The sequence below is a fragment of the Physcomitrium patens genome, chromosome 21 (assembly GCF_059467195.1).
Source record: "Physcomitrium patens ecotype Gransden chromosome 21, ASM5946719v1, whole genome shotgun sequence".
In the NCBI taxonomy this organism is placed as follows: domain Eukaryota; kingdom Viridiplantae; phylum Streptophyta; class Bryopsida; order Funariales; family Funariaceae; genus Physcomitrium; species Physcomitrium patens.
The window spans coordinates 5056499-5127098 of record NC_143430.1 but is presented as its reverse complement, the minus strand read 5'-3'; the positions used below and the strand labels follow the sequence as shown (position 1 = coordinate 5127098).

Here is a 70600-nt window from a genome sequence, read left to right as displayed (position 1 = left end):
TGCTGCCAGAGCATCGACCCTATGACTGTGCCATTGAATTGCAAGAAGGAGCACAACCACCTTTTGGACCAATCTACAATTTGTCGCAGACGGAGTTGACTGAGTTGCGGAAGTACATTGATGAGAATCCATCCAAGAACTTCATCCGTCATTCGAAGTCGCCAGCTGGGGCACCAATCTTATTTGTGAAGAAGAAAGATGGCTCACTATGGATGTGCGTGGACTATCGAGGTCTCAACAAGGTGACAAAAAAGAATCGCTACCCACTGCCTTTGATCTCTGGTCTTCTAGAACAACTTGGGCGTGCAAGGATCTTTACAAAGATTGACCTAAGGGGAGCTTACAACCTTGTGCGAATCAAGGAAGGAGATGAATGGAAGACAGCTTTTCGAACAAGGTATGGCCATTTTGAATACAATGTCATGCCATTTGGTCTTACTAATGCTCCAGCGATCTTTCAACACATGATGAATGACATCTTTCGAGAGCATCTAGACGATTTTGTTGTCATCTATTTAGATGATATTTTGATATTTTCTAAGAACGAGGAAGAACATGAGAAGCACATTCGTCTGGTACTCAAAAAACTATGGGAGCGAGGACTCTTTGCCAAATTGGAGAAGTGCTTATTTCACCAAACTGAGATGGAGTTTTTGGGTTCATCGCGACTACGGAAGGCTTGAAGATGGATCCAAAGAAGGTGGAAGCAATCATGTCTTGGGAAGTTCTGAAGACGGTTAGGGACGTACAATGTTTTCTTGGATTTGCTAACTACTATCGAATCTTCATCAAGAATTATTCTCAAGTTGCTGCCCCCCTCACTCGGTTAACGTGCAAGGACAAGCTCGAATGGGGACCTATCGCAGAAAAAGCATTTCAAGATTTGAAGATGGTATTTACTACAGCTCCAATCTTGGTACATCCGGACTTTACAAAGGCCTTTTATTTGGAGACAGATGCTTCGGATTTTGCTTTGGGAGCTGTACTTTCACAGATGGGCGTAGATGAGAAGCTCCATCCAGTTGCGTTCTATTCTCGAAAATTCTCTGCTGTTGAGATCAACTATGAGATCCATGATAAGGAACTCCTTGCTATAGTAGATTCTTTCCAAGAGTGGCGCCACTTTCTCGAAGGAACTGCACATCCAGTGACCGTATATACGGATCACAAGAATTTGGAGTATTTTATGTCGGCTCGGGTTTTGAATCGGCGTCAAGCTCGGTGGAGTATGTCACTATCCAGGTTCGACTTTGTTATTACTTATCGGCCTGGGAAGCAACAAGGGTTCTCCGATGCATTATCAAGGAGATCATATCTCGTGCCAAAGGCTGGAGATGCAGCATTTGATCAACAGTGCACGACATTGTTGAAGCCAGAGAAATTTCGGCTCAACGCAGCTATTGTACCAATTGATGCTGACTTCCTTGACCAGGTACGGGCCGCAACTATTGAAGATTCTCTAGCCCTTGATATCAAGCAACATGCTAGTCATGATAAATTCAAGATGGAAGGAGATCTAGTATATTTCGAAGAGCGGTTGTATATCCCAAAAGGGCCAATACGACTCTGAGTTCTTCAATCTCGTCATGACTTTCCAGCTGCAGGACATTTTGGATTCAATAAGACCTTGGAACTTCTTTCCCGCGATTTCTGGTGGCCTCAAATGTGGAAGGATATGAAAGATTTTGTTGTATCTTGTGACATTTGTTCAAGATCCAAAAACCCTCAACATCGACCTTATGGACTTCTACAGCCATTGCCTATTCCGCGCCGACTATGGTCTTTGGTTTCCATGGACTTTATTACGGATCTACCACCATCGAATTCATTTGACAGCATTTTTGTTGTCGTAGACCGGCTTACAAAGATGGCGCATTTTGTCCCTTGCAAGAAGACATCGTCAAACGAAGACACAACAAGACTCTTTCTTGATAATGTGTATCGATATCATAGTCTATCAGATGATATCGTATCGGATCGAGGAACCCAGTTTGTGTCAAAGTTTTGGAAATCTCTTTTTGAGATATTGAAGGTGGATATCAAGCTTTCTTCGGCATTTCATCCTCAAACGGACGGCCAAACAGAACGGGTGAATCAAGTTTTAGAGCAATATTTACGTTGCACCATCAACTATCAACAAGATGATTGGGCCGCATATCTACCGCTAGCCGAATTCGCATATAACAACACCCTTCATGCGTCAACTCAACAAACGCCATTCTTTTCCAATTATGGATACCATCCAAAGCTTGACTTATGGAGTTCGTCAACGATTAACAATCCGGCAGCTGAAGGATTGGTGAAGGAGCTTTCGCAACTTCAAACTACATTGAAGCTTCAATTGTAAACTGCCCAAGAATCTTACAAGGCGTCCGTGGACAAATTTCAGAATCAGGCACCTAAATTCACGATTGGAGACAAAGTTTGGCTGCTTCGACGAAATATTAAGACCAAGCGGCCATGTGACAAATTGGACTATCGAAGATTGGGACCATTTGTTATCCAGAAGCAGATCAATCCTGTAGCGTATCGTCTGGAGTTACCAACTACTATGAAGGTACATCCTGTCTTTCATGTTTTTTTGTTGGAGCCTTATCGAGAATCGTCTTTTCCTGGAAGAGTACAATGTCCACCACCTAGCATAGAAATAGAGAACCACGAAGAATACGAGGTGGAAAAGGTCCTGGATTCACGACAAAGACGGGGTAAATTAGAATACTTTGTGCATTGGAGCAGTTACGATATTAATGAACAAACATGGGAGCCGACCGAAAATCTCGCGAATGCGCCGCAAAAGGTACAAGAGTTTCATCGACGATATCCTGAGAAACCCAAGCCGGTTCGACGATAGCTTCTTACTGAAGCTTGCTCATCCAGAAAACAGAAAAGAAGAGAGAGCACCACCAAAATCCATAGTTGATGTAGTCATTCTCTCCAAGATAGCGTAGAACTTTGTTAGTAGCCCAAGTTTGTTCTTATTGTTTTAGCCTTTGAATATGGATAGCTAAGATACTACACTTGTCATGTCATCTCAAGCAACTAGCTCACGAAGACGACCGCGAGATGAAGAATCGCCTGCACCACGACGACGTCGAAGGATTCTGAGCAACAAATCGCTGGTGATTGTATTTGAGGTCGAGCCTGCCTACAATGGTCAGCTAGAAGGAGTGTTTGTAGGACAATTTCACAATGAAGACACGGAGGTTCAAACTGGGTCAGAAGTTGAAGGCGTGGGCCACTACCATTGGCTTCAAGGACCATTGAATCACTTGCCTCGTGAACAACAATTGGAGTTCATAGCAGAGGTTATGCGACAGATCTTCATTTTCTTGCGTTGGTATTGACTGACGATAACATTGCTTCTCGGAGACCTCGTAGCTAAAGGAGGAGGTGATGTTAGGGACATAGTCCTTAGACCTTTTTAGAGACAAGTTTCTAGAACCTTCTAGAAAGAAGTCTCTAGAAACTTCCAGAAGATTCTTTGAATATTCTCTTAGAATATTCTTTAAAGATTCTCTTAGAATATTCTTTAAAGATTCTCTAAAGATCCCTTAGTAGGCTCTAGAAGATTCTTAGAATATTTTAGTAGATTCTAGGAAGTTACTTGAGAAGCTTCATAGCTCTTGGGTAGTTGCTCGAGAAGCTTCATAGTTCTTGGAAAGCTTCTTGATGCGCTTCCTTAGAACCATAGGCCAGTAGTATATATAGGAGTCGAGGTTGAAGAGTTTTTCAGTCTCGACAACACATCTCTTGGAGTTCTAGCTCACCTTTCTGGTGTTGTTCTTATACTCATCTGTTTAATATAGTTCTGTCACTTCTTCTTGAACTTCTTTTTAGATTTCAAGTCTATATTTTGTGTCCGTGACACCGGCTAACACCCGAACACAATTTTACAGTTTTTGTCAATTTGGTAACTCCAATCCTTTTCAAATTTTTTTTACTTATTTTGAATTTGATTTTTAAGAAGTGTGTAAATTTTGAATTGAGATCAACGGTTTATTTATTAGATATTGAGGTTTAAATCTGTCATAGGAATTACTAGGATTTGGCTTAGGATTTGGATTAGGGTTTGAATTAGGGTTGGTTAGGATTTGGATTAGGGTTTGAATTAGGGATTAGGGTTTGATTAGGGTTTGATTTAGGGTTTGGATTAGGATTTGGATTAGAGTTTGGTTAGGGGTTTGATTTAGGGTTTGGATTAGGATTTGGATTAGAGTTTGGTTAGGGGTTTGATTTAAGGTTTGATTTAGGGTTTAGGATTTAGATTAGAGTTTAGGATTGGATTAGGATTTGGATTAGGGTTTGGATTAGGATTTAGGATTTGGTTAGGATTTGATTTATGATTTGGATTAGATTTTGGACTAAGATTTGGTTAGGGTTTGATTTAAGGTTTGGTTTAGGATTTAGGATTTGGATTATAGTTTAGGGTTGGATTAGGATTTGGATTAGGGTTTGGATTAGGGTTTAGGATTTGGTTAGGGTTGGATTTAGGGTTTGGATTAGGATTTGGTTAAGATTTTATTTAAGGTTTGGTTTAGGATTTAGGGTTTAGGGTTGGATTAGGGTTTGATTTAGGATTTGATTTAGGATTTGGTTTAGGGTTTAGGGTTTGGAATAGGGTTTAATTTAAGATTTGTCTAGGATTTGACTTAGGAATTAGGAATTATTAGGGTTTAAGATTTAATTAGGTTTGGTCTAAAGTTGAGTGAAATTCAATAGGGTTTTAACTAAAATTAAATTAAGGTTGAATTGACATATATTTGAGTAAAATTTGTGATTATTAAAATATTTTTTAAAAAAATTTATTGTTTGTTTGAAATTTCTTTGAGTTGTTTTGAATTTGATTACGTTTGTTTACCATTATTATAGTCTAATTAGAGCATTGTTAGTATTCTATTTAGGATTTTGTTACCGCAATTTCTATTCTTCCTTCTACAGCCAGGTGCCCGGAGCATTCTCAAGCAAGACTTCACACATTACGACAACGCACATGGGAGCCAATAAAGAATCTTGCAAATGCAGCAAAGGCGGTAGAGGCTTTTCATCGACGACATCCATCAAAATCAAGATGAAAACCTTCTTTATAAAAGAAACAACATCTAGGCAAGATAACATTCTACTTTCAATTCTTATTCGTAGCTTCTTTATAGTAGTGACGCTCAGGAGATGGAGAACCAACAACCAGCCAATTCGACTCAAGAGCCTTCATTTGCTGACTTACCGGATGAGACATTACGATTGTCACAACCTTCAAGACGACGCAATCAAGACGAAGATCTTCAAGAATGACATGTTCTTCCTCGAATAGATGGCGAGATACAATGCATTTGGTATCACGATTTGGGAAGGGACTCCCGATGTTTCGTGATTGTACTAGAGGTAGAAACAACTCCTGATGGAGTTCCAAATATTCTATTGGAAGGAAGTTACGAAGGCCTCAACAATGATCAAATAACTAGGCGGTCTTCCCGCACTGGTATGGGACACTACCGATAATTGAGAGGCCCTATCAATCATCTTCAAAGAGAACAAAGATCAGAGTATGTGGCGAATACAATTCGTCGCATCATAGATTTCCTCAACATATAATGACCACTCCTCGTGGAACTCGTCCCTAGAAGGGGGGATAATGTCACGGACATAATCATGTAAGCTAGTAATTACATATACAAATGGGTAGAAGTAAGTAACAATAAGTAAAAGTAAGTTAATTCTATAGTATTTAATATGGAAGCTTCCTAGAAGCTTCATAGATGCTGCTTTGACTTCATAGATGTCTTTAATTGACTTTTTGGATTAGAAATGTGGTCAACAAGTTGGCCATGTACCACACATATTGTTAGCTTGAAGATCAAGCTAACTATGTGGCCCACACGTAGAAAAACTTGCCTTGTAAGTCAAAGCATGTGTCCTACAAAGTCAACACATATTGGAGGTCCTATAGAACATCGCCACGTAGCCCTTAGTTAGATAGTATATATAGAGACAAGAGTGAAGGCTTCTTCACTCTTGTCAACTCCTTTCTTGCTTCCAGTCTAGTTTCAAGGGTCTCTAGTTTTCTTGTCTTTTGGCAATAGCCATTCCAGTTTCTCTTTCAATGTACATACTTGTTTATATATATTTTATAACTTCTCTTTGAGTGAAGGCTCACCTGTTTGAATTGTTTTTTCATCGAGTTCTTATCCTTGACACTTTGTAAGACACATGCCTTGACTTACAAGGCAAGTTTTTCTACGTGTGGGCCACATAGTTAGCTTGATCTTCAAGCTAACAACATGTGTGGTACATGGCCAACTTGTTTATCACGTTTCTAATCCAAAAAGTCAATTAAAGATACCTATGAAGTCAAAGCAACGTCTATAAAGCTTCTAGGAAGCTTTCATATTAAATACTATAGAATTAATTTACTTTTATCTACTTTTACTTACTTCCACCTATTTGTATATGTAATTACTAGCTTACATGAGTATGACCGTGACACCTAGCCCTAATTCTAAAAACTTCTAAAAACTTTTCAAATATAGCTCTAACTACCTATTTTTATATATCAATAATAAAATATCTTATATATATCCTATTATAGACATAATTCTTAGAAATAATCTATAATTATAAGAAATTATTTATTATAGATTATATAGTTAATCTTTGATGTTGAATTCTTTTTGGAATAAAAAGCTATTAAATAGAGTTTGTTATCTATTCTTATTTGTCAAAATACTACATTCAAGGAAAAGTTAGATGCATTTTTTTCTATAAAGAATGCCTTAAAAAAATTTATGCAATATAAAATTGGTAAAAAAATAGATTTCTTCTTTAAAGTATTAAACATTACTTTAGCTTCTTTATTCTATTCAAGTTTGTCTTTACAACTCAAACATGTAAGTGGAGCTATAATTTGAAAAAAGTTCTTAATGAAGATCCAATATTAATTGGCAAAATCTAAAAAATATTATACATCTTTTTTTATTTTTGAAATTTTTTAATTAATGATGGTTTAGATTTTTTTTTGAATCAATTATAAGGTCTAAAAAATCAACTTTTGTAGTATAGAATACACACTTTTCCATTTTGGTTTATAATTCTATATCTTTAACTTTTGTAACACACAAAAAATATGAAATTTATGTTCTTTTGTATTTTGAGAGTAGATTAGAATGTCATCTAAATAATTGATGATAAAATCATCAAATAACTTACAAAAATTATTATTCCTTAGGTATTGAAATGTAGCTAATACATTTGTGAATCCAAAAAACATGGCATTGTATTCAAATTGTCCATACTTATTTCAAAAAATAGTCTTCTATTTATCTTTTTTTTTTGATGCAAATGAGGTTGTATGCTCCTTGTAGTTCTACTTTTGTGTAGATCTTTGATTAATTAACTTGCTCAAGAACTTTTGAAATTAAAGATAAAAGTTACTTGTTCTTAATAGTGATCTTATTAAGTCATTAGTAGTCTATGCACATCTGTAGAGATCCATCATTTTTCTTTACAAACAAGATAAGAGTTCTTATTAGAGATTTTAAAAGTCATATGAAGTTCTTAGCCAAGTTTTTGTTAATGTACTCTTTTAGTGCAACCAATTTGTTTTGCAATAAGCTATAGATTGGTCCAAATGGGAGTTAAGTTCGTTTTTAAAGATCAATTAAGTTCCTTTTTAAAGATCAATTAAGTTCCTTTTTAAAGATCAATTAAGTTCCTTTTTAAAGAATCAATGCTCTAGAAGAATATTTGCATTTATTTTTCAAAAATGTCTTAAAAACCTTGATACTGATTAAGAATATCATTTAACATCTTTGTACCATCAAAAATGGATGTAGTATATATAGCAAAAGATAATCTTTTTTTTTTGCATGCATAAAAGCTCTTGTATCTATTAATAGGAGTTTGGATGTACTAAACTTATATATTTTTATTTGACTAATCAAACTTTGGATTAAATTACAAGAAAATTTAAGATTATAAGAAATTCAATCTATTTAAGGATTATATTTTTTTAACCATGATATTCCTAAAATAATTAGATTAAAAGGAGATCTTATTATATTAAATATAACTCCACTATCATAATCTTTAATTTTTACGTTTTAAAGAACAATCTTATAGGTAACATTTTTAGAAGACAATGAACGACCATTTATTCTCCCATGTGTATAATATTATTTGGCATGATTTATAATCTGGGAATATATTGAAGACCTAGCTATAGAAAATTTAGCTTTAACTTATTGGTCAAGTTCTAATAAATAATTTATTTTTAAAATAAAGGATAAATAAATGAAATAATATCAAAAGATATTTTATTAGTAAAATCTTTTATATATAAGGAGGTTTGTACATAAGACTTTCTAAAGCATCTAGAAATTTCTTAACATCTTTTGTTATATCAAATCTTAACTAATCATTTGTTAGTAAGTTAGATTTTTAATAATTTCAAAGAAAATCCATAATTTTCTTTCAAAACTTATCTTTATATCAAAATTTTATTATGGCTCTATATATTCATTTTTAACATATATATATATATATATATATATATATATAAAGTCTTAGCTCTCAAAAATTCCTTTATTTTACATAAAATATTCAAATAATATGAAAATTCTTTTGGAATATTTTTTTCTAAAAAAGATTTTTTCTTAAATTTTATAATTTTATATCTCTTGATCCAATTGATTAATTTTTCTTAATCTTTTGAATAGTATATCATTTATCTTTAAGCTTTATCAAAAAAAAAATGAACCATAAATTTAGTACCAATTGTCTAATATCTTAGAAACCCTAATAGATACTTTAAATTCTAATTTAGATACACTTGAGTACTATTTTTTTTATATCTCAAAAATCCAGAATTCAAATGCTTTAAAATTTTTATACAGCTTAACAATATGATAATACACATTTTTAAAAACTTCAAGCCAAAAGCTTATCATATTTCTTAAGATGTAGCTCAAAACACAACCACTTACAAATTGGATCACTTATTGCCTTTAGATTACAAGTACTGACTTCAACTTCTAATATCTCCTTCAATCTAACTTAGAATTCATCAAAAATATATATATATATATATATATATATATATATATATATATGTATAATGTAACAAAAAAAATACTCTCTCTAATCCTAATTGCTTATTTCTTCATTGCTTTCTACATACATGCATTATGCTCTAAAGAGTGACAGTAGGTACAAAATCAACACCTTAACTTTGAGTACATATATCTCTTTTACAAAATCTCCAAATCATACAAAATTTGCACCAAAATTATATCCAAAATCTAAACTTGCTGATCTTAGTCTTTAATATTCAAATGTCTTCAAAATAATAATTTTAATTCCCAATAAGACCTTGAGCAGCCACCCTAAAGTCCATTAGATATGACTTTTAGTTAGTAGGAATGGAGATTTTCATCATTCATCTCCTTTCATTTATATAGATGGCCTAACTATCTATTTTGATACCAAAACCTTTCTTTTATCTTTTTTCTAGTAAATTTTATATAATATGTATCTAAATACTAAATACTAAATATTAAATAAAAAAATAAAATAAGATTTTAAGAATCAATAATGTCTAATAGAAATGGCTCTAAATATATAAAAGCTATTATCAATATAAAAATCAATCTCAATAATAGTCTTTTTAGACTAACAATTTCAAAGTAATAATCTAATCACATTTTATAATCAATCAAAATCTAATAACATGGCTTTCATAATATTATATACTAAATTATAAATTAAATATACATATATATTATTTTTATATGGTAGCCAAATCACAATACAAAAATAGATTTAGCTTTCTTAACTAAAGATATTTTTTATTTTTTGACAAGTTCTTTATTTATAAAACTAGATGAAGCTTTTGAATCTAATAAAAAAAAGACTTTGTGATTCTTAGATCTTAAATATATATTCATTATAAATGAAGATAAGGAATTTAAAGAGAGAATAGGACTTTTAGTAGATGTTTCTTATGATTTCAACCCCAGAGTTCCTATTGTAGTTAAAGAAATTCATTTTTTTGATACATTTTCTTCTTTAGGAACCTTATTTTTTATTTTATAATTGTGTTGTTTATTTGAATAATATTAAATAGTATGCTTAGTTTTTCCACAATATAGGCACAAAATTTTTTGATGAAATCAAGTCTTTTCTTACTTAGTGAGAGATTTAAAATATATTGTATCAATTTGTATTAGTTCCAACCTTAATTAATAAGTTTTTAAAAACTTAAGAGGTGCCATCATTACATGATGTGTTCTTTTTCAAACAAATCTTTATTCTTAGAACCTTTCAAATAGTCAATTGTTGTATGCAATGGCTTGAATAAAACAATTATTTTAAAAAATCTACTTTCAATATTTCTAATAATAAATTTTTAATATTATTCTTTAATTCATATAAAAATTGATTGATATGAATTTTATTATTTTAATCCTATCACAGATATACACATGTAAGCTAGTAATTACTTATATAAAAAGGTAGAAGTAAGTAGAAGTAGGTAAAAGTAAGTTAATTCTATAATATCTTCTATAGAAACTTCATAGACACTGCTTTGACTTTATAGGTATCTATAATTGATTTTTTGGATTAAAAACGTAGCCAATAAGTTGGCCATGTCCCACACATATTGTTAGCTTAAAGACTAAGCTAATTATGTGTCCGACACATAGAAAAGCTTGCCTTGTAAGTCAAGGCATATGTCCTACAAAGTCAACATATATTAGAGGTCCTATAGAATATTGCCACATAGCCTCTAATTAGATAGTTTATGTAGAGACAAGAGTAAAGCCATCTTCTCTCTTTTCACCTCCTTTCTTGTTTTTAGTCTCATTTTAGAGTCTTATGTTTTCTAATCTTTGGCAATAATTATTCCAGTTCTTCCTTGAATATTCATATTTTCTTCTATTTTAATACTTTCCTTTTGACACAGATTCCACGAGTTTATGCAGCTTCTTTCAATTTATGTCTTTAACAGATTGACAAAAGTATATATATAATATCAGAGCTTTGTCCTTTCTTGATTAAGAGTACATTAACCCTTTTTCTTGATAAGACATAAGCATATTAGAAGCTATGGATTACCCTCTTCTAAATTGATATTGTTTCTAAAAAAAATTCTTGATTCTTGAGTATAATATTCTATGAGAATCGACATCTTTCTTTTTATTAAGCTAGCATGGCAGAGCTTGTTGAATGAAGAATGCAATGATTCAAATATAAGAGCAAATGAGAGAATTAATACTTACAATGTATCAACTCAATCTACCACCACAAGAAGCAACAAGAGTATCAGGCAATGAAGATATAGAGATGATTGGAGTTGCTTCAACATCTATACCAAGACATACTAGTACTCCTATAATGGAACATTGTTCAAGTTTCAAGGAACCAAAAATTGAATTGCTTGAGAAGTTTGATGGCATAAGATCTAAGTTGTGAGGATTCATCAATCAAGTACAACTGGTGATTGAACTACAACTTCAAAGTTGTCCAACTCAAGGATTACAAGTCAGGTTTATTGGAACATTACTTTTATGTTCTGCTTTATCATAGTTTTTATCATTTCTTGAATGATATGATCCAATATTGAATAATTTGGAAGTATTCTTAGCGAAGTTTCAATCTATGTATAGAAAATAAGATATAGTCCATATTGCAACCAATAAGATTTGTATCTTGCAACAAGATAATTCATTAGTAATATTATATGCTTCACAATTTCAATAATTAGCAACAGATATCAAGTAGGATGATGCAGCATTCATCAGCTAATTTTTCTTTTGATAATAATATAAAATAAAAAAATTGATGTTCAATTTACCTAGTCTTCAAACATTAAGTCAAGTAATTGACTTTGTTCTAAAATGTGATAATTGGCTTTTTGAGATTTGATCTGAGAATCATGTAAGGAAACCTCAACGTTATTACAATTCAATGACAACACCAACAACTTCTCAATCTAAACATTTGGAAGTAGAAGACATGCAAATTGATGTAGTACTTTTTAAACCTCTTATTGAACAAAAAAAGATTCGTTGTTATCAAGAAAGACTATGTTTATATTATGAAAAGCTAAGCATACTGCCCAATATTGTCCAAAGAAATGACACAACTATAAAATGAAGAGTACTGCTCTCAAAGATAAAAACATGTCATAAAAAAAATTTATGTAGCTACAATAAGAACCATGCAGCTAGAATCTTGTACAACTCCTAATCAAGGTCCTCTTTTTTCCTTAGAATCCTCTCCATGTTTTATAATAGATATGCATTTAGGATCTAATAATCACAAAGTCTTTGTCTTAATAGATTCAAGAGCCTCAACTTATTTTTTAGATGAAGAATTTGTTAAAAACATAATAAACAGTTAATATGAAAAACTAAACCCGTACACGTTGTTGTGATACGTAAAGTCTTGCTTGAGAATGCTCTGGCCACCTGGTTGTAGAAAATAGAATAGAAATTATAAAAATAAAATCCTAATTCTAATAGAATATTAACTAAAATTTAATTAGATCATAACAATGTTAATCAAGCTTTAATCAAATTCAAAAAAACTTCAAAGGAATTACAAAGAAATAATAAAAAATCTTAAAGAAATATTAAAATGATCACAAATATATCTCAAATACATCTCAATTCAATCTTAATTTAATCCTAGTTAAAATCCTATTAGACTTTAGGCCAAAAAATAATTAAATCTTAAATCCTAAATAAACTTTAATAAAATCCTAAATCCTAAATCAAATCCTAATCAAATCGTAAATCAAATCTTAATCAAACCGTAAATCAAATTCTAATCAAATCTTAAATCCTAAATCAAATCCTAATCAAATCGTAAATCAAATCCTAATCAAACCATAAATCAAATCCTAATCAAATCTTAAATCCTAAATCAAATCCTAACCAAATCCTAAACCCTAAATCAAATTCTAACCAAATTCTAATCAAATCTTAAATCCTAAATCAAATCCTAAATTCTAAACTAAATCCTAATCCTAAATCAAATTCTAACCAAATCCTAATTCTAAATCACATCCTAACCAAACCCTAAATCCTAAATCAAATCTTAACCAAATCCTAGTAATTTCTAAAAAACATTTAAACCTCAATAACTAATGAATGAACTATTGATCTTAACTCAAATTTTGTACACTTCTTAAAAACTAAGTTGAAAACAAGCACAAAAAATTTAAAAATGAAAGAAATTACCAAATAGACGATAACCTCAAAAACGTGCTCAAGTATTGGCCTGCCTCCTTCTCCAACCTTAATGCCAATCTTCTATAGCCAATATCTCTCCTTTTCACTATTCAATTGATCTCAAAATTTTTATATACATAGAAAAAGAAGTCTACTATCTTTATCTATAAATTTTACTCCAATCTAATTAGTAGATTGCAAGAAATCTTAAAAATCTTCACTAGACCTAAAATTCTACTTTCTGAGACCTTGACCCACTTAAACCTCAATAACCTTCAATTCAACCATTATATCAAAATTTACAACACATATTAAATACAACTATAACCATTAATCCACAAAATTTTGTCCGTAGATCTATTACAAAACTCTTAAAATTGCCCAAAACATCAATTCTATTTTATTTCACAAAATCCAAGTCATCCAAAAACAAACTTGATTTTGTCAAGCTCTTACAAAGTCATTACAAATTTAAATCACCCAAAATCAATGCTCATAGAAATTTTATCTAATCTGCTATCAAATCCCACTCTCTAATCTACAAAAGAACCTCTGAATTGCCATAGATACTTGGTTTTGTGCCTCAAGGTCTGATTTCGATTCAAGTTGATAACCGGCCTTCCTTGAGTATCAATATCTAATTTTTTTTATGTAATTTTTGATAGAATTTATTCTTAACTTCTTCTTAAAGATACTTATATCATTTATTTTTATAATTTATCTTATTTTATCTTATTTATGGCCCTATAAAATAAATAGAAGTCACTTTTGTAAAAAGATAGTACTACTACTAAAAATTTTATTACCTTCTTATCTTTTATCCATGTTTTTTTACTTTATCTTTTAACTTGGCTCTTCTATAATAAGATCCATATTATCATCTTTTATTATATAGTTGTGTTAAAATACAACAACGTAAAAGTCATAGACGGTTGTCCATCATCTTTATGAGATATTATTTATGAAACACTTTTTATAGATGTAGTAATAAATAGTCATAATAGTTGTAATTTTTTTAATATAATTAGATCTCCTTGTAATCTAATCATTTTAGGTTTATCATGACTAAAAAAATATAATCCTATGATAGATTGGATTTCTCGTAAATTTGACTTTTTTTTAAATATCATTAAGAGTTTTTCTAATCTAATAGAAAGCCATCAGTTTAGTATAGCCAAACTTGTACTTGTAGATGTAAAAGCTTTTTTGCATGCTACAAGAAAATAATTATTTTTTGTTATTTATGCCACATCCATTTTAAATGATGGAAAGATTGCAAGTTAAATTCCAAGTCAATATGAAGATTTTCAAGATGTTTTTGAAAAAAAGAATGCAAATATTCTCCGAGAATATTGTCCATATGATTGCTTAATCCATCTTAAAGAAAGAACTCAACTGCCATTTGGTCCAATCTATAATTTATTACAAAATGAATTGGTTGAACTCAAGAAATACATTGATAAGAACTTTGCCAAGAAGTTCATACGCCATTCAAAATCTCCTGCAAGAGCTCTTATCTTATTTGTGAAGAAAAAAGATAGATCATTGTGAATATGTGTAGATTATCGAGGATTCAATAAGATTACTATCAAGAATAGATATACTCTACCTTTGATAACTTGACTTCTTGATGAATTAAATCAAATTAAGATCTATACAAAAATAGATCTATAAGGAGCATACAATCTGGTCCACATTAAAGAACAAGATGAATGGAAGATTGTATTTCAAATAAGGTATGGACACTTTGAATATAATGTCATGCCTTTTAGACTCACAAATGCACCAGGTGCTTTTCAATATCTTATGAATGATGTTTTTCATGAATTTTTAGATGATTTTTATTGTTTGTTACTCAGACGACATTTTAATCTATTCTGAGAATGTAGAAGAATATGAAGTTCATGTTTGTCGTGTATTATAAAAACTTAAAGATGTGGGATTGTATGTCAAGATAGAAAAGTGTATATTCTATACTATTGAAGTTGACTTCTTAAGATACATTATTTCAAACAATGGTGTAATGATGGATCCTAAAAAAGTTCACACAATCATGGACTAGAAGATTTCAAAAACAGTAAGAGATGTACAATATTTTTTGGAATTTGTCAATTACTATCTATTCTTCATCAAGAACTTTTCTCAAGTTGCAGTGTCACTTACATGCTTAAGTTGTAAAGATAAGCTCAAGTGGAATAAAGAAGTAGAAGCATCATTCGAAGCTTTTAAGAAAGTTTTTACTTCTGTACCAATCTTGCATCACATCCACTTTTTGAAAGCATTTTTTATGGAAACAAATACATTTGACTTTGCCTTGAATGCAGTCTTGTGACAAATAGGAGCAGATGACAAACATCATCTAGTAGCTTTTCATTCAAGAAAATTTTCAGCAGCCAAGATTAATTATGAAATCCACAATAAGGAACTTCTTACAATTATGGATTCTTTTTAAAAATAGCATCATTATTTAGAAGGTGCTTCAAGTCCAGTCACCTTATGTACGGATCATAAGAACCTTAAGTATTTTATGTCATTACATATTTTGAAGCATCGCCAGGCTTGTTGGAGCATGTCTTTGTAAAGATTTGAATTCAATATCTTTTATTAGTCAAGATAAGAACAAGGTTTATCTGATGTCCTTTCTAAACATTCATATCTTATACCAAAAGAAGAAAATGTATCTTTTGATTAGCAAAGAATGATTCTCTTGAAGCCAGATCATTTTCATCTTTGAATAATGAAATCAATATTCATTATTGATTCAATCCTTAAAAAACAAATCCAATCAGGTATGTTTTCTGATCCTCTTGTTCATAATATCAAGAATCCTTCTTCTAAATTGCAAGATACTTCTAAGTTTGAGTTCAAATACAACCTACTCTATTTTGAAGGTCGATTATATATTCCAAAATGAAAAGCACAATTACGTGTTCTTCAAGCACTTCACGACTTTTCAACAGCACGGAATTTTGGATACAACAAGACTTTGGAGCTTATATCTAAAGATTTTTGGTGGCTACAAATATGAAAGGGTGTAAAAGTCTTTGTTCATTCATGTGACATTTATTCAAGATCAAAATATCCTTGACATCGACCTTATGGACTTCTTCAACCATTATCCATTCGAAAACAACCATAGTCTACTATTTCTACGGATTTTATCACGGATCTTCCAATCTCAGGTTTTTTTGACTCCATATTTATAATAGTAGATCGTTTTATCAACATGGCACATTTTGTAATATGTACAAAATATATCACAAGTGAAGAAATAGCTAAACTCTTTCTTGACAACACCTATTGTTATCATAGATTACCCAAGGATATTATATCGGATAGGGGAACTCAGTTTGTATCAAGATTTTTATGGACTCTTTTTAAGATTTTGAAAGTAGATATCAAACTATTTTTGGCATTCCATCTTCAAATTGATGGACAAACAGAGTGTGTTTATCAAGTTTTGGAGCAGTTTTTAAGATATACCATCAACTACCAATCAGATGATTGAACAACTCTTTTTCCATTGGCAGAATTTGCTTATAATAACATGGTACATTCTTCTACAAAACAAATATCTTTCTTTGCTAATTATGGTTATCATCTATGACTTGATACTTTTGACTTTTCAAAAGATAAAAATCCTATGGCATGAGATTTGGCAAATCATTTGTCAAAGCTATATGCAACAATGAAGGCACAATTAAAAGAAGCTCAAGAACGACAAAAGATCAATGTGGATGTCTATTGAAAGGAACAAGTATAATTAAACGTAGGTACTAAGGTATAGTTACTTCATCGCAATATGAAGACTACTCATCTTTTTGATAAATTGGACTATCATTGATTTGAATCTTTTCTTATTTCTGAACAAGTTAATCCAATTGTATATCGATTACACTTACTAGAGTAAATGAAGATTCTTTCTATATTCCACGTGTCTTTTTTTGAACCATATAAGAACGTGAACATATCGAGAAGAAGACAAGTGCCACCTCTTCTTATAGAATTAGATAATAATGAAGAATTTGAGGTGGAAGAATTCCTTGATTTGAGATAGAAGACTTTCTTATAAAAGAAACAAGATTTAGGTAAGATAAATTTCTATCTTCTATACTTGTTTGTAGTTCTTGTATATTTGTGATACTAAGGAGATGGAAAATCAACAGCGAGTAGATTCAACTTAGGAGCCTTCATTTACTAACCTGCTAGAAAAGACATTGCAATTGTCACAACCTTCAAGACGACGCAATTAAGATGAAGATCCTTAAGAACGACATATTTTTTCTCAAATAGATGGCAAGATACAATGCGTTTGATATCACAACCTTTGAAGAGACTTCCAATGTTCGATAATTTTATAAGCGGTAGGAACAACTCATGACGGTGTTCCAAATGTTTTATTTAAAACAAGTTATGAAGGCCTCAACAACAATCAAATAATAGGGTGGTCTTCTCGCCTTGGTATGGGACACTATCAATGGTTGAGAGGCTCTATCAACTATCTTCAAAGAGAACAAAGATCTAAGTATGTGACAAATACAATTTGTTGCATCATAGATTTTTTCAACATATGATGATCACTCTTCGTGGAACTCGTCCCTAGAAGGAAAAGTAATGTCATGGATATATACATGTAAGCTAGTAATTACTTGTATAAATGAGTAGAAGTAAGTAGAAGTATGTAAAAATAAGTTAATTCTATAATATCTTCTATAGAAGCTTCTTAGAAGCTTTATAGATACTACTTTGATTTTATAGGTGTCTATAATTGACTTTTTAGGTTAGAAACTTAGTCAATAAGTTGATCATGTACTACACATATTTTTAGCTTGAAGACCAAGCTAACTATGTCACCCATATATAAAAAAACTTGTCTTGTAAGTCAAGGCATGTGTCCTATAAAGTCAACACATATTAGCAGTCCTGTAGAACATAGCCACATAGTTTCTAATTAGATAGTATATATAGAGACAAGAGTGAAGTCCTCTTCACTCTTGTCACCTCTTTTCTTGTTTTTAGTCTAGTTTCAAGAGTCTTATGTTTTCTAGTCTTTGGCAGTAGTTATTCCAATTCTTCCTTGAATATACATACTTTCTTCCATTTTGTCACTTTCTTTTTGATACAAATTCCACAAGTTTATGCATCTTCTTTAAGTTTGTGTCTTTGATAAATCCACATCACAAGTAAGGTTTTGATATTCAATAGCATATATAGTGGCTGGTCGTGATCTTTGTCATAAAGATAAGAATTTGGTTTCTATTACTCTTTTATGAACCTTTTTTTCAAATACAGCTATAAAAACTTTTAAGAATGAATTCAAATCATAAAAAAGTTATGAATTTTTTTTTTTTTTTTTTTTTTTTTTTTTTTTAATCAAAGATATAAATCTAAAGAGAGCACTTCTAGATAGAAATGTGCCTATGAATCCAACTTGAATAAATCCATTAAAGTATTAGAAAGGATTCAATCTTAGATAGAGCTTAACTTATTGCAAAAATCCTTGAAATTTTAATTTTGTTCCATCAAACTTTTCAAGCATATTAATCTTTATCTCTTTTGTGCTTGTAGAAGCAAAGCTTTTTGGATTTGATTATGAAGTTGCTTTCTTCAACTATACAACTTATTGGTGTAGATTTTGGACTTCTTCCAAGGGAGTAGGAATATTGCTTCGATAATTGATATTGGTGATATATGAAATTTTCATCCTATGAGTGTTAACAAGTTTGTAAACATCTGCAATAGTTACAAATCTATTCTCATTTCTATTAAATGTAGCATCTATGATTTTTTTTTATAATATATATATACTATTTAGGTAGATAGTAGATATACTACTTATCTAAGAGCTAGTTAGCAATGTTCTATAGGACCTCTAATATGGGTCCAATTTGCAAGATACATGTCTTAACTTACAAGGCAAGTTTTCTATAAGTGTGCCACATTGTTAGCTTGTACCATAAACTATCAATATGTGTAACAAGTGGCTAACTTATTGGCTAAGTTTCTAATCTATCAATCACTTACAAACATGTTTAAAGATGAAATCATGTCTATGATGCTTCTAAGAAGCTTTTCTATAAGATATTATCAAATTAACCTACTTTTATCTACTTCTACTTATTCCTATTATCTAAGTAATTATAAGTATGTCCATGACAGATGTCTAAAAAGTATGCCATCATACTTCAAAATTTTATTGTGTTTTGATAACTTCTTTATATTTAAAAAATATGAAATTAAAAATATAAGACATTAGTATTTTTTCCATATAATTTAAAATATTATAATATAAAAAAATTAATATTAATAAGTAAGATTTATATTTAATATTCTATATTGAATAATATTATATATTTTTAAATATATTCTATATTTTTTGCCTTTTTATTATACAAAAATTAAATATTTTTCAATAGAATGGTCTAATTACAAAACAAGAACTGAAAGTATAAAATAAAATAGAATAAAATCCTTTAAAAAATAAAATTTATGATTTAAAATAAACAAATTTGTAACTAAAAAAGTACCTACAATCTCATTGTAAGGATTTTAAATAAAAAATTGTACAAGGCTTTTCTATATTAAAATTTAATCTTAAATTACATTTGATGTATAATATTTCTATTAGAGCTTCTATTAAGATTATTTCATTTAATAATAATTTAGAATAATTTTAAGGACATTGATAGTAAGTTGTACACAAATAAGATTTATAAAGATTATAATATTCAAAATTTCTTATAATATAAACTATAATATAGGATTTTTAGATCTTATATTAGTCTTTAATAATATAAAAATAAAACATTATCATATTCAATAGCAAGTCATAATTTATGTTTGAAAAATGTTGTGAAATTACAAATACTAACCAAATCAATAAATTAGTGTATATTATTAAAATAATAAAAAATAGAATAATAGTAATAAAAAATAATAAATTTATTACTAAGTTGATAATTGGAACCAATTTCAAACCTATTATTTTATGTTTTACTATAAATAGTATTTTAATTAAAAAAAAGTCCACGATAATACTAAAAACACTATAATTTTGCAATGCTAAATGTCATGTAATAACAACCTGAAAGTCAAAGATTCATCTCCTTGCCATAAATAAATAAATAAATATGCATGGATGCATCATGAATACTTTTACACTTTTCAAATATATTCTTAGATTACAACAACAAAGTGTCAACACCACACAAAAAAAGTATTGAAGAGGGAAGTTCGAAGGTCTTTGAGATTTTTGGAAATGTCGTGTTTTAAATGTTTAGACGGTACCCCAAATAAAGTCTGACAAACAATGACCCCCTGGGATAACAAAGGATGTCAGTAGGTGACCAATAAAAGAGAGTCCCAATCTCACTTTTCTTATTTACCTGTTCTAAGGGGAGAACCCATTAACTCATTTAAGCAAGCGCCTGTGTTTCCCGTGGTGGCGAGGAGTGAGCACAAATGTGCGATCGTGATCGGTCTTTCAGCGAGAGAAGCATCGCCAGTAGAACTGTCGGCGGTCACCCTTGCAAGTTGGGATTGTCGATAGGCTCATGGTAAAATTCGGGGTCTGTGGAGGTAGTTTCCGGAAGGGATCATTCGAAGCTTCGAATTCCTTGTTTGGGGGTGGGACTCCCGGGTGGTTCTATCGTTCTATTGTCCGAGGCTTGCGAGTGGAAAACGGTGCTAGGGGATGATGGCTTGTGTGAGGAGGGTCGTAGACTGCGCACGGCCTAGCCTAGATGTTCCTTATCACACTGTTTCGGTTATTCACAGAGCTTAGATTTTGTTGATTGTTCGCATATTGGATTCGGTCTGCTCGTGTTTGTGCGAGTTGTGTCATATTGGCTTCGGTTAAGGATGAGATGGACACCTACCTCTGGAATGCGGCCGGAGATCCACAATTCCGTTACCGATTACGAGTAGCTTCGCCGGTGCCTCGTTATGTAAACCCTGGGGATTCAAGAAACATGGCAGAACTATGAAGCTGTTTTGTGTTACTTTTAGTGGTTTCGCGGCTTAGGTTGTTGTTTTTAGGAGAATGTTTTCCGCGGAGCCTTGATTCTATGAAAGAAGATGACCTTGTAGGCAGGGAGGAAATAAATTAAGTGAGATTAACGTGAGGAGCTGGTGGGGTTTTTTACTCTAGCCATGTCGGATCTCAGTCTGGCTCTGCCGGTGCACGATACTACCCCAGGAGGGGTTACACCAGCCTCATTCCAGGAACTCTGTTCTGATCTTGAAACACTCATTCAGATGCCCGATGAGGAATACAGTGACCTTAATATCATTGTAGAGGGGGAATATGTGCCAGTTCACAGATGCATTCTCGCAGCTCGGTGCTCAGGTTTACGGAAGGTGTTGGCAGGGATAGTACGGAATGGGAAATCGAAGTTAGAACTGGAGCTCAACACTATTACCGATAAAGGAAAGATAGGATACGAAGCTTTTAGGGCTGTGATGGGCTACGTGTATGGTGGAAAGATGGAACCTTGGCCAGTAGTTATTGCTTGTTATGATTCCTCCTGTGCTCATTTGACATGTCGCCCAGCTATCAACCATGTGCTGGAGATCCTCTACGCTGCTATTTTATTAAATCTACCTGAATTGAATACTCTTGCGCAGGTATGCCCCCCTCTGATCAAGCAATTTCATTCTTGCATCACGTGTCTCCCACGGTGTTTTCAAGGCAGTGCAGTGTTTTCCGACTTCTCTTTATTGCATGATGTGTTTTATGTTGGAAATTATAACTCTGATCGGCAATCGATACGTACCGGTAGAACTTTGAATCTTATGTCTAGGTGCATGTGTCTCAGGAAGGTTAATTGGTATGTTTGAGTAGCAATTTTATTCACAGTTCTGTGAACACCACACAATATATGATTCTGAAAACTGAATGGATATTATTGTACCGTTCATTTTTCACAAGGTAATTCAATACCAGAGTCAAGATTAGTATTGTATAACCAGCACGTAGACTCTTCCATTCAACTGGTATTGTATGATGCAATTTTGGATTTATGGAAATTTTAGATTCTAATTTTTTCTGTATATGTCAACATTGAAAAGTGTCTTCGAGTATTGATGCGGATTTCACGTTCTGCAGCAACATCTTATCGATAAGTTGGGAAAGTTTCAAGTGGAAGATATGCTACATGTGTATCGATCAGCTTCTGCCATTGAATGCTCTCAGTTGCAGTCGGTGTGCTTAACCACATTGGCCTCTTCAAAACTTGATAATTTGACGGTAGAGAAGGAGTTTTCTGGAGCAGCTCTGGAAGAAGTGAGAAGGATGCGAATGGAGCTTGGAAATGGCATTTCTCACCTGGCTCCATTACAGGAAATGCAATGCAAACGAATTCACAGGCAATACTTCGTCGTTTCTTTTTAATCGTGAAACTTACTGATAATTAAATGCACTGTATTCGTGGATACCCGAGTTTGTCACGTGCGAAAAGCTGTAAGAGAGGATCGTTGCTGGATTTGTAGTTCCTACTTTAACGCCCCACATCTGTAGTGCATTGCTTGGTACCTAACTGCAAGCATTAGGTGAAAACCTGGAAACACGTTAGATTGTTTAAACTTCAGGTGATCATTCTTAAAGTATTGTCATTCACACGCATGCTGCTGTGATATGATGAGAGCCATCCCGGGGGCTAATATTTGACAGCGCTATCTCCCTCCCTAATTAGGCGTTTGGTTTCTTCTTTAGAATGAGTATGTACATTTATCTTTGTTCTTCTGATATCTTTCTTTTCGCGCCTAATAGCTTTTATAAGGAAACATTCTGGTTTTATTTATTTATTACTTTTCTTTTTTGAACAGAGCACTGGACTCGGATGATGTAGAATTGGTTCGTCTGTTACTAGATGAAAAAAAGCTAGATTTTGATGGAGCACACGGGCTCCATTATGCTGCAGCATACTGTCATCCTAGGACTTTGGCTCATCTGCTGGAATTGAACCTTGCAGGTAAGACATATTGAGAAAATTTGACGTAGATTGATTGACAGTTGAACGATCTCTTTCTTTTTTCAACTGAGAATCTCTTGTGGCTGCAATTTTGGAATCTAATGAAAGTACTTGTAATGCAAGGTTCGTGCTGATAGCATCACAGGTTATTTCTCTGTGAGACAACATGCCTGATGAGAATGGTTCTTTCTACGCGTTTATTTGTTTTTGTGGGAGTAGACGATTAACTCAGTTTTCTGCAGATCCAAAACTACGCAACGAAAGGGGTATGACGGTTCTTCACGTGGCTGCTTGGAGGAGGGAGCCACAGGCAATCGGGAATCTTCTGGACAAGTCTGCACAGCTGAAAGATTTAACGCCAGATAACCTATCAGCCCTTGACATCTTAAGACGTCTGTCCAGAAAGTCAAATGTCGACAGAGAAGATACTGAAAAGGAACGCCTCTGCATCACTATCCTGGAACAGGCAGAAAAGAAACACACTTTGACAGTCCCACAATCTGCAGCAGCTATGTTGACCATGCCATCTACTGAGAAGGAGCTTACGTCGATGTTGCTTTATCTTGAGAATCGAGGTAATGATTTACATCTAGAGGCTGTTGAAGTCCCAAGTTTCATAGTTCTCAGGATAACGCCACCATGCTATTGTCCTTCATTCATTATTAATAACCTTTGCACAAATAACGTTTATGTTTTTGCAGTGGCGTTGGGAAGGTTGCTGTATCCTCGGGAAGCAGATATTGTAATGGGTATATCTCATTTAGATTCGTACGCTGCATTCACGGGAGTTCATATGAAACCGCCCGGATCAGGGATAGCAAGTAGGAGGAGGAAACCGGCTGTGGACCTTAACGAAGAGCCATCCAAGAGACTCGCAAATTTGGTTGCTGGTGCCGAAGATCAATCTAAGGAAGGTCGGTTGGAATCTTTACGTCAGAGGTGTGATGCTCTACGGAAAGCTGGTGAGTGATTTCCCTCTCATATTAATTATTTCACCTTTTGTTTTAGGCTTTGGAGAGTCTTTTTTAAGCCTGCTGTCGAATTTGGTGGATAACACGGAGTGTAACGAAGTAGCTTTCTCTTTCGAATACGTCGTGTTCCTCATATGGAGTAGAGCTGTGAACGAGATGCTATATTTGGAGTGAATATTTACCACTTATTCTAGACTTAAAAGGTTCTGCTAAAACTTGGACCTTTGCTATGTTATTTACATCTTCTTTGTTTCACTTACTTCGTCGTGTAAAATTTGCAGTCGAAATGGGACGCAGATACTTTCCATGCTACTCGGCAGTCATTGACAAGTATGTTCTGGATGATGACTACGTTGAACCTAACGATGAGGGAAATATTGAGGAGAAGCTCATGAAAAAGAGGCATCTCGCAGAATTGAAGGATATACTTCAGGATTCCTTTCCGAAATCGAAGGTTGATGAGCACAAAATGGCAGAGAGGGGAATGGAAAAGAACAAGAGACCTCGTATGCAAGATGGTTCATCATCATCTTCATCCTCATCATCTTCTAGAAGTACGAGCGGCAGCATGGTGACAAAAAGGTAGTCAATTGCGCAAAGAGATTTCAATCAAGTGGTTTTGCGAATACCAGAGTGCCTCATCTTTACCTGAAAACAGTTAAAGGAATGAAGACGTGAAGTATCTCGAAAAGAGTCGAATACTGATTTTTTGGGACGCTGTACTTTTTTAGAAGCAGTGCAGGGCTCTGCAGTCCTAATGGTTCTTTCAGGCTTAAGAGTGAGGGGGCAATAAATACCTGGTACATCGAACAATCAGAATAGTCGATTTGGATTTGTGTATTCTTGATCAGTTTTTCAGTGGTAGAAGCATGTATATTTGATGACGATTGGTAGTTGTAAAATATTATCAGAAGTGATTTCCTTTCTCAAGGAGTCGTTGGTTTCATTTCAAATCTCGTGTTTCTTGTCCGGATTCTTCTTTCGAGCCTTACTGTTGATTATGCTGAGTTATCTATGTAAACCTAGGAGATGAGTTTAGCCTAGTTTCCATGTTTTGAAGTCACGCTGAGTTAATGTCCTCTGTTAGTCTACTTGCTCTGGCATGGTATCATTTCAGTGGGTACATTCCTAAGACAAAACATCGATCTAGTCAAGTCACTGATTTTGTCACTGATACTGGTAGCTTGTAACTCATTCTATTTGCTGTGTTACATGGTTATCGTATACCCAACTTTCAGTCTTGACCTACTAAAAGAAGAATATAAGTGATGAAGTCTTTTGGTGTCATATTTTGATCTTGTATGTCTGCGTTTTTAACTTCTGCATGCGTCTAATACATTACTAGCAAAGACCCTCGTCTACGCTCATTTGTACTTTTACGGTGATAATTTTCGCTTTCTCGAGTGCATGTTTTGTGTTGAAGTTGCGATGATGACTTGTTGGACAGAACTCTGCAGCTCGTGAAACAGACTACAAACCACGTTGAGGAATTTATTTGAGGTGGCATTACGTTGTCGTGCCTTCCTTTTGCTATTGAGATTATTTGGAACCTGGATGGACATTCTTTTTGACTTGATTGTATGAAGGGATGCACAATTTATTTATTTGTTCAAAACGAAGGAATTTATCACTTGAATTAAAAAGAAGCAGCCCCGACAGACCTGAAAGCAAGAGTGAACAGTGATATTACACGCAAGTCAATTTAGACGCGGAGGATGTTGACTCTATATTTGGTTTATCAAGTCAGTTCCTTGTTGCTCCCCAGATACCGCAGTTGCAGCATGATAGTTTTTTCATAAGACCGTAACTCAAAGGAACAATTAGGGTTCTGCAAACGACCTCAGATAAGCGTAAGTTACATCTCGGAAGTTTCGATACTTCTGTACGAAGGGGGGTGTCGATTTCAAACTTCAGAATTCAGAGCTTTGTTTTAACTGAATAGAAACATGCCACCAGAAAAGAGCTCTCATCGCTCGGTAACACCATTTGATCATCTAAAAACTTTACAAGCTTGGTTCTTCGATGAGTTGTTAATAGAGAAAGAACACTGGGACATACAAGCAATATGAAATAGGACAGGGCTTCGAAGATCTCGTGCTTTTAATGAATGAACACATCTGTCTTCGAGTCTGAGGAAAGAAGAAAAGGCCTCGAGACGAGGCATTTAGGAGCTGGCATGGCATTATTCTGGGTCCTACAACTTCAATGCTTTCCTTGTGATTAGGTAGACGGAGGTCAAGCATCCAATGAGAAAGAAACTGTGAGAGTATATTACTCTTTCAACAAGTGAAAACGGTATTCAAAGTATTGGAAAGCTACTGTGCACTATTTTATGGTTTCGGAAAATGTCAATCTCTCATATTTGGATGTTAAGGACCAAGTTCTACATTTCGTTGGACTGTGGCTATTAATGGGGTTCTAAACGTTCTAAAGTTGGAGCTGAAGTTCACTTATCGTTCTCACACAATGTTCAAGCAAGATTTGACACATCTCAATATTAGGGTTAATGTATGCTCAGAGATTCGAAAATTATACAGAAAATACCCCGAACTTTTTACCAAATGGTCATAAGTGGAGACACCGTAAAGGATTTCAATGGTTCGAATTCATTCTTCATAACCACATGATGTCAGAATTTTTAAGATCAGTGTTAGTTGTAACTCAAAAAGTACCTGCTCGAAATAGCCAGAGTACCAATTCACTGCCTCTTGTGTAGTAGGGTTAAGTCCTTTGTCAGCCTCCTTACCTTGTGGGTGGTATCACTTCATCAGTTCATGTCATGCGCTACATGCCACGCCGACCACATAGAATAAGATTGGGCACATCGAATCTCATTCTGTGTTCACCTTATCCCAACTCTCGGCCTTAACTGACTTGGTCTCGGCTTCTCACCGGCCACGAGATGGAAGTGATAGTCCTTGGTCAGATGGGTTGCCTTTAACTGAGAGGATGTCTTGTACAGAAGACGAGGAGCGTACTTGGTTCTTCCACACTGAAGGGAGCTACTATACCAAGTTGGCGTTTGTTTGATGTAGTAGATTAACGTAATCGAAGTGAAAGAGTAGTGTCCCGCACAAGGAAACGATTTGGAAATGGTAGGGTACATGCCAATAATAGATGTATAATTCACGTCTCGCTTCCCAAGTACTGTGCGATAGAGTTATCAATGAATGAGCATCACCAATGTGCAAACCGACGAAGAAGAAGTTACTGCGGTCAGAGACTTTGTCAATGGCGTGGTGCGGCAGCTGCATTATGTTGCGTTTTCGAACGTCTGATCGCCATCCAGAGTGGAGGGTAACAATCGAACATGCAAGCGAGAAAATGAGTCGAAGCGTGGGGGAAGTGATCCTCGACTTTCAAATTTTCCCTGATTATCTGAGTTGAGATTCATCTTGCAAGCCGTGGATTCGGATTGGTGTACATTACCTGTCAGATAATTGGCTTATTCTGGAAGCATGAATGTATGCTTCCATAGCCATTCTGTAATTGTGGGACCAGATGTGGACTCAAGGAGGGCCGACACAGAGACAGCCAAGACGTGGGCTGCTTCAAAGATTTGGTACGCAGTTTCAAACTTAGTTTACAGCTTCAATGACCGTGTCGCACTGGAATTGGTCACATGTGAGGCTGATTCCGTCTTCCTCGATCCCTGAGCGCGCTTCCTCTATCTCTCTCCCCTCCACAATCCCAGCAAATGGAGCTTTCGGCTAGGTTGTTTTGATGTAAGGAGTTCCGTAGGGCTGTGTGACTCCATTTTTCTTCCCAGAGTCGTTTCTTGACCCGCTGCACCATCGTCTAGACGTGACCATCGCTGATTGAGGCCCAGGGATCCACGATTACGCACAATATTTCCACTGTCGCCCAAGAGTTGACATTGCAGCACCCGAAGCAATTCCTTGTTATCAGCGATGTGAGCAATTTTTCGTTGGTTGAAAAGAGGATCGTTGAGGTGCAGTATTTTGTCTCTGCGCTTTGAGCTTTTGTGTGGATTCAGACGATTGCGTCCGTCATTTATCCTTATGATAACATACGATCGTTGTGGCTTTTGTAATGCTTTGTGGCTGCATATCCTCTGATATTTTTCGCGATTTTCAAACGATAGGAAGATTATGAGGCACTACGGATGAACGTAAGATTTTTATCTAGTTATATTTTTCCCTGTTTTCTTCAGTGTCTTCTAGTTCCACCTAGAAGACCTGTTCTTCAATCGCACGGCAGGCTAGAATCGGCTCACAGATTGCGCCGTCATTACGGGTCACCCTCTTCTGATTTACGTAGTTGTGACAGAGGAAGGATCACCAATTCTCAATTGCCATGATCTCTTTCCGACTGTAGGATATTTGGTCGATTAATGAGAAATTTAGAAGTCTTTATGGAAGACTTCTTATTGGAACATCTTGTAATTCCCCAAGTAGGCGACGTATGAACAGGGGTTTGAGATTTTTTCTTTGCATCTTTTAAATTCATACGCATTATACGTCGATTCGGTACTTGGTGTTTGTATACTGTCGTTTACCTACTTACAGTCAACATCTTACTTAGTTGTGTGAAGCACAGTAACATTAGCTCAACTTTGCCTCTGCTTTGAGTAAATATTTCTTCTCAACTTCACATCCAGGTGATAATAACTTCTTTTACCTGACCCTTGAGTATGCCGTTGCTTTTCGTATGATGAGTTGTATAGTTGTAGAGATTGGAGTTTTATTATTCCCACACATGTCTACTGCTTGTTCCATCGTCATTATTAATGCGAACCATTCTCGAAGTCGAAGAATCCCTAGTAATGCAGGAGAAAATAGAGTTTGTCTCCTGCGCGTCTAGAGCTGGGAAATCTATTATTTCGCTTGCAGTTACAATCTCTAGCGTTAAGAGATAAAGGTCAAATGACATTCAATGTTGTATCCATGCTAACTTGTGAAGTCTGACGAATTGTTTACAGGACTACTGCTGTTCACAGATGACTATCAGTTTCTGCTATTTTTTTTAATCCATGGAGTGTTTGAATTCATCAATTAGTCATCGATTTCCATTTGCCAGCGATTAATCTATCTCAATGAACCTGCAGAAACCGGCTTCGACGTCCTTCTTATACTATTAGAAGGTGAACTTAGAATGGGAAAAGGTGGAGGCCTCAGATTGAGTCGAGAACAGTATTCTGGATCTTTCCCAGCTACCAGGGTAATTCCACCACCCAAGGCATCCAGTGCCCCCATCATCACTGGAGTCTCTGCATTTTCCAAGGTACATTCTGTTCCACTTCTATACACACACACACACACACTATATATATATATATATATATATATATATATATATATATATATCTCGATCTGTTTGAACCACATTCATGTCGTAAAATCACCATAAAAGTAGCTACGAATGCGTAAGAATATGTAAGCAATTGGCTAACATTATATTTATACTTTTTCTCATCAGCAAATAACTATGTCATTGATTTCAACATCTGCTTTCCACTGTGAACCTTAGTTTTCTATTGTCCAGGTCCCGTGGCAGCTACACGTAGTTCTCGTTTCAGTCAGAAATTTGAGAATCTTACGGTTGAGGTTCTTATTAATAACTCTTTGCAACTGACATGTACCATAAGAGCTCGGATTGATGTCCAAAGACAGGAAGTCTTCTGTCATTACTCTGGTAATCAGCATAGTTTGAAACGCACATTGAAATCAAAACATGAATTTTCTGCAGGGTAAGGGGATACTACACCCGCTTTCAACGTCATTGAAGGATGAAGACGATGACATTGATACGAACGTTTTCTTCGATCAACTACTTTCTGGTGTTGCAGCATCTCAAGAGGCTTCTACATCTGAGTCTGGACAAGCCACTGCACCCACTCGAGAACTAAGGTTCTGCTACTATAATATCAAGGGCCTGCTGGCAGCTAAGAAATCCATTATACACGTTAAGGCAAAACCTTTACGTGTTGTTGAAGCAGATATTAGTGTCGAAGAAGAGCCGAAATTTTCTCTCGCATGTAATCCTGGTCAAAATTTTCCAACTGTGCGATCACAAGAAAGAATTCGTTACATACGGAAACAAGTTAGCATAGATCCTGAAGAAGCGGACTCTCTTGTGATTACTGCTATGGAAAAACCTGATGTTGAGAGGTGTGCAGTGGACGTTTCGTTTGATAAGGAAGCTAGCCCAACGCATTCGACTAATAGAAGCGTACCGTGTATGAAAGACAAGTTATTGGCCACTACTGTACCCATCTCTACAGTCAGATCTAGTCCAGGGGCGGAAGTTATACATGTTGCTAATAAGACTGCAGATTCGGGCCTAAATCTGTCGGATGTGAAGAAAGGGAAAAGAGGAGAACCTGAAGAATCTCAGGAGAATAGAGTGCAAATTGTGGACGAGACCCCAGAAGCAGCTGCCACTCTTCTGATGCTTAAAGAAGAATCTCAGTCTCAGATGCATGCATTCATTTATTCATCCACTTCGGAACCCTCATTCTTACCTGATCGAGATAGAGAGAGTGATGATGCGTCGCTGCTTTGTAGAAGTCAGAATGAAAGTAAATGGAGTGTACCAACTTCTGAGCACTTGAAGGAGCCAGAGAGGGAAGAAGCTCATGTGCTTGGAACAACTATGAGCGTTGACACAGTCAGAACGGGGACCTTTGTTGAGGAAAAACACGGAATGGATTTGCCTTCGCCAAAAGTGGACACCACAATTATGGAAAGCGGATCCACGGCAGCTGCCAACCAGGGTTTATTTTCCCGTGCCAAAGATGATAATCTCCCCGTGATTGGAGAGGGTCTTGTATCTGTTCCTGCAATGCTCAAGGAGACAAACAATGCTTTCAGTGACATTGAAAGCGGAAAATCTACAGAGGAGGTTGTAGTGGAAAAAGAAGACGAGGTGGATGCAGCTCTGCCATTATCAGAAGAGAAGGAAGTCGCACCATATCTTATTAATGAAGCAGCAGTAGCTGAGACACCAGTTGTGGATCCCAGGTCTACAATTCTTGGTAACAATGTGGTAACGAAGGAAGCGAAGGAATTGGTTAACGAATCTGAAGCAGACAATATCAATTCAGCAATTACTAAAGATTCAGCGTTCGCGGCCGCGAACGAGATTTCCCAGGAAATTTTGAAACCAGATATACCCTTTCAGGGGGATGAGGAGGCATCACCATTTCCCGAAGCGCCATTGCAAATTTCAGATGACATAGCGGGTAAACCACTAAATTTTTATGTTGATACAGCACATCAAGAGACGCAAAATAATCAAAGCAATGAAATGGAGCCTCAATTTATTGAACAGAGCTCCATATCAAACAGCTGGAGATCCTTTATACAGGATTTGATGAGTGAATCAGCTAATAGTTCAGGATCTGCTACTCACCAAGTCTTAGAAACTGTCAAGGACGAAGTGTCAGCAAGTGTTAACGTCAAAAGCTGTGGTTTAGAATCCAAAGCCTTCACAGATGCGGAGGAAGAAGATGTCATGACCGTGATGAACGAAGCGAAGAGCATAGAAGCACCTTTGTCTGTACCCCATCAGATAAAGGTAGAGAATTACTCAGATGCTGAAGAAACCTTCAAAGACTCATTAGGTCGAGAGACCGAGAAGGTCTTATCATCCGAGATCGAGGAGGCGGAAGCTCAATTAGGCCACGACACAGCCATCCCCATGCTGGAGGTGATCAATGAGACAGAAGCTGGAGTACAGAATTCCCTTGTGCAGGACAAGGATGTTGAGCTTCCCTTGAGCATATCACGGAACAGCATAGATGTGAAAGAAGCTAAACCTAACCATGCGCTCAATTCTGAAGCCCTATATTTTCAGGAGAAGTTTCTACTTGTGAAGGATGCTGCGCCACTCGTGAAAGTCTCGGTTGAAGACTTTGAGGAGCTGAAGTCACCAGAAGCGGAAGAGAAGAATATTGAGGCCCCAATGACTGAAGTCTTCGTTCAGAAGGCTATAATTGAGGAAACCCAAGCAATTGAGGTTGAAATTCAGGAGGCTGCAGCACCAGTAGTTGGGTCACCTACTCCAGAGCCCCTGGTTGAAGACATCAAGGAGGCACCGACTACTCCTGATGCTGTTGCTGGAATCGCTCCTTTTCTGCAGGAGAGGGAGGTAGGGCTTCCTTTGACCACAGTAGAGTTCATAGCAGAGCCTATATCAAAAAGCAAGGAGTCACTGGTATTGACTGAAGAGGCCAAGGCTGTCTCTGAATTTAAGCCTGAAATCCCTGTTGTTGAAGAGAATCTTCTACATGTGAATCCCGAGACTACCCTAGTGAAGGCAGTTGCTCCAGTTGAACAACCCTTAGTTGACAATAGCAAGGATGCAAAAGCCCCAGTGGTAGTAGAGGCGTTTAAGGAATTAATAGCTGAAGCTCTCGTTACGAAGCCTAATATATATGAGGATCCTCCTGTGGGTCAATCCCTTACAGAAGAGTCTGGAGAGCCACTAGTTAAGGCACTAATTGTCGATCCCCTTATTGAGGAGAACAAGGAGGTAGACTCTGCTTCCCAAGTTATTACTGGGGAGACTCCGGTTTTAGAGAAGAGGGAGGTTGAGATCTCTTTGGCCGTATCAGAACCTGTACCAGAACCTCTGTCAGGACTAATATCAAGTGAGAAGGATGCATTGGCTTCGGCCCCTGCCCGTGTTGTTGAGATGGATGTTACGGAGGATAGTGAGAGCAGTGAGGACAGTGAGATGGATAGTGAAGAGGATAGTGACGTAAGCGAGGATAGTTCTGCTAGTGAGAACGATAGTGTAGATATTGAGGACAGCGACAAGGATAGTGATGGTGAGGACAGCGAGGAGAATAGCGACGACAGCGATGAGGATAGCTCTGAGAGTGAAGACAGTTCCTGTAGCGAGGAAGATAGATCTGAAAGTGAAGAAGAGAGCTCCGTTAGTGAGGAGGATGTGGTTAAGAAGGCCCGCTCAGTTGAAGAGTGTGCATTTGGAGAGGATACTATTCCAGTCAAGGTCTCCGTTCCAGTGGATGAAGCTTCAACTGGAAATCTTTTGAAGACAGAGACCGCAACGGTCGGAATTGAGCAGGAGGTTGCCTCTTCAGAGAGTGCTAACTTTAAATGCCTTGAGCGGGAGATCGAGGGTAAAATAAACCGAGTTTCACTGCCTCAAACCACAAATGAAGAAAATGATGACGAGTCTTCATTGGTGACCAAAGATTTTGTTGAGGGTTTTGCAACTCCAGTGGCTGAGGATGTCACAATCGCTGACCCCCAAGCTTCAGTGTCGGAGAAATCTTTACCTGTAACTGAGACTATTTCAATTAAAGAAGCTGTGGATGAGAAGCCGGAGGTGCTGAAATCTTCAGCTGTGGTTGAGGTGTCTCAATTAGAAAAGGTTGACGCATCCCCGTCAAAATATGAGTTTTCTCAAGCTCCGGCAAATTCCTCAACCGAAGAGCTGCCCCAAGCAATTTTGAACTCCGAAGCCTTGGTGATGGATACGAGATCCGTTAAAGAAATTGGTGTAGTAGAGCCAATTACGAACAGAAGCTTGGAGTTAGGGGTTCATACCATAGAAAGTCCAGAGGAAGCGGAGGATGTCCAAATAAGACGGCTTCTACAGGAGAGCACGGTTTCTGGAGCAGCTGATAACCAAACGAGCCCATCTGCTGAAGATGGAACATGTTACGAAACTTCTGCCAGAAGCCCAAGAATTGAGCGTAAATTCAGTAGAAGTAAAGAAGCGTCTGTTGATGTGCACTCAGAGGATTCAGAAAAGCAAGATGCCAAGTCGGATCTCTTGAAGAAGGTTGACGCTGTCGATCATCCATTCCTTTCCCTGAATCACAGTGAAGAATATGCAGGAGTTGCTCAAGTACCGGAGACGGATCCGACGTTGGATAAAAAATGGAGTCAGGAGGTATCAGTTGATGTTGTTTTGCCAGATGAACCAATCGAGGTGGAGATGGATTCAGTTGATGAGCGTAAGGCATCAACAGTTGAAACAGAACAGAGTCTTGCGAGTGAAAAGCCTGGTTCAATTCTGGACCGTGTCGGACCTGTATACGAGAACCTCATTCTTGAGCTTGAAGCATTTTCTTCCTGTGGAAAGGCTGATGAGTCGATGGAACGGGAGGTTGTCTGTACACAGATGGAGTCGAACGATGTGAATGAGATCGTGCCCAGTACTTCAAAGAACTCTATGTTGGCTGACTCAGAGCTCGTAGGGGAGAGAATCACCAGGTCCAGTACAGATTTGCGAGATGAAAGAAATCCCGAAAAACTCTTATCATTTGCTGATTGGCACGAAGAAAAAGAATCTGCTGAAACAGCGGATGCCGTTGTTGCAGATACTGAGGAAGAAAAGATCAAGGTACCCGGTGAATCGAAAGGAGTTACAGAATTCACAGAATTATCGAAGCAATTGGAAGACACCAGCATAGCCAACGGAACGATCAAAGAGGAGACCCAGAGGATCTGGAATCTGAAGTATTTGAAGTCAAGACCTGTGATGGCACAACCAAGAATCGTTCAACCGCCAAAATTGGCTCAATCGCCACAATTGAAAGCTACCACGGTTGTCGGCCTCTCTTGGCCTCCAGCGCCCCTTGAAGGAGAGGAATACACTGATTCTGACGATGAGGCGACGAATCCGAGACTTGTGGAATGAAAGGATGTGCTTTTCACTTATCGACATCATTCTTACACCTCGTTTACAAACTTGATAGCAACCTCTAACATGAAGCTCCACTACTCAACGAGGTGAACTGCCTCAACAGTTTCGTAGTTGCGTACTTGTAATTAGGTCAATATTTGTATATCATGCGATGAGTGCCCTCCACTTTTCTGCTACTTCTGTGGTATGTATCAATCTTCCATAAAGTCTTAAGCTACGTCCAGCGAAGTTCCTTCTGGTATTTTGACTCATGCAGTTACTGTAACGTTCTATCCTTTTGAGATACAGACTCTGTTTTAAAAGAAAACGTTTTCTGGTTTTCAAATCTATTATATCCAACGTTAACTGACCGATATGAGAGAGCATTCCAATCGAGTGAACTTTTCATTCTCACACGAAGCTGACATCATGACCATAATTTAAACTCATTCTATTGCATACAAGGTCAAGAACATGGAATAATAACATATGCGAAACATTGTATTTGAAGATGTGTTTGATTGACTGGAAATTCAATTATGAAATATTTGGTCATCATATACATAAGACACCATACTTTAAATTCATTACGTATTATGTTTAAAAAACTTAACATTTTTGTGTTTTGTACTACTATTATTATTCTTCATATTTCTTTCAGATTCTGTGGAGAACTAGGCCTAAGTTTTAGAATTTCTGAAGTCACGATTGGACCAAAATTAATGGTTAACAATCTGTCCAGTATTGAAGATCATCTACACCACTTAAAAGTTGTTTTTCTTTTTTCTTTTTTCATTTTATTTTTCCCTTTTTTCTTCAGCTTGGGAATAATATTTGATACTTTTAAAAATAAAAATAAAAATCAACTAATTTTGCGTGCTGAAAGCAAATGTCACCTAATACTGAGTAGTTGTGATGATTTTATTTATTTATTTTTGATACGATTATTTATTCAAATATGTATTCCACACAATGGTTGAATCTCTATTTTAAGTGCTTCTGCAGAACCATAGAATTGAATTTCAATTAAGAAAATTTGTGCATTGAGGTAGGCTCTACATACACAAGCTGCTGATTCTCTTTTTCTATGGGGGCAACACAAGGTCGAACTCCCTGAAGATAGGGCGCGGGTGGAGTATCTCAATGAAGGGTGGGTGGGCAGTTGCCCGCATGACCCGGCCCGACATTCTCTTACGGTTCAGTTAGTGGTCTAAGTCTACCCTAGATGCCACGACTTTGACCTCCACAAATATCTTTTTCACAGGACACTCGCACGTTCGATTTCCCGTTCCCCATCCGTTCCCACTCCTTGAGAACCAAAGAATACTACTGTTCTACAGTGCCGGGAACGGACAGCTCATCTTCATTCGGACAAGATTCTCAGAATTTGATGAAGAAATTCCTCGGGCAATTCAAATATGTGAAAGCGGGGGCGGGGGCGGGGGCGGAGGTAGAAAGTTGATTGGAGACTGTCCATTTTCACTTTTACGTTCTTGTTGTCTATGTTCTCCGACTTTTGTGTTGCATTGCTGTTTAGCGCTGTTTATCCTCCTCGAGATATCGACTCTGTGCTGCTTTCTTGCTGTTTGTATAGCGGGACTGTTCATGACTGTGTGACTGCGAATTGGATTTGGTTTATTGAAGTGGAGTTTAAGGATTTGGAGCTACAGGACTTTTTATTTTTTTATTTATTTTTAGTTTTGTGTTAAGTGAAGGAGTGCTGACTTGAAATTGCAATGCTTGACCCCGATCCCGCCCCAGCGGTTAACCCTGCTCCTGCTGCAGAGGAGATTTCTACTACGTCGACGAAGGAGAGGAAAGGTAACTAGACGAAAGACACCAAGACTGGGGTGCCGAAAGAGAATAGAAGGAGTGAGTTTAAGGTGAAAAATGCCAAGGTTCTCAATGCTCCGAAGCCACTTGGTTCGCATCCTTCATACTTAGAGGTAAGCTTCAATTATCTACACTGCTAGCTAATCATCTGTTCTTTGAGGTGTGGTGAGATGTTCAATACAGCGTAGCATTGTTAATGGTAGTGTCGTAGGATATCGTGAGGCGTATGGGTTGTTTAATTGTCGTCAGGGATTCTGTAGAAAAAAGTTAACAGACATGGTCAGGAGCACGTCGTTTGTGCGGACTTGATGGTAGGTCTCAATGTCACATGTCTTTAAGGTTCATCCATGTTGCTGCGATTCCAAAGTATTTTGGTTGGTTTTAGATGGTAAAGGACGCTATTGTCGCTTTGAAGGAGCAGAGCGGGTCTAGCCAGTATGCCATTGCGAAGTACTTGAAGCATCACTACAGTACACACCTACCCTCGAATTTCAAGAAGAAGCTGTCCATGCAGTTGCGCGAATCGACAATGGAAGGAAAGCTATTGAAGACGAACAGGTCTTATAAATTGGCGGACGAATCGATGAAGCCTGAGAAGGCGGAGAAAGCTTCGAGCTCGTCGATGGCTCTGAAGGTTGTGCGGAGATCTCAGGTTTTCAAGAAGGCCGCGGCTGGTCGCTGGAAGACGAAGGTCGCTGGGGAAGGTGCAGCTGAGGCCAAGGCGAAGGTCCCAAGTGAGGGAGGCGAAGGCGAGAAAGCTAGTAGTGAAGGCGATTGAAGCTGCGAAGCTGAAATCTGTTGGCAAGTCGGATGCGGCGGCAGCGAAGGAAGCCGTTTTACAGGCAGCTGTATCTGGGAGAAAGACAGCAGCATCTACGAAGAAGGCAGCCCTGGCACCATCTGCTGTAAAGAAGCTCATGTCAGGAAGAAAGTCCCTGATAGTTCGTCACATGAGCACGTCGAAGAAATCTACGAAGTTTATTAGGGATGCGAGTGCGAAGGTGATGAAGCCAGTTGCGAAGGCAAAATCTGCTAGAGCGGCAGGTCCATCGGCGAAGAAGGCCAAGAAGCGTGATGTGTAACTTTTGTCGGCAATCTAACTGGTGTTCATCGTGGAAACAATTCTCAATCCGTTGCAGTAGGAAAGGTGGATGTCTAGATTTTTGGTCGTTTATTAAGTGCACTGTAGGCTTGTGAATGTGCCGGCGATCGTATGTTTACAGTGTGGTGGAAGCGGAATTAGATCTCACATTCTCTTGCCAACGATTGTCAAATGTGGTAGATGGCTATGACCATTGAGGAGCAATAATCAATGTTTTCGCCACTTTTTTGTTGGTTCTGACGCATCGAAACGGGGCGAGTCGAAAGGATCCACGGCTGCAAAGAACATAAGAGCAGCTTCGAAGAAAGCAGCTCCAGTGGTATTCGACGAAGATGACGATGCCGGAAGAAATGACGATGACGCAGAAGATGAAGAAAATTAAGATGGAGGTGGCGCCGAGGGGAATGGTTACAGCGTCCAACTAGATGCTGACGACGAATCCGAAGCAAATGGTATTGGTGAAGATTGCGGTAAGGAAGTGTGTGACGAGGACGATGAGGATGAGGAGGATCAAGAAAGTAACGAGGACGATGATGAAGAAGATAGCGAGGACGATGGGGATGAGGAGGATCGAGAGGGTAACGAGGACGAAGGTGACGAGGACACAGAAAGAGATGAAAAGGTCCAACGGAATTTGACGCAGCCTTTTAGGGGAAGGATATCCGAGCGAGTTCAGGTGTTCGGAAGGAAGACTGAAGTGCAGAGACCTCGGTGATATGGTGAGTTCTTGCCGTCACCTTTTGGCCTCATTGGATTTGTTTCTTGGACGACAGCCAATCTAATATTTAGAAACACCGGCTTGTTAGATCAATGGATAATTTCATGGTGTAGAGAAAGTGACCGAATGCAAGTGAGCAGGTTGTGTGAACTCGTTGTTTGTGGAGTATTATGTGGCATTGATTGCGTGTGCGTTGTTGGGATTTAAATGTAGTTCAGAAGTATTTTATGGTGCCTGGTAGTTTCGGTTTAATGGAAATGCGCACTGATGTGAACTGAGCTTGTTTGGGAATCTTGTGTTAAGGCTGATGCTGTGCTTTGAAATTGTCCTGCAGATGGCGAATTTCAAAAGTTTTCGCCTATTGCTTCACAAGCAATGATAAATCTTAAATTGTTTCATGACGCTCTGAGTCAAAATGCTGTCTGCATAATTGTAATTAGTTATAAGGTCAAGAATGGCGATTCTCTCAAGAGGATTGCAAGAATTCGGTCATTAGGCAGGCGTTTCTAATTAGACAGACAATGATGGACTGCAAACCACTTTTTTCAAGTATAAATTCTCTTCTGCACAGCTCAGATTACTACAAGGAGCACATAAAAACTAATTTTTATCCAGTGTTATTCATACGAGTTGAAGGAAATTTTGAAATGATTTCTTGTGAGGATTTTGAAATGCTTTCCTGTGAGGATTTTGAAAAGATGATGCCATGGTTTATAGTGTTGAGATTTCAACCAATGTGGAGGTTAAAGCATTGTTTCATGTGTCAACGTACCAAGGAAGAACCAGTTGAGATTTATTTATTTATTTATTTATTTTACTTATTTTTTGTTTCAGTTTCCTTTCATGTATACATCCAACCTGGTCAACAAGTATGAGGAATAAATTTGCACTTAAAGGATACTTTTAGCAGGAGGTGTCATCTGATTATTAACATATTTTAGAGTTGCAAAATTGCACAACGTGTTCGTCTAACTACGGTGTAACTCCAGAACATAGTTGTGAGTCCGTTGATCAACCTTCGAGTTCAATCAAGTAAATAGGAAGATCGTCATGTTATGCCGCGGGAAATGATATAATAACATGAGGATTGTCAGGGGCAAAATTTGAAAGGTGCTTTCTGGTGGTCTACACTGCGTAGATTTGGTGTGGATAGTTGTAAACGAATTTTTTGTGTGGTGTTGACGGGAAAGAGTCCCAAGGTTTGTTTTGTGCTACGTGCTCATTTCTACACGCAAGGCAGTTTCTGTTACAAAATTAGAGGATCTTGCCTCAAAGAAGCATGAGTGTCTCCCTCACTTGAAATTCAACCTCAGTGGTAAGTATCGATTCCGTTGTCGACATGGCTTCAACATCCGTTCTATATCCTTGGCTATCTCCAGTCTATTACTTGACGTTTCTCCTTGATTATTTTCATTGCAGTTGCGTGTTGTAGATTAAACCTCCGAATTCTGGTGAAAAGCTCATATTATCATGCTTTACCAATTTAACCAACCACAATTTGTACTTCGTTGCAAACAAAGAATTAAACCGCTCTTACGTATTTCGGTTATTGGATGCAGTTTCAAATATGAAGCCTAATGTTAAATTGAAAATTACACCAAAAAATTCGTAATATGATAGAGAAGATAAACCTCAGATTTTACTGCTAACAAACCCGGTGGCAAATCATTTGTCATTGAAAAGGTCTAGGAATTCTCTTCAAGATAGGTCAAAAACATGCCCAGTTTCATACAAATTCGTGGAAAGTATGTGCTTCAAGTCTCGGGGTCACACTATACAAGGGCCGCATTTAGGGTTTCCTGTGAAAGTTGAAGTGTTCACATGTGAGCTCCTTGGGTAACATGTGGTGCAACAAGAATGGATCCACGATGCTGGTTGATAACTGATGCTATTGCCACTCTCCACATGATCTTTCCGTCACACCTTACATCCTTCTGGCACGGTGCAAACGGATCTCCTCATGTGTTTCCATCTGCTCTGTTGTTATGTCTTCGCCCTTTGCTTGTTGACGAGTTTGGGATTAGTAATGGAACGAGCGAGTAATGGAATGAAAATGGAACAAGCAAAGATGGAGCTATTTTCTCGCAGTTGTCATTTTCTAACAGTAACTGAAGGTAGAGTCGTGAGGGAATACCCGGAGTAGAGTTGAAACCCCTTGCCACTGTAAAGATCTCAAACTTGAACGCTAAATCTTTGTCCAATAGACTGTTTAATTTCTGTTATATGGACTTATCATCGAGAACACCTGGTGCATGGCCTTTGATTTCTTCAAACAAATCAAGAACCGCAGGGTTATTATCGGTATTGAAACTTCGTCCTCCTCTTCTTGCTCGATCCAAAACCCACGTGCGTCAACAAAATTTTCACGAAGATGGTTGCGATGAGAGTTGGCAGTCTTTAAACTTCGAAAATATGCGCTGCAGCATGATCGAAGGATTTGTGCTATTGCACGTAGCGGCGCGTTAGCAGTGAGCACAGAGAGATTATGAAGAATACCTTGTCTATTTCTTGATGGTTTTGTTATCCAAGCCCCTTGGTACGATAACTCGCTTGCCATTTCTTTGTGGACTTCAACAGTTAGCATGGTCGTCTTTATACGTTGGGCGTCACCATCGTAGCAGAAGAAGCGTTACTTGGCAATCGTGTTGGGGGCAGTTTTTGGACATGGCAACGTCAAGAAACGACAGCTTGTGAGAGGAAACAGCCCATTGAAACCGCAGTCAGGGTGGCAGTGAGTTATGGGATATCCTAATCGGCAGCTTGATGTGGTGGCTCAAAGTGCCTGTTCACCTCCAGTCTGTCGCACTCGTTCGGGCTCTCTTCTTGCCTGGGACACTACCATCACCCATGATACCCTAGAGCATAAATTGGAGATGTTTTATGGCGGTCAGTTGAGAACTATGTTGCAAGAATGGAATCACCCCAGGATTGTTAGTGTTTCTTTGCATTGGCTTCAGCGACTGGCTAAATGCTGCCTCTGCACCACTCTTCTCTCGTCCGTTCGCTGTAGTGAAAGATTTGAAGTGGAAAATGAAGCGTGACCGAAACGCTGAACTAGAGGACAAGCAGCCTCTTCTGGATGGAAAGGGCTCCGAAGCAGAGACAAGCGTGACACCATATGCAACCGCAGGGTTCTTTAGTCTCGCCACAATCTCGTGGTTGAATCCTTTGTTGGCAGAGGGTTATAGGAAGCATCTTGAGCTCAAAGATCTGCAATTGCTTGCACCGGAGTCTCGAGCAACCAAGGCATATGGTGATTTCAAAGAGAGTTGGAATTGGCTAAAAATACGAAATCCGAACCGCGCAAGAACTTTAATACATGCATTGATGCGGTCATTGTGGAAAGAAGGTGTCAGGAATGCAGCCTTCGCAATGGTCAACGTTCTGGCAACATATGTCGGCCCTTATCTCATCAATGACTTCGTGAATTACGTAGCTGGACGTCAGCGTTACGCCCATCAGGGTTATACTCTTATTCTGATCTTTTTCTTCGCAAAAGTGACAGAAAATCTGAGCAATCGGCAGTGGTACTTGGGTTCCATGCTTCTGGGGTTGAAAATCAAAGCCTCCTTAGTCGCTTTCATCTACGAGAAAGGATTGCGCCTTTCCAGTCAGAGCCGCCGTGTCCACACTAGCGCAGAGATAATTAACTATATGGCAGTTGATGTGCAACGAGTTGCGGATTTCACATGGTCCATCAACCATTTCTGGATCCTTCCTCTCCAGATTGCCCTTGCGCTCTTTGTGTTACACCGCGTCGTCGGCATTGCATGGACAGCAGCTCTAGTTGCGGCTTGCGTACTCTTGTTGATCAACACCCCTCTCACAAAATTGCAGGAAAAGTACCAGGGCAAAGTCATGGAAGCTAAGGATGAACGAATGAAAGTGACATCGGAAGTTCTACGCAACATGCGTATCCTCAAACTGCAAGCCTGGGACAAGAAATATTTTGCTAAAATAGAAGCCATACGAGTGAAGGAAATGAGCTGGCTATGGAAGAAAGCCGTAGCCACTGCAAGTACGGTTTATCTCTTCTGGACAGCGCCTGTCCTGGTCTCGACTGCCACATTTGCCACATGTGTAATCATGAAAATTCCTCTCTCAGCTGGACAGATCCTTACAGCACTTGCAACATTCAGAATTCTGCAGGATCCTTTGGATAGTTTTCCAGAGTTCATCTCCAACCTTACTCAAACAAAGGTGTGACATCTAAAGAATCGCTTGGATTTCCTTTATGCATAAGGCTGATCTTTTTTTATTATAAACATTGCGTAATAGATTTAGTTTCTTGTCTAGCTAAGAAGTAGACAACGATTTTTTTATCTACACTTCTGTGTGGTTTTCAGGTGTCCCTGGATCGATTATGGAAGTTTCTGCATGAGGAAGAATTGGCAACGGATGCAGTAGAGCGAGTGCCCAAAGCCGCAAGTGAGAATGCTCTCGCCATAAGTATCAAATCGGGGAACTTCAATTGGAACCCAGATGTTGTACCCTATACCCTCACAAATGTGAACCTGCAAGTGAGGGCAGGGTCAAGGGTCGCCATTTGTGGAATGGTGGGCTCTGGGAAAACAAGCCTAATTTCTTGCATTCTGGGAGAGATTCCAGTCGTCTCTGGAATGGTGAGGATCTTCAAACTTGCACCTCGTCGTTTCATATCATGGAGGATGCGTAAATATTGAATACCCTACAAATATATTTAGGTTTTCGAGTCCATACGCATTTTCATCGCAGATCGAACCAGTTTGAATGTTGCATATATCACTTCGTCTTGCTCTAGTGTAAGGATAAGAGACCTCCATCTTTTGTTTGGCAGGTGAAAGTAGCAGGAAGCATTGCGTATGTAGCCCAATCAGCATGGATTCAAAGTGGTACAATCGAACAGAACATTCTCTTTGGCAGTGACATGGACCGGCTAAAGTACGAGGCAGTTTTGTTGGCATGTGCGCTGAAGAAGGATCTGGAGCTTTTTGCTTACGGAGATCAAACTGAGATTGGTGAACGAGGCATCAACTTGAGTGGTGGTCAAAAGCAACGTGTCCAGCTCGCACGGGCTTTGTACCAGGATGCAGATATCTATCTGTTGGATGACCCTTTCAGTGCTGTGGATGCGCACACAGGAACTTATCTTTTCAATGTACATACCTGAATTCTCTCTGGAGCTTAGAAATGCTGGAAGTTACTCTGCTCTTCGCCTTGCATGTAAGTATTGTTTGGCTGCTGTTACGTCTCCTGAACGGCGACATTGAGGATGCCAAAACTTTGCACTAACCGGAAAATGAGCCATTGCAGGAATATGTAATGAGAGCATTACGGAATAAAACATTGATCTACGTGACCCACCAGATGGAATTCCTACCCCAAGCTGATCTTATATTGGTAAGAATTTTATCACCTTTGCTTGTGGCGAATATATTGCATCTCTATTTCATGATAAGTTTTAGACTATGCCCGTTGGTGGTTTACAATATGGACCTCAATTGTTGATAGGTTATGCATAATGGCGAGATTGTACAGTCGGGGAAATACGAGGAACTCATATTGCCCGGCACAAGTTTCAGCGCTATGATTCACGCGCACCAAGAGGCTATCTCGAGTATCAATACTGCATCCAAGAATAATGCTGTTGCAGATTCTGAAAACAATCGGAACCACCTCACAGTGAAAGAAAAAGAAATATTGAAAGATGGCAATCCATTGCTGACTCCCAAAAATATGAAGGTTGATGACAACGACCAGAAATTTCAACTCGTGCAAGACGAGGAGAGGGAGCGAGGCAAAGTAGCATTTGCTGTGTATTGGTCCTACATCACTTGCGTATGCGGAGGCTTGCTCGTGATTTTGGCTTGTGTTGCCCAATGCTGTTTCGTGGTATGTCCAGTCTTTCCTAATTATTGTGAAGCAGAAGAACGTTGATTTTTCTAGTCAGAGTATTCCTTTGAGCTTGTGAGAGAATGTGCGATTAATAATCTACAATCATCATGGTTTTTACCACAACCTTCAATCCATAGTGCTGATATTCTGGACGAGGGACCTGGAATGCTGTCAGACATGTCAAATATTGAGCAACTATTGGATGGCTTGGGCAACTTCTCCGAAGCAAGGACGAAAGAGTCCTAGCCCATTGAACCTGATATCCGTCTACACAGGGCTGGCGTTCGGAAGCACCTTTTTTATCATAGTTCGTTCGCTGTTGGTTGAGTATGTAGGACTGAGGACGGCTCAGCAGTACTTTTTGAGCATGATGCGCTGTCTATTTCGTGCCCCTATGTCCTTCTTTGATTCGACCCCAGCCGGACGCATACTCAATCGGGTACAAACAACTCTTTACAAAACTTCAAATCATTAAGTTGTACTGTTCTGGATTTGATTGACAGGTAAATGTTACCTGTCAATTCATATCTAACTTTAGAGTATATCTAACCTCTCTTTTTATCTAAATACTCATATCAACTGCCACGTTTGCATCATAACGAAGTGGTACTTGTTTCGGTAGAGCAGACATCCTCAGACCAAAGTGAGCTCGATTGGGAGGTTTATCACAAATTCAATGGATTCATGGTGACTACGGTGTCACTTGTGGGGACGTTGATAGTAATGTCGCAAGTGGGTTTGGAGATTCTTCTTCTATTTGCACCAGTTTTCGTGGCATGCATTTCAATGCAGGTATAAATATCTATTCCATATTTGAGGTTGCATGCATGTTTTCTATTTCTACAAAGAAGTCAATTTTTGCAATCTTAGGTGCAGAGCTGTCAACAGAAAACGTACTAATAAAATATGTGTTTTTTTGTGCAAGTAGCGTTATTACATGGCATCAGCAAGAGAGCTGCAGAGAGTGAAGAGTATCCAGCATGCCCCAATCATTCATCACTATGGAGAGTCCATTGCTGGAGCCGTCACCATTCGTGGATTTCGTCAGGAGAAGCGTTTCATGACCTCTAACGTGGAGCTTTATGACAAGTACATGCGCCCGTCCTTCTACAGTTTGGCCGCCATTCAATGGCTAGTATTTCGCATGGAGCTTCTTACCACGCTTGTATTCTCCTCGTGCATGCTGCTGGTGATTTGGTTCCCATCCAAAGGCCTCGATTCAGGTGAGCGTTGTGAACCTAATCGGTAGGAATCACAATTTATAAATCACTATTATATCCACGCAATAGGAGACATCAGCAACCTACGATTGGTTTGCAGGGGGTAGAGTTTTTCTATGCATGTTTGGCTGTTCATGTCTAACCCTATCAGATCTCAGTGGGTCTCGGTCTTATCGTCTACACGCCCTTCTTGATCCAGTGTTATGGCGGACTACGTCTCACTTGAGCTGCAAACTGTAGGGCTGGCCGGGCTTGCGGTAACATACGGTTTAAGCTTAAACAGTCAGCAATCGTGGTGGGTGTGGTGCCTGTGCGACGTCGAGAACAAGATCATTAAGGTAGAGAGGATACAACAATACACCAAAATTCCTCCTGAACCACCTTTAGTTATCCGAGGATTCCGCCCGCCAAGAGTCTGGCCTACGGAGGGCATGATCATCCTACAAAACCTACAAGTAAGGATCGCCAACTGATTCATGGAGAGAAAAATGCACATTCAGAAAAAAAAAAAAAAAAAAAAAAAAAAAAAAACTGTCATCCCAACAGATGCTCTACTCTTTCATACAAACAGTACATGAATACTATAAACTCTTCATATAACATCTAGATTCCAAATTGAAGGTTCGGTACAGCGAGAATTTGCCAATGGTCCTCCATGGCGTCACGTGCACTTTCTGGGGTGGAAAGAAAGTGGGAGTAGTAGGACGCACAGGAAGCGGAAAATCGACGCTCATTCAGGCTCTATTTCGTATGGTAGACCCTGTGGCCGGAAGGATAATAATCGACGGGCTTGACATCTCTACAATTGGGTTGCATGACTTGCGCTCCCGACTGAGCATCATCCCTCAAGACCCCACATTGTTCGAGGGCAGTGTGCGTGCAAATCTAGATCCTCTAGGAGAGCACTCTGACGCTGAAGTCTGGCAGGTAATCTGAAATCCATTTCATAAATGCCCATCACCAGTTGTCTTGACAATATTCAATATGAAGCATAAGCTCTTTTCGGACACCACAAAAAAAAAATGTGCCGTAGAAATCCCTCAGATATTCAAAAGCAAAGAATAAACAGAACTCCCTTGCAAACTAACAAACAGAATTTCTGTTGCAAAACAAAACATCAACATACAAACAACACCCAATAATGTGGACACGGACAGAGCTATCAATATTTGAATGTGTCAAGTTTCGGTCCGAACCACCCACAACACCGGCGTGTCTAACAACTCGTGCACCTCCACAGGCTTTGGACAAATGCAAACTAGGAGATACAGTGCGAGGAAAAGAAGGAAAGCTGAGCTCTTTAGGTGAGGATTGAAGTGTCAGTGTCGTAATGTAAACCTGCGTGGTCGTGCTTGCAATGCTGGTATACTGTATGGAGTGTTCAAGCATTCCACGTCCGCTATCACCAACGCCTGCCAGCGATCCCGCCGCAGCATTGCTTAACCCACACTCGAACAGACTGCATTGTTGCAAGTTGGCTCTTTCTTTTTGACGGTGGTCCAGATGCATGCATGCACTGTAATGTACCGTACTCCGGTGCTGCGTGGATCAATTCTCCTCGGACTCTACTCCATGTGCATGCCCGTTGATGAATGCAGTCGAAGAGAATGGCGAGAACTGGAGTGTTGGGCAGAGGCAACTGGTGTGCCTAGGACGTGCTTTGCTGAAGAGGACACGAATACTTGTGCTTGACGAGGCAACGGCTTCGGTGGATACAGCCACGGACAACCTCATTCAGCAGACTTTGCGTGTGGAATTCAGCAACTGCACCGTGGTGACCATCGCACATCGAATACCGACTGTCATCGACAGTGACCGTGTGTTGGTCCTCAGTGATGGTGAGTGGTGTCCACGACTGCCAGTTCGAGTTGCCGTTCAGGATCGGTTTGCTATGAGGCACGGAAAGAAAAACAGTTCAACACGCTCATGCTGAATAATACTAGCTTTGGCTCTTGCAACAACTGCTTGTCCCTGAGAATGCTAAGATTGTGCACGCAGGGAGGGTGTCCGAATACGACGAGCCCAAAAGGCTGCTGGAAGACAAGTCGTCATTCTTCTCAGGCTTGGTAGCAGAGTATGCAACACGGTCATCGACTGGGATCGTCTGATGCTTGGATAGAAACCAATCGCTGGAGAAAATTAAGTCGCCCCTCAGAATTCTATTAGGCAAGCATTCATCTGAAATCTCCCCCCTTCCTATCCCCCTTGAACCTCACAAGACTGTGCTTCAGTTACCCCTGCAAGTTCAGTATCTGGTATGCAACAGAATGCACATTCGATCAAAGTAAGAAGCTCTTTCCCCTTCTCAGTGGATAGTAGGGTCATGGTTCGGTAGAAGATAACCTATGGTGGAAAGTGCCATGATCTGGTTGATGTCAAGAAGGTGCAGTTATGTCCTCACAAAGGTCAGTGGTTGGCTACTTGCAGGTTGTAATGATATTAGATTCAACGAGTCAAAAAGCAGGGTTTTGAACAGAATTACTCTAAGCATGGTTTTTCTCATCAGTTAAGCTTATGCCCAACATGGAACCAACTGTGCCCAAAGTCCGTGTAAAAGTATGTAACCTAATCCAAATGCGGTGAATTCCGCAAGAAACGCCCGGTTGGAAACTTCTTCCGCAGCAGAGCACAAGCAGCACTATGTGGCAGGATAACACAGGATGGTGCTGGTACCGCCATCTCAAATAATAAGAGTTGTGATAAGATGATTCCAATGTTCTTTTCCATCTACTAGCTGATTAAAAGGATTAGGTGCTGAACCAGAGAAAAGCTTGTAACTCTGTTACAGAGATAGCCAGTTTGGAGGACTGCATGGTTCTGCACCTCTTCAGCTCCGCTTTCATTTTGGCCACCACAGTCTGCATAGAAGATCCGAAAGCTGGTTGTCTCCAAGTAATCCGAGTGCAGTCGAACTCATTGCAGGGCCTAAAGTTTACAAGCGATCCGCTTGTACCAATTGGATGCTCTTGCATTTCAAGAAGTTAGTTCCGACAATCGATGTAATTCAGACAGTGGTTTAGAATGCGCATTCATGCCGACGTGCATCAGCAAATTTTAAATGGATCAGCTGTTGTAGTTAAAGGGTGAATGAAGTGGTACACAGAGCGTGCTAGCCACGTCAATCGGGATCAGCAGGCAGTGTTATCCCCCTTGTACAAGTCAGTATTATGGCAGCTTGTACTGGTGCTGTTAAAAAGTACAAATACCAATTGGTGAAACCTTGTCCCTACCAGAACACATGTGCTAGATTTCGGAGTCCAGAATGAGGTGGCGAGACTACCGATAAACAAGAAGTTAATCTTTTCAATGCCCTTTATCAAATCTATCGGTCTAACCTACATCATGAAGCCGAGAGCTACGCAGAGTAGAGAATGCCCACCCCACAACCACCACGACAATCGATCGGACAACTGTCAAGGAGAGGGTTGATTCGGTGGGACAAGTGTAAGCTACAGGATGATGGAGCGAGGGATAGAAGACACAAAAATGGAACTGCCGTAGAAGCGTATTCCTGCTGTTCCAGCAGCGTATTCAGCTTCCAGCTCGTCTGAAGTGGAACATCAGTTGTACCTGCAAGTACGTCATTGCTTCCTCAGAATCCAAACACGATGCCGATCAATTCAGGAGTGGGGATGAAGGCTTGCATTTAGGATTAGAGGTCGTACAAGAAAGAACCAGACTTAACCGGCTGATTTAGTTGGCACAAAATCCATCGAACTTGACGAAACTGTTGCTAGGATTATGCTAATTCGACAATTCTTCAAGCACTTCATCAATGCAGGACACTAGCTGTAGAGAATCGTGAGATAGGTACCAGTTGCTGGTGTCGGCACTGCAATTAAAACCCCCGGCAGGTGTGATATGCGTTCCATTCAAAAACAACGTTGCCGTTATCCAGTTCATCTGCGCTGTAGGATGGATTCCGTCCCAATTTATATACGATGTAGAGTTCGAACAAGGATAGGACAAATTGACCATGCCACCGTTCATTATCCCCGAGTGTGTACAGAACAAGCTTGCGTTGAAGTTGTATGAGCCACCATAACCGCAGCATGCTGTCAACGTGTCTGACTCGGATATTCCTGAGAAAAAAAACCAGATCACTTAATCTCTATGCCATTATATCATCTACACGTAAAACTGTAGCTCACATTAATTCAGATACAAACTGTTTGTGATTATGTATTCATACTAATCCACGTATTGCGCCATAGCTGCAACCTAATTCCTTCTAGGGCATGTGCGGCTGTAACTGGGCCTCGTTCTGGGTTTGCGCTCTCGAAGTTGGGTTGAATGGTTCGACGATTACATACCGTAGAGTGTAGGGGATTTCAGTACGTCTCTGTACACGCTGTAATAGTCGGCGTAGTAGAACGTAGCATTTGTGTAATTGTGGCGCAGGTCGGCAACGCGGCTTTCGAGCAGCGTGTTGTGGGAGTTGCTGACCTTGTTGGGACTATCCAAACACCCATATGTGTCGTATTTCTCAGAATCCTCGTCGGCATAAAGTGTCAGCAGAGCCGGCAAGCACCCCATGGGCGGTAGGTTCACAATCATTATGCTCCTCGCACCAAATGCGTAGATTCGCTAGAAGACGCGCATCGCATCCACAGTGAAAATCATGATTCCAGGTGAAAAATCAGTCGCATTCAAGACAGATACTTGAGCAATTGGAGCAGGGTTGCAAATCTATGTTTAGGGTTATCATTGGCAGGCCAATGAAAGGAAATGTCCAGTATGCCACAATCAGAGCAACTTGTAGGGAGTCGGAACTGCTTGACTAACTGAAATCACACAGGCGTCTGTATGTACTTTCTCGCACTCATGCTGCTTCTAAACTAATGACATCCACTGTAGCACTGACGTAAGCGCCAGACGAGCGAACCACAAGAAGCTGGTCACATACATACAATAGATCAAGAAGCGAAAGCATTGAGTAACCAGAATTTGATGTCCGCACGGCCCTGTCCATATCAAGTTCACGAGGATGCTAAGTACCTGTATAGCCGCGACGATGGAGTCCACCACCGCATCCACAATGTCAAGAGCTTCCGTCGGGGTCATAGTTTGGTAATACATGGGGAAAAAATAATCCTGAAAACCAGCATAGACGAAGTACAACGAAGTGTTGAGGGAGTCCGAGGCTGGCAGAGACTGATACACGACGCCGCGTGTAGTGCTGTTCAATTCTGTTAACAGTGACATTGAGACTCGCGTGAGAACCTTGAACCAGTGCCCCTACGAGCGTAAGCCACTTCAGGAAAGAGTTACCAGACGTGGGTTGTTAGCATTCGAAAAGCGTAGGAAACAGTGGCACTCGCTGCGTTCCAGCTCTACATCCTTCCAAGTCTATAGATCTAGAATATCCATGCGGTAGAAAAATTGAACGTGCAGAATGTGTTTTGCAGCTCAGAGACATCAAGCCTTGAGAGGGTCGTCTCGAAAGAATAGTGCAGCAACAATGCACCAGCTTAGCCGGTGCTTATATGAGCGTATTCTGCCCCAGACTTACCAACTTGTGCGTAATAAAACTGCAATCGAACTTTGTAGCGCTCCAGCCAAGATACCTGGACATTCAAGGAGAACGGACTGCTGAACCCAGTTTCCTGGACCCACTCGGTATTGTTGCGTGCTGTCGCTCCAGCAACGGCAAAGTTGGCGCCGTATGTGAAGTCCGCAGCGATGCTTCTGAGGATCGCATAATTCGGCTTCCTTCCCATGCCAAACGCTGCTCACGACGACCCATGCAGAGAGACATCATTATCAGCAGGTCGGTTCGCATGGTGGCAATCCGATACATTCAAGACACACTGGTGTGAGTCCACGGACTTCATACAAACCAATATTCTCCCATTGATGTGTACAGTAAACTCCGATGCAATCTGAAGCTACCCGAGACATCACTTCTAGCCCCACAGAAGTTCGTATCACAAGACCTTCGGAAAAGACAGCCGACATGATCAATCTAAGTATACTCCAAGAAGGCTCAGAAGGAAAATGCAGCCAGAGGCAACTTACCAACGTAATCCACCAGAAGCCGACCATCACAGTACCGATCAGCAGCATGATGCGGGAAATTAAAGCCATTAGGATTTGTCTCAGAGTCGATGAACTGGTCCGGAAAGGTAGCGATACCATTGCCATTGTCCGTCAGCGAGTCCCCGAACGAGTACACCGCAGAGCAAGTGCAGTTCTTGAGCTCAGCCTTAGCAGGCTCAAAGAAATTGAATGCGACAGCTAGGGACAGCGTGAAGGCCTCGACGGCCCGCATTCCACCTCCCCTTCTCCTAGTCATCGCCAGCACCGCGACGAAGCGGAACTCGCAGAACTTACCACGCTGATGACCTCACGCACCGGATGGACAATTGAATCTCACAACCTGACACAAAATAACTGAACGAACACAGAGAGAGAGGATATGCAGTTGAAATGATCAAGAAAAAGTCTGAGCTAATTCCAAATGAATGAGACCAGAATGGTTGCATGTGAAGGTATCACACCCGCCCCCGCCACGGCGGACCATGATGGTCCATTTGGTATTAGGAATTTGCTCAGACCATCATGGTCCATCATCTGACCTAATACCAAATGGACCATCATGGTCCGCCGTGGCGGGGGCGGGTGTGATACCTTCACATGCAACCATTCTGGTCTCATTCATTTGGAATTAGCTCAGACTTTTTCTTGATCATTTCAACTGCATATCCTCTCTCTCTGTGTTCGTTCAGTTATTTTGTGTCAGGTTGTGAGATTCAATTGTCCATCCGGTGCGTGAGGTCATCAGCGTGGTAAGTTCTGCGAGTTCCGCTTCGTCGCGGTGCTGGCGATGACTAGGAGAAGGGGAGGTGGAATGCGGGCCGTCGAGGCCTTCACGCTGTCCCTAGCTGTCGCATTCAATTTCTTTGAGCCTGCTAAGGCTGAGCTCAAGAACTGCACTTGCTCTGCGGTGTACTCGTTCGGGGACTCGCTGACGGACAATGGCAATGGTATCGCTACCTTTCCGGACCAGTTCATCGACTCTGAGACAAATCCTAATGGCTTTAATTTCCCGCATCATGCTGCTGATCGGTACTGTGATGGTCGGCTTCTGGTGGATTACATTGGTAAGTTGCCTCTGGCTGCATTTTCCTTCTGAGCCTTCTTGGAGTATACTTAGATTGATCATGTCGGCTGTCTTTTCCGAAGGTCTTGTGATACGAACTTCTGTGGGGCTAGAAGTGATGTCTCGGGTAGCTTCAGATTGCATCGGAGTTTACTGTACACATCAATGGGAGAATATTGGTTTGTATGAAGTCCGTGGACTCACACCAGTGTGTCTTGAATGTATCGGATTGCCACCATGCGAACCGACCTGCTGATAATGATGTCTCTCTGCATGGGTCGTCGTGAGCAGCGTTTGGCATGGGAAGGAAGCCGAATTATGCGATCCTCAGAAGCATCGCTGCGGACTTCACATACGGCGCCAACTTTGCCGTTGCTGGAGCGACAGCACGCAACAATACCGAGTGGGTCCAGGAAACTGGGTTCAGCAGTCCGTTCTCCTTGAATGTCCAGGTATCTTGGCTGGAGCGCTACAAAGTTCGATTGCAGTTTTATTACGCACAAGTTGGTAAGTCTGGGGCAGAATACGCTCATATAAGCACCGGCTAAGCTGGTGCATTGTTGCTGCACTATTCTTTCGAGACGACCCTCTCAAGGCTTGATGTCTCTGAGCTGCAAAACACATTCTGCACGTTCAATTTTTCTACCGCATGGATATTCTAGATCTATAGACTTGGAAGGATGTAGAGCTGGAACGCAGCGAGTGCCACTGTTTCCTACGCTTTTCGAATGCTAACAACCCACGTCTGGTAACTCTTTCCTGAAGTGGCTTACGCTCGTAGGGGCACTGGTTCAAGGTTCTCACGCGAGTCTCAATGTCACTGTTAACAGAATTGAACAGCACTACACGCGGCGTCGTGTATCAGTCTCTGCCAGCCTCGGACTCCCTCAACACTTCGTTGTACTTCGTCTATGCTGGTTTTCAGGATTATTTTTTCCCCATGTATTACCAAACTATGACCCCGACGGAAGCTCTTGACATTGTGGATGCGGTGGTGGACTCCATCGTCGCGGCTATACAGGTACTTAGCATCCTCGTGAACTTGATATGGACAGGGCCGTGCGGACATCAAATTCTGGTTACTCAATGCTTTCGCTTCTTGATCTATTGTATGTATGTGACCAGCTTCTTGTGGTTCGCTCGTCTGGCGCTTACGTCAGTGCTACAGTGGATGTCATTAGTTTAGAAGCAGCATGAGTGCGAGAAAGTACATACAGACGCCTGTGTGATTTCAGTTAGTCAAGCAGTTCCGACTCCCTACAAGTTGCTCTGATTGTGGCATACTGGACATTTCCTTTCATTGGCCTGCCAATGATAACCCTAAACATAGATTTGCAACCCTGCTCCAATTGCTCAAGTATCTGTCTTGAATGCGACTGATTTTTCACCTGGAATCATGATTTTCACTGTGGATGCGATGCGCGTCTTCTAGCGAATCTACGCATTTGGTGCGAGGAGCATAATGATTGTGAACCTACCGCCCATGGGGTGCTTGCCGGCTCTGCTGACACTTTATGCCGACGAGGATTCTGAGAAATACGACACATATGGGTGTTTGGATAGTCCCAACAAGGTCAGCAACTCCCACAACACGCTGCTCGAAAGCCGCGTTGCCGACCTGCGCCACAATTACACAAATGCTACGTTCTACTACGCCGACTATTACAGCGTGTACAGAGACGTACTGAAATCCCCTACACTCTACGGTATGTAATCGTCGAACCATTCAACCCAACTTCGAGAGCGCAAACCCAGAACGAGGCCCAGTTACAGCCGCACATGCCCTAGAAGGAATTAGGTTGCAGCTATGGCGCAATACGTGGATTAGTATGAATACATAATCACAAACAGTTTGTATCTGAATTAATGTGAGCTACAGTTTTACGTGTAGATGATATAATGGCATAGAGATTAAGTGATCTGGTTTTTTTTCTCAGGAATATCCGAGTCAGACACGTTGACAGCATGCTGCGGTTATGGTGGCTCATACAACTTCAACGCAAGCTTGTTCTGTACACACTCGGGGATAATGAACGGTGGCATGGTCAATTTGTCCTATCCTTGTTCGAACTCTACATCGTATATAAATTGGGACGGAATCCATCCTACAGCGCAGATGAACTGGATAACGGCAACGTTGTTTTTGAATGGAACGCATATCACACCTGCCGGGGGTTTTAATTGCAGTGCCGACACCAGCAACTGGTACCTATCTCACGATTCTCTACAGCTAGTGTCCTGCATTGATGAAGTGCTTGAAGAATTGTCGAATTAGCATAATCCTAGCAACAGTTTCGTCAAGTTCGATGGATTTTGTGCCAACTAAATCAGCCGGTTAAGTCTGGTTCTTTCTTGTACGACCTCTAATCCTAAATGCAAGCCTTCATCCCCACTCCTGAATTGATCGGCATCGTGTTTGGATTCTGAGGAAGCAATGACGTACTTGCAGGTACAACTGATGTTCCACTTCAGACGAGCTGGAAGCTGAATACGCTGCTGGAACAGCAGGAATACGCTTCTACGGCAGTTCCATTTTTGTGTCTTCTATCCCTCGCTCCATCATCCTGTAGCTTACACTTGTCCCACCGAATCAACCCTCTCCTTGACAGTTGTCCGATCGATTGTCGTGGTGGTTGTGGGGTGGGCATTCTCTACTCTGCGTAGCTCTCGGCTTCATGATGTAGGTTAGACCGATAGATTTGATAAAGGGCATTGAAAAGATTAACTTCTTGTTTATCGGTAGTCTCGCCACCTCATTCTGGACTCCGAAATCTAGCACATGTGTTCTGGTAGGGACAAGGTTTCACCAATTGGTATTTGTACTTTTTAACAGCACCAGTACAAGCTGCCATAATACTGACTTGTACAAGGGGGATAACACTGCCTGCTGATCCCGATTGACGTGGCTAGCACGCTCTGTGTACCACTTCATTCACCCTTTAACTACAACAGCTGATCCATTTAAAATTTGCTGATGCACGTCGGCATGAATGCGCATTCTAAACCACTGTCTGAATTACATCGATTGTCGGAACTAACTTCTTGAAATGCAAGAGCATCCAATTGGTACAAGCGGATCGCTTGTAAACTTTAGGCCCTGCAATGAGTTCGACTGCACTCGGATTACTTGGAGACAACCAGCTTTCGGATCTTCTATGCAGACTGTGGTGGCCAAAATGAAAGCGGAGCTGAAGAGGTGCAGAACCATGCAGTCCTCCAAACTGGCTATCTCTGTAACAGAGTTACAAGCTTTTCTCTGGTTCAGCACCTAATCCTTTTAATCAGCTAGTTGGTGAACGAACCTATCTTTTATTTGGTTACGAACTAATCTGTTTTCTTAATTTTATAATGACAGCTTATGGGCATTTATTAAATGGGTTTTAGATTACTTGGCAGACTTCAGCGTCAGAGTGGTCTCCTTGAGGTCTTCTTGAGGATCTATGTGTCCTGAATAAGAGACGTAGATAGAAATTCAACATCTAAGTTTGATATTTAGAGCCACACTTAGCATTCAGGTAGGGTGGATGTCATATAATAATACAGCCCTTAGGTAAAAGAAGAAAGGAAATATTTTGTTTTAGAGGAGTTTAAATGAAATTATTTTTAAAAATTATCTTAAAAATATAGATAATAGATAAGGAAGTAGTAAAATTAAGTGCTAATACTGCTTTTTTTAAGAAAAGGTTTTCACCTGATTTGTAGAGGTATAAATAAGTCAAATCAAAGTAAATGAGATAAATTATTGATATAAAAAATATTTAGGAGAAGTTTAAAAATAGGTTATAGCAAAAATTATCTCAAAATATTAAGAATTAATATCCAAAGAAGACCAGTTGTGAATCAAAGTTGAAATTAGAGGTTGAGGCTCAAAACCACATATCTATGGTGACTTTATGGTTTTTTAGTCAATCAAAGAGTGGAGTTTAAGAGAAAATTAGTGAAAAGATTTTTGAGAGTTGATTTCATATGATTTGAAAGTATATTGAAGTTTTTAGAGCTTTTCAAAGTGAAAGATTTATTTTGTAGGTTTGAATTCCAAGAAATATAAAGAAGTTCATAAATTTAATGATTTTGGGAGTGATTTAGTATATTTATAGGTAAAAATTTATTAGTTTGTTACTAAGCTTATTATTAATATGTGTAAAAAAATTTATTATCAATTGCATGGTTAAATTGAAGGTTGTAAGAGTTTTTTTAGATTATGGTCTTGGATAATTGAGATTTAGGATTTTGTATATGATTAAGATTACTAAGAAGAGTATTTTTGAGCTTTTTGTATTTATTTTAAGCACTTTTTAAATTAAAATTTTAATTGCATTTTTTTTATATAGGTGAAACCTATTAGGAATTCTTGGATACTTGTAAAATATAGCTTCACTTTTTATTGCTAGGTGTCTAGTGCATTTTCAAATAAGACAACATGTAACATAACATTATGATAAAATCCATAAAAACAAAATACTATGGTTGTTCAAAAACAGGTAATGGTTAAAAAAGTCTATAAAATTAATGATAAAGATTCTTTAATCTCAAACAAATGTTACATGATTATACAAAGTCTTAAACTGCCTTTTTAATTTGAGGCCACCAAAAATTATTAGATATTAGCTTAAAAGTCTTGTTGTATCCAAAATATCTTGCTATTAGAAAGTTGTAACAAGGTTGAATAATATGTAATCATAATTCACCTTCTTGAACATAGAAGTGATCTCTAAAATAGAATAGATTATTTTTAAACTTAAACTTAGAAGTATAATGAGATTTAGAAGAATTAATCTTAATATCATAAATAAAAAATGAAAGAACATATTTGATTAAACTTACTTGAGAAAGGTTAAATCAACAGTTAATATTGATTTTATTGCTTGAAGATAAAAATATTTTGTTTTCAAGAGAATTATTTTTGTTAATCAAAAGCTATATCTTTTTCTTTTGATGTAATATAACAATTTTTAAAAAAAATATTTAATAAACCTTTTTTCTTTTTTAATCAATAAATAATCTTAAAATTAAATTTTCATAAAAACATGTGCTAACAAACTTGGCGATAATTCAAAACACATGTGAACATAAAATATTCTAGATTCTTATAATTTATGTACATTACAATTAGAATAGAAGCACCTTCTAAATAATAATGCCATTCATAAAATAAATCCAAAATTACAAAAAAATCCTTGTTATGGATTCTACAGTTAATCTTGACATCTAAAATTTTTTAGAATAAAAAGCTAAAGAATGGAATTTGTCATTTATTTCTATTTGTAACAATATTATTTTTATTTCTAAAATATTTTTTTTTATGAAGAATATCGTGGAATTATCAAGACAATATAAGATTAATATAGAAGCAAAAATTATCTTCAAAGCTTCAAAAGATGCTTCAATTTCTTTGCTCTATTCAAGTTTTTCTTTACATATGAAGTATGTAAAAAGAGCCACAATTTAAGAAAAATTCTTAATAAAGATTTAATAATAATTTAAAATTTTAAAAAATATTATATATATTTAATTATTTTTGGAACCTTCTAATCTATGATAGTTTGGATTATCTTAAGTTCTATTATAAGGCCATCATTTGAAATAATATATCTTAAAAAGACAACCTAAGTAGTGTGAAAGATACACTTTTTTATCTTTTTGTATAATCTTGCATCTCTAAATTTTTGTAACATATAACAAATATAAAGTTTATATTCTTTTATATTCTTAAAATAAATTAAAATAATTTCTAGATAATAAATAATAAAATCATCAAAAAATTCATAAAAGACATTATGTGTTAGATGTTGAAAAGCAACTGGTACATTTGTGAGTTCAAAAAATATTATATTCAAAATATTTATATTTGATTCAAAATGCATTCTTCTATTCATCTCTTTGTTTTGTATGTATAAGATTATATGCTTCTTATAGATCTATTTTTATATAGATCTTTATTTAATTGAGTTGATTAAAAAGTCTTAAAATTAAAAGTAAAGAATACTTATTCTTGATGGTGATCTTGTTGAGTTTTTAATAGTCTACACACATCTATAATAATTCATCTTTTTTCTTTACAAATAAGATAGGAGCACCTATTAGAAATTTTGAATGGCATATGAAATTATTAGCCAAGTTTTTATCAATGTATTTTGTAGGTGTAGCCAATTTATTTTGCAATAAGCTATAGATTGATTTAATTGGTAGTTGAGCTTCTTCTTGAAGATCAATTAAACAATCATATAGTATTAAAATAAGAATATTTGTTTTAAAAAAATATAAGATTTATCACTATAATTAGATATGTCAAATATTATCTTTCATTTAAATATTATCTTTCATTCATCATTGATAAAAAATTGGCTAATAATGTCATATACTCATAATATTATATGAGAGTTGTGATCTCTTTTTTTATTTAACTACTTGCTATAGCTCCATACTTCATTAGATTTAAGCATACAATAGCTTTTTGAAAAGCTACTTAGATCATACATATGCATATCAAATCTCACTTTCTAAAAATTTTTATAACATATTTTACAAGCAAACAAAGCCATTATTCATATTACCATAAGGCAATTGACTTCTTCTTATTCCAAAAAAATACTATAATTTTGTACTAATTCTTTTTGAAGCAAGTAAGAGATTTTTGAAATATTTTTTAAAAAAGAAGAATTTCTTAAAATATCAATTTAAAATTTAAAAAATACTATAAAAAAATCTCCAAAAAAAATTCCTAAAGTAAAATCCCAAAAAAAATCCCTAAAGAGCAGTTGGCTTTCTTTATTCAAAATTGCACTACAACTTCATGCTAATAACTTTTGAAAAAAATAAGAGCTTTTTAAAAAACTAACAAAGAGAAGAACTTTTTTTCAAAATATTAGAAAAAAATACTAAATATAATATTATAGAATAGGTAAATAAATTTTGTGATAAGTTACTAGTTGGTTATTGAAAACCTTGAGAATTAGACTTATGGTTAGGCAGTTTAGTTGGTAACATTAGGATGTTAGTGGAACAAATGGTTAAGAATTCAAAGGGTCATAACCTTTGGAATCTACTGGATGACGGTCCATCTTTTGGTAGGATAAAGAGGTTGAGAAAAGGGAGATTGGAGCTAGACTGTGAGAGTCGTAAGCCGGGTAAGCTTAGTACTATCTCTTTATTTTCTTTGCTTTTATTATTTGCTTATGAAGAATTGTGATTGAGAGAAGTATTGTTGAAACGGTGATTAGAATATTGTAGAATATGACTTTGGACTAACCGTTTTGGAGAAAATCTGTGACCTTGAGAATTGAGATTATCGAATTATGTTATATTAAGTGAAGATATTGAATTGTGTGTGATGAATTGAGAAACTGAATATAATAAGTAAGTTGGGGATCAGTAAATGAATATATATAAACCACAAAGAGAGTAAGTGGGAGATGAACTAATAATAATATGGAAGTATTGTTGAATTGATAGTCATAGAATGGATTATGTGTTGAATCAAGACGGAAGTAGTAAGCTTTGGTGTTTTGTAGTTTGATAATTGATTTTAGATAGCTAGAGTATAGTCAATTGTGACACTAATAGACCCAATTCATATAATTAGTCTTTTCTCTTATTCGAACCGTCCTCTATTAGTTCAATTACTTTGGTATATTGAAGCTTGAACACAACGAGAACAACATTTTAGCGCCACTGCCAGAGAAATGGTAACAATATGAAATGTTAGAAATTGATTGTATAGAAGATAGAATTATATGTTGAATGAGAACGTGAGAAGAACCAATTTTAGGGTTACAAATATGTGAGTTATAATTCAAGGTAGTATTGATTTTGTAAAAATGAATGAAAGATTATGAGTGATAATCATGAAGGGGAGGATTATCAAAGAATTAATCGACAAACAAAAGAAAGATAGGAGTGATTACCCATAAGAAATCTCCTACAGGAACGAAAAAAAGGAATTGTAGGTCTAAGTAAAATCAAAGGAAGAAAAATTCAAATTTAAATAGTAAGGAGACCAATAATAATACCAATGGCCGCGGGAGTGCCAGAAATACCAATTGCGGTACAAATAGAAGTAATAGGAGACTACACTACAAGTGTGGCACCATTATTTACTTTTATTGGTTAGCCAGGCTTTGATCCCAATCACCATATATCTCAATTCTTGACAGCGTGCATAGCTAATAATAGTAAAACTGAAGACATTTGGCTGAGATGGTTGCCAGCAACTTTAAAAGATATAGCTTTTGAATGGTATAATCGGTAATCAGTGGGTAGATTTTCCAATTGGGAGGCCTTGAGGAATACCTTTTTAATCCATTTTAGACCAATTGGATTTGAAGATCGGCTTCAAGAAAGTTTTATGAATAGTAGGATATTTGCGAGAGAATCAGTAGAGTCCTATTATGGCCGGGTTGCAGATATACTTTGTAAATGGTTAAATAATCAAATGCCAGAGGCATTTATATTGTCGATATTAATTAATGGTTTGCATCTATCAGAATTGAAAATGTTTGTAAAAGAGGCTCGACCAGCTATGGTAGAGGCATCATTGGCATGAGCAAAGGTATGGGAAGAATGTCATTATGACCAATTGTTAATAGTGGAGGCCACAATGATTCCAAGTTCAGGAAGCCAATAAATATAATCGGAAAATGTGTCGATCGGTAATTATCCACAAATAGCTGACTCCAACATGAAGAATTTTATGTTGCAAAAACCAATTAATGTTACACCACTCTAAGCAATAGCACCAATAACAATGACACCTTATTTTACATCATCAACCTATCAACAATCGGAGTTGTTCACAAATGTGACTATTAAAGATCCAAATGAAGCCTTGTTATTAAATCTAACAAAAAAAATGGAAGAATTGGCCATGAATTTGGCTAAAGATAAGGAGAAACGACATAAGCCTTCTAATATGAGACTTAATGTATGGTATAATAATTGTAAGGTACAAGGTCATTTTGATACGAAATATCCATTACCCAGACAAATGGGTGTTCAATGTACATTTTGTGGAGGAAAGCACCCTATTCAAAACTGCTAGCATTTACAAAGGCAACAACAATTCAGTAATCAGACCATGATCCCACTGACTAAGTAAGAAGTCAATCAAGTTTAAATAGGAAATACGTATGGATGGAATGAAAATCGATCTAATCGACAAAATCAAACATTTAATAACTTTCAAAGTTCTAATTTTAATCAAAGGTCTGCATCAAATCTCTAGAACTACGAGAAAGAGCAATAGAAGTATCAGTAATATGCTCCACTGGCATCATCAAACCAAGTATCCTCCGTACAAATGGGATAACTAGGATCATTTTCTAACCCTACATGAAACAAGCCTAATAGGTATATACCAGTGGAGACACCCTATATGCCAGATGGAGGTTCAAGAAGACCACTTCATTATTTTCATTGCAGATAGATTGGTCATTATGCCAGTGAATGCCCTAATCCAAGGTTTATAGATAAATATGCTCTAGTATATAGAAATTGTAAGCAATCGGGTCATTTTCATTATCAATGTAATATTCCATTTAACCCTAATAATCATGATCAAAAGATACAATCGACTCTGTAAATTATAGTAGAAAAAAATAACAGGACACAAGATTCATCAATTCACCGGGTAGGAGTAGTCCAAGCTGTCCTCACAAGAAGTCAGCAAAAGAAAAAAGGACCAATTCAACATTTGGGTGATCTTGAAGCGAAGGGCCAATTGGACCCAATTATGAGGCCATCCAATCTAGGTCCTGATATGGGCCCCTTACTTAGTATAGGACCTAAATCGGTTGTGCACCCTAATAAGGTATCGATTACGGAGGCTTCAATTCTGTTTCAAGCTGTTTTGTTCTCTACTTAATTTTGGGAAACGTCCTTTCCGTTGAAAGATCCTCTCAGAGGCATGAATTCCAAGGAACCAATATCAATCCAATTCAAAGAACAATCTTACCCGTTGAAAGAACTAATTTTATAGGCTCCGTCAAATTTAGTTCTAGTAGCTTTACTAATTTTCAATATAGAGAAAACCAATTTACCTACGTCGGTATCTAGGATTGGAAAGAAGAATCGGACATTGGAAATTACCACTAATACAAAATCATATGATATTCTAAGAGATTTGGATACCATACAGCCCACGATTTCTATGAAGCAACTATTCACAGTAGCACTTGAGTGCTGAACTATCTTGAATTCGTCATTAATTCGTCGCAGATCTCAAAATAAAGAAATCCAAGAAGTAAGTTTGAATCTTGATCTGGGTGCATCTACGATTGATGTCTCAATTGGTAGAGTATTATTATCAAGAGTGTAAGTAGATGGAGGATTTAGTGTAAATTTTTTGAATGCTGCTACAATGGAGGAGTTGAGTTTGGATCACTTATTGCCTACTACAGTAGTTTTGAGAATGGCTGACTCTAGTCGAGTTAAACCTATGGATATTTTACGAAGTATTGATATGGTAATTGCGGGGATTACCTACAAAATTGATTATATTATTTTTTGATTACGAAGCTCTATATTGTCATACCTAATTTTATTGAGGCGACCGTGGTTGTATCAAGTTAAAGCTCAAAATGACTGGGGTCGTGGTACATTAACAATCGGGAAAAGAAATGATAAAATTATAATTCAAATGTACCTTGTCCAATATCATGGAAAAATCTAAGTTGCCAATTCAGAATTCATATCTGATTGTGAAGATGAGTCTAGAGAAGAAGCAATTGGTGTACTTGATTCAATTTATGCTGATACAAGGTAAGTTGTTGAGGACACTAGAATGAAATACCAATGTAGGGGACTGGAAGAGTACTTAGTTCCTTCAGATGTTATTGACGATTCTGATCATATGATTGCATATTCGATGAATAGATAGGATGTTAATTATGTTAATACTATGAAACTGGAATCGAAAAGTTCTAATTTGTCAAATTTTATGAAAGATTTTAGAATTGAGCAAAATATTATTCTAGAGATTCCTGAAATTCGATGATGTGAGCCAATTAATTTAGGTACAAAGGAGGCCCCCAAATCATTCAAATTTATGATGATATAAAAGGCAAGGAGAAATAAATTTGGGTGGATTACTTTTTAATGCATAAAACTACTTTTGCATGGTCGTATGTGGATTTGAAAGGATTTCCAGCTGAAGTTTGTAAGCATCGAATTATATTGAAGGAGGAAGCTACACCAATACGCCAAAGACAACATCAACTTAATCCAAAATACTCACTTGTGATAAAAAAAGAACTAGATAAACTCTTGGAGGTTGGATTTATCTATCCAATTCCTTTCAGTGAATGGATTTCACCAATTATTATGATACTTGAAAAGAATGGAAAAGTTCGAATCTATCAAGATTTTTACAAATTAAATATGGCTACCAAGAAGGATTATTTTTCTTTACCATTTATGGATAGTATATTGGATATTATCACTGGACATGAATGTTATTCATTTCTTGATAGATTCTCTGGTTATAATCAAGTTAAAATTACAAAAGAAGACCAGTTAAAAACTACTTTTACTATGGATTGGAGGACCTTTGCCTATAAGGTTATGCCATTGTCGTATGGCATGATTTGCTATCTAGGAATACACTGGGTATCTAGCTGTAGAGAGTGTAGCTTAAATCTTTACATTATTCTTGTCTTAGCTTCCAAAACTCTTTTATTTTTGTATAAAACTCCAAATATAATAAAATCTCTTCAAAACATATTTTTCCCGCGAAGGGTTTTCTTGCCTTGAATTTTAAAAAATCATAACTATTGATCTAGCTATTTAAGTTATTTCAAATTTATAAGTTATGTAGAATTGATCCTTAAATTTTACCACAAAAAAAAACCAACCACAAATTCACTTCCAAACTTCTGGAATCTAAGAAACCCTAGCATGACCTCTAAACCCTAATTTTCAAGCACCCAAAAAACTATTTTCCTTATATCTCAAAAATCCAAACTCCAAATGTTATAAAACTTATGCATAAAGTTTATTAACATAAAATTACACATTCTCTGAAATTTTGAGCCAAAACCTTGTCAAATTGCTCAAGATATAGCTCAAGAGACAACCACTAGTAAATCGGTTTACTTACTACCCTTAGATTGCATGTGCTGAGTTCAAAATCCAATAACTCCTTTATTCCTACTTGGAATCCAGTAAATAGTATATAAAAAGTATAGCTGCAAAAGTGCTCTCTCTAATTGTGGTTGCCAATCCTCAATTGCTATCCGTACGCGTGCGTTATGCCCAAAAGAGTGATAGTAGATCCAAAACTATCACCTTAACTTTGAGCGCCTATAACTTCTTTATAAAAACCCCAAATGACACAAAACTTGTACCAAAACCATAGCCAAAAACTTAAACCTTCTGACCCTAGCCTTTAAAACTTAAATGGCCTCGAGAAACTAACCCTAATCCCTAATATGGCCTCGGGCAGCTACTTCAAAGCCCATTGGTCATGATTTTTGATCAATAGGAATGGAGATTTTCATTATTCATCTCCATTCATCTATATTGGTGCCCTAATTACTCCCTTTGCTACCAAAATCCTTCTTCAATCCTTTTCTTCTAAGATTTATATAATTTATGCTCTAAACACCAAATAAAAGAACCAAAAGAACTTTTCAAATGTCACCAATGTCTAACAAAGGTGATTCTAAATATTTAGAAGTTACTATCAACCAAAACCAATCTTAAAAGCTACTATCAAAAGAAAATTAAAGTTATATAAATTCTATAGTAATCTTTTTAAACAATCTCTTTTCAAGGTAATAATCAAATTACATTCTAAAACCAACTAAAATCTATTAATATGGCTCTCACCATGTTACTTAATAAATTATATATTAAGTACATAATTACATTATTTTCATATAGTAGCTGAACCATAACACGATACTATTTGGACTTTGTAATGCACTAGCTACATTTCAAAGGATAATGATACAAGCATTCCAAGTTTATCTACGAATTTTAATGAAAATATTTCTAGATGATTTTTATACATTTAGTATAAGAGCCAGGCATGTAGAATGTCTAGGTCAATGTTTGAATCAATGTGCCAAATATGGAATTTCTTTAAATTTAAAAAAGTACTAATTTGGTGTATTTTTTGATAAACTATTGGATCATATAGTTTCAATGGCAGACATTGCTACAGATCTAGATAAAATAAAGATTATAGTAGAATTAAAGTAACCAAATATTGTTACAAGTTTTGAGTATTTGTTGCCCATATCAGCTATTATCAGTGATTTATCTATCTATTCATAGTTATATACCTTTTCTTGACAAATCTCTTGAAGAAACCACCAACCGATGGGACCAGTCCATTTTGGACAAAGAAATGTACAATTGCATTCAAAACATTGAAATAGAAATTGGTTTCAACACCAATATTAGTGGCACCTTGTTAGACAAAACCATTCCAAGTTTATGTGGATACATCTAATATCATGATTGGTTCTGTGCTAAGTCAAAAAGATGACCGGGATTTTGATCACTCTATTTATTATGCAAGTTGTCAATTGGTAGCAGCTGAAAGAAATTATACAATAACTGAAAGAGAAGCATTGGGATGATTTATTCTGTACAAAAGTTTTGATATTATCTTCTTGGTTATAAATTTATTTTTCATGTCAACCAGGATGCTTTAAAATATATGATTAATAAGCCTTAATTGAGTGGTTGTATTGCACGATGGATTTTACTCTTCCAAGAATTTGACTTTACTATTCAAGTAAGACCAGGAAAATGACATTCTAATGTAGACCATTTATCTCAGTTATCCAATATGTTGGGTAATGAATCCATTAACGATGCACTACTCAATGCAGAACTGTTTACAGTAGATGTAATTACTCTGGAGTATAGTAAAATAATTCAATACTTGACATTTCAAACATTCCCACGGAATTTCAATGAAAAGCTTAAACGATGCTTAATATTAAAATGTGTACCTTATATGATGATTGATGAAGCTTTATATAAACAAGGCAAAGATGGAGTTTTGCAACGCTGTATTTATCAGATTGAAGTGAGTACTATATTGGAAGGTTGCTACTTGGACAATTGTGGTGGATATTTTGTGGAGAATAATACGGCTCGTAAAGTTTTACAAGCTAGTTATTAGTGGCCAACAATGTTTACAGATGCCCACTAATTTGTCCGTCATTGTGACCCATTTCAAAGAACGGATCAACCTACTGAAACTTCAGTAATGCCATTGGTACCAATTCTGGCTCAAGCACCTTTTAAAAAATGGGGAATTGATTTTGTGGGACCAATTGTACCAGCCTCGAGAAATGGACAAAAATGATATATATTGGTAGCAACGGATTACGTAACAAAATGGACTGAAGTTGTAGCTATGAAAATTGATAGTGCAAGTATAGTAGCAACTTTTTTGTATGAAAATATTATTACACGGTTTAGTTGTCCACAAGAATTGGTTAGTGATTGAAGAACTCATTTTAGAAATAGTACAATCGAAGCATTCATGAATAAATATGAGATAAAACATCGTAAGACTACACCTTATTACTCTAGAGCCAATGGATAAATAAAAAATACTAATAGAATTTTATGTAAAATCTTAACAAAAATAGTTTCAAGAGCGGGAACAGATTGGGATACTAAGTTGTTTGCAACTTTATGGGCATACCATACTGTATATAAAGTTACTACCAATGCTATTCTTTTTCAATTGGTTTATGGCCAAGAAGCAATATTATCTATTGAAGTGGAAGTCCAAAGTTTACGAATTACTTTAAATAATAGATTGAGAGATCATGATTCATTACGGCACCATTTAGAAGAATTGAAGAAATTGGATGAAACTAGAGCTAATGCATTAATGATAATGGAAACTATACAAAAACGAAGGAAGACTTATTATGATAGTAAACTTAGACCAAAGGCTTCTATGCCAAATAATTTGATACTTCTTTATGATAATCGATTTAAAAAAAAAATTTAAAAATTTCAAGTTCGAAGGAATGGGCCATATTAAGTTATTGAAGGATTTCTAAATGGTTTAGTATAATTGAAAGATTTTATGGGTACTAAATTTATGACACGGATCAATGGCAATCAGCTTAAACTTTACTATACATAAACCTGGGATGGATTTTCTGTTACAAAAGGAGGAGTTGTCCCAATTGATTGGACCATAGTAAGAAGTAGGAGGGAGGCTCTTGACAAGCATCATATTTTCTTTTGTGGTTAAGGAGAAGATGGCGAACATGATGTCTGACAAAGCAAGGATAGAGATCGATTGGAAGAAATAGCAAAAGCGACTGCAGGTAGAGGTTGCGATATTGCAGACTAAACTAGCCACATTAGAGAAGGAGGCCAATAATTTAGTGTAGACCAATACGCCAGTTTGAGTGACAACACCTTTGGAAATACCTTTGAAATCGACAGAAGAAGGACAAAAGTTGTTGAAAGAGCGCGATAACCAAATTGCCGTCTTGAGTCTCAGGTATGGGAATTGGATTTATTGAATGAAAATCCGATGACACATTTGGATGGAAAACCATCAAACATTCAGGTAGACGACGAAGATGGAGCAGAGGAGAAGGTCACCAATTCAAAGGGTGGTAAGCTAACGCCATTGACTGAAGAAACCAATGCTACTACGTCTTTATAAGTTGAAGCTAAATAATATTTGTGAAGATGTTGTACAATTAGGAGTAGGACTATGTAGAATAGGCAAATAAACTTTGTAATAAGTTATTGGTTGATTATTGACAACCTTGAGAATTAGACTTATGGTTAGGCAGTTTAGTTGATAACATTAGGATGTTAGTGGAATAAATGGTTAAGAATTCAAAGGGTCATAACCTTTGAAATCTGCTGGCCGACGGTCCATCTTTTGATAGGATAAAGAGGTTGAGAAAAGGGAGATCGGGGCCAGACTGTGAGAGTTGTAAGCCGAAATAAGCTTGGAGCTACTTCTTTGTTTTTTTATTTTTATTATTTGCTTATGAAGAATTGTGATTGAAAGAAGTATTATTGAAATAGTGATTAGAATATTATGGAATATGACTTTGGACTGACCGTTTTGGAGAAAATTTGTGACCTTGAGAATTGAGATTATTAAATTGTATTGTGTTAAGTGAAGATATTGAATTCTATGTGATGAATTGAGAAACTGAATATAATGAGTAAGTTGGGGATCAGTAATTAAATATATATATAAATTGCAAAGAGAGTAAGTGGGAGATGAATTGATAAGAATATGGAAGTATTGTTGAATTGATAGTCGTAGAATGGATTATGTCCTGAATTAAGATAGAAGTAGTAAGCCTTGGTGTTTTGTAGTTTGATAATTGATCTTAGATAGCTAGAGTACAGTCAATTGTGACACTAATAGATCTAATTCATATAACTAGTCTTTCTCCGTATTCGAATCATCCTCTATTAGTTCAATTACTTTGGTATATTGAAGCTTGAACACAACAAGAACAACAAATATGAAAAAACTTTAAATAAAAATATTAAAGAAAAATCTTAAAAAAAAATCCAAAAGAAAAATTCCAAAAAGCTATCCATTCTCTCTTTGTGTCACAGACATATACATATAAGCTAATAATTACCTGTATAAATAGGTAGAAGTAAGTAGAAGTAGATAAAAGTAAGTTAATTCTTTAATATCTTCTATGGAAGCTTCTTAAAGGCTTTATAAATGCTACTTTGATTTTATAGGTATCTTTAATTGATTTTTTGGATTATAAACATGCTCAAAAAGTTGGCCATGTGCCACACATGTTATTAGCTTGAAGACCAAGCTAACTATGTAACCTATACGTAAAAAAACTTGCCTTATAAGTCAAGACATGTGTCCTAGAAAGTCAACACATATTTAAGGTCCTATAGAATATTGCCATGTAATCCTTAGTTAGACAGTATATATAGAGATAAGAGTGAATCCTCTTCATGCTTATCAATTCTTTTCTTGCTTCTAGTCTAGTTTCAAGAGTTTCAAGATTTCTTATCTTTTGGCAATAAGCCTTTCTAATTTTTTTTAATATATATACTTCTTTACTTCTATTTTTTCACTCTTTTTTCGACACGAATTTCATTGGTTTATGCATCATCCTTTAATTCATGTCCTTAATAGGTTGATAAGAGCTTTGTCTTGTTTTAATTAAAAATGAATTATCCTTTTCTCATGATAAGATATAAGCACATTAGAAGTTACGGATTATCTTCTTCTAAACTGATATTGTTTTTAGTATTTTCTTTGTCTTTAAGTCCTTTTTTCTACTTATCTTGAGTAATATTAGATATTTTTTTGAGTATTATTATAGCAGAGCTTGTTGAAATGAAGAATGCAATGGCACAAATGGAAGAGCAATTAAGGAAGTTGATGCTTACGATGCATCAACTTAGCTTACCACTACAAGCATCAACAAGAATAGCAAGAAGTGAGGATATAGAGATGATTAGATCTGCTTCAATATTTGTACCAAATTATATTCTTCCATCCATGGTCGAACATCCTTCAAGTGATAGAGAACCAAGAGTCACCCTGCTCGAGAAGTTTGATGGTATAAGATCCGAATTTTGAGGATTTATCAATCAAGTACAACTTGTGATTGAACTTCAACCTCAAAGCTATCCAACTCCAAGATTACAAGTTATATTCATTGATATACTTCTTTTAAGTTCAGTCATATCATAGTTTTTATCTTTTTTTGAACAACAAGATCCATTATTGAATAATCTGGAAGCATTTTTGGTAAAATTCCGGTCCATGTATAGAGAACATGATGTAATTTGTGTTACAACCAACAAATTCAATATTTTGCAACAAGACAATTGATTTGTAATGTTATATGCTTCACAGTTTTGACAACTTGCAACTTATATCAAGTAAGATGATACTGCATTTATTAGCCAATTTTTTTATAGATTACAATATGAAGTAAAGAAATTGATGCTCAACTTATCTGATC

At 37.3% G+C, this 70600-nt stretch overlaps 6 protein-coding genes and 1 long non-coding RNA gene across 15 annotated transcripts; 5 read left to right on the top strand and 2 right to left on the bottom strand.

The window, feature by feature from the left end:
• The first annotated feature begins 20621 nt into the window (after positions 1–20621).
• LOC112274371 (regulatory protein NPR4) lies at positions 20622–25121 on the top strand. Its single transcript, XM_024503815.3, has 6 exons — positions 20622–21851; positions 22333–22592; positions 23052–23197; positions 23440–23772; positions 23899–24159; positions 24450–25121. Exons 1-6 carry the CDS (start codon positions 21378–21380, stop codon positions 24752–24754), a joined length of 1779 nt encoding a protein of 592 aa, XP_024359583.1. The 5' UTR covers positions 20622–21377; the 3' UTR covers positions 24755–25121.
• A 1857-nt stretch (positions 25122–26978) lies between these two features.
• On the top strand, positions 26979–35137 carry LOC112274038 (uncharacterized). Of its 4 annotated transcripts, none has more exons than XM_024503173.3 (3): positions 26979–27730; positions 29237–29412; positions 29878–35137. In XM_024503173.3, exons 1-3 carry the CDS (start codon positions 27670–27672, stop codon positions 34804–34806), a joined length of 5166 nt encoding a protein of 1721 aa, XP_024358941.1. In that variant the 5' UTR covers positions 26979–27669; the 3' UTR covers positions 34807–35137. The 4 variants fall into 4 exon arrangements, with proteins under 4 accessions (XP_024358941.1, XP_024358944.1, XP_024358942.1 ...); XM_024503176.3 differs by lacking the exon at positions 26979–27730 and adding an exon at positions 27749–28081; XM_024503174.3 differs by lacking the exon at positions 26979–27730 and adding an exon at positions 27749–28120.
• Positions 35138–36224: 1087 nt separating this feature from the next.
• Positions 36225–39095, top strand: LOC112274150 (histone H1). 3 transcript variants are annotated; one of them, XM_073529649.2, is made up of 4 exons: positions 36225–36737; positions 37010–37727; positions 37907–38445; positions 38779–39095. In XM_073529649.2, the coding sequence occupies exon 2, from the start codon at positions 37010–37012 to the stop codon at positions 37400–37402; it is 393 nt and encodes a 130-aa protein (XP_073385750.1). In that variant the 5' UTR covers positions 36225–36737; the 3' UTR covers positions 37403–37727; positions 37907–38445; positions 38779–39095. The 3 variants fall into 3 exon arrangements, with proteins under 3 accessions (XP_073385750.1, XP_073385749.1, XP_073385748.1); XM_073529648.2 differs by having other exon boundaries at positions 37010–37771; XM_073529647.2 differs by having other exon boundaries at positions 37010–38445.
• Positions 39096–40141: 1046 nt separating this feature from the next.
• Positions 40142–49440, top strand: LOC112274451 (ABC transporter C family member 5). 3 transcript variants are annotated; one of them, XM_073529642.2, is made up of 14 exons: positions 40148–42644; positions 42791–43066; positions 43261–43581; positions 43737–43823; positions 43962–44315; positions 44494–44757; positions 44946–45110; positions 45247–45541; positions 45779–45993; positions 46160–46465; positions 46779–46842; positions 47137–47376; positions 47537–47704; positions 47966–49440. In XM_073529642.2, exons 1-13 carry the CDS (start codon positions 41475–41477, stop codon positions 47644–47646), a joined length of 3867 nt encoding a protein of 1288 aa, XP_073385743.1. In that variant the 5' UTR covers positions 40148–41474; the 3' UTR covers positions 47647–47704; positions 47966–49440. The 3 variants fall into 3 exon arrangements, with proteins under 3 accessions (XP_073385744.1, XP_073385743.1, XP_073385742.1); XM_073529641.2 differs by having other exon boundaries at positions 40153–42644; positions 43935–44315; XM_073529643.2 differs by lacking the exon at positions 47137–47376 and having other exon boundaries at positions 40142–42644; positions 43935–44315.
• On the bottom strand, positions 48591–52025 carry LOC112274453 (GDSL esterase/lipase At4g01130). 2 transcript variants are annotated; one of them, XM_024503974.3, is made up of 6 exons: positions 51557–52024; positions 51051–51266; positions 50537–50727; positions 49852–50125; positions 49353–49620; positions 48591–49108 (listed from the first exon to the last, which is right to left on the bottom strand). In XM_024503974.3, exons 1-6 carry the CDS (start codon positions 51831–51833, stop codon positions 49099–49101), a joined length of 1236 nt encoding a protein of 411 aa, XP_024359742.1. In that variant the 5' UTR covers positions 51834–52024; the 3' UTR covers positions 48591–49098. The 2 variants fall into 2 exon arrangements, with proteins under 2 accessions (XP_024359742.1, XP_073385747.1); XM_073529646.2 differs by lacking the exon at positions 48591–49108 and having other exon boundaries at positions 49283–49620; positions 51557–52025.
• A 143-nt stretch (positions 52026–52168) lies between these two features.
• LOC112274452 (GDSL esterase/lipase At4g01130) lies at positions 52169–55054 on the top strand. Its single transcript, XM_073529644.2, has 5 exons — positions 52169–52641; positions 52932–53147; positions 53471–53661; positions 54073–54346; positions 54578–55054. The coding sequence occupies exons 1-5, from the start codon at positions 52365–52367 to the stop codon at positions 54913–54915; spliced, it is 1296 nt and encodes a 431-aa protein (XP_073385745.1). The 5' UTR covers positions 52169–52364; the 3' UTR covers positions 54916–55054.
• Positions 54758–55935, bottom strand: LOC149986704 (uncharacterized). Its single transcript, XR_016499785.1, has 2 exons — positions 55094–55935; positions 54758–54849 (listed from the first exon to the last, which is right to left on the bottom strand). It is a non-coding gene; the product is annotated as an uncharacterized LOC149986704 (long non-coding RNA).
• Between the last annotated feature and the right edge of the window lie 14665 nt (positions 55936–70600).

Coding starts and splice junctions, on each gene's coding strand:
- LOC112274371 (XM_024503815.3), top strand. CDS start 21,378: ATGTCGGATCTCAGTCTGGCTCTGCCGGTGCACGATACTACCCCAGGA. Junction 22,593..23,051: donor CAATGCAAACGAATTCACAG/GCAATACTTCGT, acceptor TTTTTTGAACAG/AGCACTGGACTCGGATGATG. Junction 24,160..24,449: donor TGATGCTCTACGGAAAGCTG/GTGAGTGATTTC, acceptor TAAAATTTGCAG/TCGAAATGGGACGCAGATAC.
- LOC112274451 (XM_073529641.2), top strand. CDS start 41,475: ATGAAGCGTGACCGAAACGCTGAACTAGAGGACAAGCAGCCTCTTCTG. Junction 44,758..44,945: donor CCGGACGCATACTCAATCGG/GTACAAACAACT, acceptor TCGGTAGAGCAG/ACATCCTCAGACCAAAGTGA. Junction 47,377..47,536: donor TGTGTTGGTCCTCAGTGATG/GTGAGTGGTGTC, acceptor TTGTGCACGCAG/GGAGGGTGTCCGAATACGAC.
- LOC112274038 (XM_024503173.3), top strand. CDS start 27,670: ATGTGGACTCAAGGAGGGCCGACACAGAGACAGCCAAGACGTGGGCTG. Junction 27,731..29,236: donor TGGGCTGCTTCAAAGATTTG/GTACGCAGTTTC, acceptor ATGAACCTGCAG/AAACCGGCTTCGACGTCCTT. Junction 29,413..29,877: donor GAGTCTCTGCATTTTCCAAG/GTACATTCTGTT, acceptor AATTTTCTGCAG/GGTAAGGGGATACTACACCC.
- LOC112274150 (XM_073529649.2), top strand. CDS start 37,010: ATGGTAAAGGACGCTATTGTCGCTTTGAAGGAGCAGAGCGGGTCTAGC.
- LOC112274453 (XM_073529646.2), bottom strand. CDS start 51,833: ATGACTAGGAGAAGGGGAGGTGGAATGCGGGCCGTCGAGGCCTTCACG. Junction 50,728..51,050: donor GTTTTATTACGCACAAGTTG/GTAAGTCTGGGG, acceptor CACTGTTAACAG/AATTGAACAGCACTACACGC. Junction 49,621..49,851: donor GAAATCCCCTACACTCTACG/GTATGTAATCGT, acceptor TTTTTTTCTCAG/GAATATCCGAGTCAGACACG.
- LOC112274452 (XM_073529644.2), top strand. CDS start 52,365: ATGACTAGGAGAAGGGGAGGTGGAATGCGGGCCGTCGAGGCCTTCACG. Junction 52,642..52,931: donor GCTTCTGGTGGATTACATTG/GTAAGTTGCCTC, acceptor CGTCGTGAGCAG/CGTTTGGCATGGGAAGGAAG. Junction 54,347..54,577: donor GAAATCCCCTACACTCTACG/GTATGTAATCGT, acceptor TTTTTTTCTCAG/GAATATCCGAGTCAGACACG.